We start from the raw sequence: 72,089 nt of genomic DNA on the forward strand, positions 1-72,089 counted from the left end.
GACTGATTCCGTCGGAATATCCGTCTGACCCAATTTTCCAACTTGTTGGAAATATTTTCCGACCAACTGGTTCGATCGGACACACTCCAATCATGTGTAGAGAATTTTGATCGGACCAAGTGCCACGCATGCTCAGATCAAATTCCTACATCAAAGCTATTGGCTACTAGCCTGAACGTAGTCCCATCGTAACGAAATTACGTCATCAGGTTCTGAATGATCGGATTTTTCGACAACTTAGTCCGACCGTGTGTATGCAACAGTTTCGGACAAGATCCGACTGACAAAATCCGACGGATTTGATTGTCGAAATCTCCGACCGTGTGTACAGGGGCTTAGAGTGGAGAAATTTTGCTATTTTTCCGCTCATTTTGGTGGGTCTCGTCACTTGATCTCTAGGGGGTTTCGTTTTGTCAAGCCCCTGGTCGAATGCAACATTGGAGTCCCCACCCATGATAATTTTGCCTTCTAGTAGCGGACCCAGTGTCGAGTATAGAGTCTGAAAGAATTTGGCTTGTCCCTTATTGGGAGCATAATATGATACTATGGAGTAAAGTATTCCTTCAAACGTCCCCTTCACGAGTATGAACCTACCCTCAGGATCCCTATATTCTGATATGTGTGTGAAGTTACAGTTTTTGGAGAAGAGGATCGCCACCCCCTTAGTTTTATTAGGGGCATTTGTCAGAAAGAATGTGGGATAGGAAGAGTGGATAAATTTGGGTCTATATCGAATAGGGAAGTGCGTTTCCTGTAACAGGACCACATAAATTTTTAGGGCTCGGTAGCGTTCTAAGGCTATTCTCCTCTTCCTGGGAGAATTCAGTCCTTGGACATTGTGTGAAACCAGCCTAAGGTCCCTGTTATTAGGGGATGTGTTAGTCATTAGGGCAGAGAGGGGGTGTGCTCACCCGTACACTTCCACTTACCCTTTGAATGTAGACGCTCTGGACTGATAAAACCAATCTGATCTGTTGGTCATGGAGATCCTTGGTTCTGGAGACATCACTCGTTCGCGGACACGCTTGGGGGGGGAGGAGGGAAGAACATGAGGAAGGGGAGGGAAAGGAGACACCAAACCAAGAGACACGTCTTCTGCGAAGACTGACGGCGGGCCGGCGTGAAAGATCCCACCACTCACCATCTTTGTTAGTTTTGGCGTCCCTAAGGGTCGCCCAAAGGCCCATGTCGTAGAAACAGAAACTACCTCTAGGAGATGGGTGCATGGGGACCACCCCGGACCCTAACAGAAAAATAAAGAACCAATGCAAAACTTTTAAACATAACACCATTTTGTTTAAAGCAACTAAAGCCTGAAAGCTGTTGGACCCCAACTATTTCTTGTGCTTTTCTTCCCCAATGAGAAGATAGTCCCTCCAGACCCAGCTGGGGCCTCACCCGAGGACCTGTATCCTGAGTCCTTGGTGTAAAAAAAAAGGGAAAAAAGGATGGGGGGAAACCCCCCGACCCGCAGGCCAGAGGTCACCCAATCCCTCCCCCCGCCCCCGAACTAGCTTAATGAGGATCAGTTTAGTCTAAAAATAGAGGAGTACGTGGAAACTTTTAGTCAATGCAACCTGCTAGAACAATGCAAACTGATGATGGCCGAAGGCCGAGTCATGGAAAGCAGGTCTGTGCAGACCTGGGGGAGATATACAGTGGAAGGACCGGGTCGTGGAGCGTGCCGTGGTTCTCTTCTTACACGACCCTGTCGGTTCGTGGGAGATGATAGTATCACTCAGATGAACCATAACCCCGGGGGGGTGGGGGGGGCTTCCTCACAAAACTGCCATGGGGCCCTATACTGGGAGATAAACAAATATGTTCAGGAGGAAAAGTGTCAAACAAATTGTAAGATGGGAGCCTTCAGCTCCGTCTGTCAAAAAGGCTGCCGCCCGTGGAAATCCACCCTGTGAAGGGGAGAGTAGGGTAGAAGCAGACGTCTCTGCAGTCATCTTTCAGGGGGGCCTCCTTCTTTGCTCTTCTTGGAGCGACCATTGAACCAGAGAGGGGAGACGGGGCTGGTCGGGGGGGGGGGGTCTTTTGGCAGATCCGGCTGAAGATGAGGAGAAGTCCATGGGGGTCTCCTGTGATATCAGCTTCAGATGTAGAAAGAGTTGTTCTCCTTCCATCATGTTGGCAAAGGTGTATGATTTCCCGTTGAGAGAGAACTTTGCCGCAAATGGAAAAGTCCATCGGTATTTTATGTCCTGCTGGTTGAGCACAAGCAGAAGTGGGTTGAGAGACCTCCTCTTTTGTATAGTGGATGGAGCAAGGACTGCGAATATTTGTATGCGGTGGCCTTGAAATTGTAGATCTGGTTGCACTCTGGATTGACGCATGACTTCTTCTTTAATTGCATAATAATGGGGTTTAACAATTATGTCCCGGGGGAGCCATCTTTTCTGGGGGGCCCCAGGGCCCAGTGCGCCCTGTCCAGTTCCAGGAGTTGCGGCGGGATCTGTGGGGCCAGCTGGGAGATAATGTCCCGTACAGTGAGGGGAATGTCAGAAATGGATTCCGGTAGGCCGCGGATACGGAAGTTGTACCTCCTGGACCTATTCTCAAGGTCGTCGATTCTTGCAATGGCTACGTCTAGTTGTTCCTGAATAGTTTTAATGTGGGCCTCATTTTGGTTGGTCCTGGAGACCGTGGTGACCATTTTGTTTTCTATGGCCTCAATTCTGGTTCCCAGATTTGCAAAGTCCGATTTTATGTTATTGGTAATCTGGGTAGCAGTATTTGCCAGCCCTCTTTCTAGTAATTCAGAGAATTTGGAGAAAAAATTTGTTTGGAGCGTGGAAATGTCCGTCAAGGAGAAGGAGGGAGATGTAGGTCCCTGGGGCTGCGGCGTGGGGGGACCCTCTGGGGATAGTGGGAAATCCTCCATGTGTTGGCCTATTAGGGATTCGGTGGATGCCGGTGATGGGGCCTGAGGTGAGCGGGGTTCACCGGAGGGTCTTTGGAGGCGTTGGGAGCCACCCTGTGCCACCTGGGAATAGGATAGTGTGGCGGGGGTCAGCACTTGCCTGTGATCTGGCGGTTTGTCCATGTAGGCCGCGTGTGGCTGTGCAGCTGAGGTGGCGGCGGCCATCTTGGTATACCCTCTCTCCGCTGAACGATTGAATTGCGGCCCTAAATCCCGTCTGGCGGAGCTCGTGGCTCAAGCAGCCATATCGGAGCTCTCGCGCATGTGCTCTCTATTTTTAATTTTTTTTACATACTTTCACCAGTCAGTGTCCCTGATCACTGCCACTCTCGTCGTATGATGTACTATTATACTGGTGACAGTATGTAAAAACTAAAAAAAAATATTTAATTTTTGTTTTTATTTCTTAATTTTCCCAAAAATTGTGATGAATTACAACTTCAAAAAACTTGCCAGGCCTTCTACTAAATACCTCGTACTGTTTTCTTTTCAAAAGGGGGTCATTTTGGGGGGTATTTGTACTGTCCTGATGTTTTCGGCCTCATTTTCAAGAAATTAGATAGGCCGCCAGTACATCAGGATTGATCAATTTTCAGATATATATGCCATAGTTTGTATAACTTACCTATGGACTAAATAATATACACCAATTTGGATTATTTTCACCAAAGAAACGGAACAGAATACATTTTGGCCTATGTTTATGAAGAACGATGATTTATTTGCAAAGTTTTACAACAGCAATGAAGAAAAACACATTATATTCCAAATTTTTTTGGGTTTATTTAGCAAAAAGTAGAAAACCCAGTGGGGATAAAATACCCCCAAAAGAAAGCTTTATTTATGTGAAAAAAAAGATAAAAAGTTCATATGGGTACAGTGTTGCATGACTGTACAATTGTCATTCAAAGTGTGACAGCCCTGAAAGCTGAAAATTGTCCTGAGCAGGAAGGGGGTGAAAGTGCCCGGTATCGAAGTGGATAAAGGCCTTGTCCCCTCTGGCAAGATAACCCCCCCATGTTGATAACATGTGAACTTTTTCGTCTCAAGAAGGTCGGTGACTCACTCGTTTGCATGCAGATCACCCTAGATAACACCCACATGTGATGCTGAGCCTCCATGTTTGAAAGAACTGAGATTCAATGAATGACTTGTAGTGGGTCAGGGACACTCAGGCTGGGGAGGAGAGACCTAGGTGACACTGGACCTCCTCCAGCCAAGAAATCAGGCAGGGCTCTATCTGACTCTTTGTAGCTTCTAATGCACATTGTGAGAAGCTCACAGCATGTGGTGAAATACAGAACCCTATACAACTGTGCAAGACTAAAGAAAAGGTTGGAGTTCAACTTGAAAACAGCAGATTGGACGCTCTGAGATACTCCAATTCTAGAAGAACAAGAAGCCCCAGCATATCCTGCAGCATTATTTTAAATAGTAGTAGATTCTATATGGCTGTAGTATGATGGAGGTGCAGCAAAGGTACAGTAGATAGAGATATCAGGTGTCCTCTGGTGTCCTTCAGTCCATATCAGAAGATCTTTTTCTCACAGATGTATTTTGTTTTTTCAGAACAGTGAAGATCATTCCAGTCATATCCATACCTTAACGTAGCACAATCTTCCCCGTCTTCCCCTCCTTTGAAACCATGATCCTTCCAATTATCGGGCTGATTCGCCGCCCAGAACCTGAAGGATAGAAGTGACAATAAGGGTTCAGACCAATACAGGAACTGAGCAGAACCGAGACCTCAGAAATGCTATAAAATGAGATTTAAAAGGTGTGAGCCCAACAACTGTGATCGGCTGCAAGAGAATTGACCACACACTACAATTCAATGGTACAATCTACTAAGGTTAGATCAGTGGTGGCCAACCCCATACATACATAGACCCTAGCTATGTGATGTGTTCTTCCTCCCACCTCTTTCCCTGATTGAATATGTGAAGAGTTTTCTCCTCCAGGTCCTTCATGTGAGAAGTTCTTCTCCTTCACTCCTTTACCTATTGGTCTATGTGTGGAGTTCTTTCCCTCATCTCTTTCCTACATTGGCTATGTGAGGAGTAGGGATGAGCCAATGGTTTGGTTTAAACCTAGGCTGTTAGAGTGTTTGGAAGAATGGCCAAACGTTTGGTCCCCTCTGCCCTGGGAGCTGAGAATCATCTATAGAAGTGGTATTTCTACTTCTTATATATATATACAGCAACTGTCACTGGCCATATTTGGTCAATGATGTCACTACTTTCCTCTCCCCTTCCCTTATATAGCTGATGACAGCTCAGGGAACTGTCATTCAGCAAGCAGTACCATTGGGAATAGCCATGTACATGAGGTCAACCCAGTTTTTAATTCTGACTAGCCGGCAAGCGTAGGGCATCCTGATTGATGATGGATTTACGAGGGGCTCTTTTTTGGGTATTTTTAGTTTTTATTTGGGTGTCCGTATTTATGGGTTTAAAAGTTAATATGCACCTCCTACTCATTAACATGAGGGGAAGCGGAATGTGTAGGCCCCCATATTTTTAACAGGGGCTTCCAAATTCTGATGAGCTCCCCCCACAGACCCCCCACAACCATTGGCAACGGTCCTGGGGAACAGGGAACATCTTCATCAACATGAGGATAAGGTGCTTTGCCAGGGGGTCCTCCCTCCAAATTAAGGTCATGTGGTCTAGTATGGCTCAGGAGAGAGAACAAAAACTGAACTGGGGGGTTTTCCGCCCATCCCTAATTAAGATAAAAAGCCTTCTGTGTGCAGCAGCCTCCCTCAGCCCCCCTAATACTTACCTGAGCCCCATATCGAACCAGCAATATTGCAGGAGTGTTTTGGCTGCCTGAGACTCTCCCTCGTCATTGGCTGAGACAGAAGTGTGATGCCATTGGCTCCTGATGCTGTCAATCAAAGTCAGTCAGCCAATGATGAGAGAGAGGGGCAGAGCTGAATCGTGCCTCTGTGTCTGCCCCCTTGTGGGTGCACTCGACAGGAGGGAGGGGTCATGAGCATTGACAGGGGACCCGTGAAGAGGAGGATTTGAGCTGCTCTGTGCAAAACCATTACACAGGGCAGGTAAGTATGACATGTTTGTTATTTGTTATTAAAACTGAGACTTTAGTATCACTTTAAGGATATGAAAGCATTTCCAATTGGATCCACAGGTATCAGGATACTCACCTTTCACTCACACAAAGAGGCAAGAGGGTGAAAATCAAGTACATTGATCAGGAGAAGAGGCGACACCCCACTGGAACCTTTTATTACAGAGTCAGTCCCTCTACCCAGCCCCCCACTGGTATGTTCTGCTCAAAAGGGCTTGCTCATAAAGACTGGCTCATAGATTATTAATAAACATGTACTGAGGCCCTGCCACTGGAAAAAAATGGTTGAAAAAAAAAGACACAGGGATCGCACATGTGCAGAGTGCGGGACTCCGGAGTATGGATTTTGAGCTGAGAAAACGATTTTTACAGCTTTCCCGGGATTTTGGTATTCCTGAACGTTTGGAGATGTCAAAGTGCCTTGGGAGAGAAGAAATCTCCAACCCAATGCCCGGGATATGTTGGAGTCCAGCAGGGTGTGTGTGAAGGACTGAGAACATTTCAGGGCTCCAGCCAGGAGGGAGGTGCGCTCCCATTCTGGAGACAGGGCTTCACCTTAGGAGACGGGTGTGAGCCAGTATCTCTGGGTGCATTAATGAGGAGCTGTGTGCCTTAATGTTGAGCTGTGTGCAATAATGAGGAGCTGTGTGCATTATTGAGGAGCTGTGTGCATTAATGAGGAGCTGTGTGCCTTAATGAGGAGCTGTGTGCATTGATGGGATTGAAGATATGTGCATTGAAGAGACGTTGGTCTGAGGGACACATTACTAAGAGCAGAAGTACTGCTGAAGAACTGCTTGATATTTCTTTACCTGTTTATGCTGTGAGCTGGGAATATTTAAGGACTTTATGTTACTCTGTTTTCATAAAAATGGGCTACCAGGCCCTTAAAACTGTCATGGACTTCACAAAAAAAACACATCTACCCCTGAGTCTAATCACTCCATTTCATTATTGTTTTCTGGGTGGCAAAGTATTGTACAGCACTGGGTGGAGTGAATTAAAGTCTTAACAATGTGCTCAAGGATCCATCGGTGTGCTACCTTTTCAGATCATTTAGCAAAATCTTAGGCCGCGTACACACGGGCGGACTGTTCGCCCAACCTTGTCCGCTGAACAGTGTTTGGGCGGACAGTCCGCTCGTGTGTGGGCTTTCAGCGGACAGTTTCAGCGGACAGTTTGACGGACAAAGTCTTTCGGAAATTCCGAAAAACTGTCCGCTGAAACTGTGTTTGAGCGAACAGTCCGCCCGTGTGTAGGCTACTTTCGAAATGAGCAAACTGTTCCCGCTCGGAGGAAAGTCTGCTCATTTCGAGCGCGTGTGAAGGTAGGCGGGGCCAGCGACGGAGACGTCGCGGGCTCCGCCGCCTGGAATGGGCTTAAAGGGGAACCTCAACGCCGAAAAAAATCGGCGTGGGGGTTCCCCCAAAGTCCACAACAGACCCTTGTCCGAGCACGCTACCCGGCCGGCCAGGAAAGGGGGGCGAGCGAGCGCGCCCCCCCTCCTGAGCCGTACCAGGCCGCGTGCCCTCAACATGGGGGGTGCCTTGGGGAAGGGGGGGCCGCGCGGCCCCCCCACCCCAAAGCACCTTGTCCCCATGTTGATGAGGACAAGGGCCTCTTCCCGACAACCCTGGCCGTTGGTTGTCGGGGTCTGCGGGCGGGGGGCTTATCGGAATCCGGGAGCCCCCTTTAAGAAGGGGGCGCCCGGATACCGGCCCCCCACCCTATGTGAATGAGTATGGGGTACAATGTACCCCTACCCATTCACCTGTGAAATAAAGTACAAAAAAAAACACAACACAGGGAAAAAATATTTTATTGCACAGCTCCGGGGGTCTTCCGTCTTCGGGGGTCTTCTCGCCGGACTCCTCCGCTATCTTCGTGTAGCTCTTTTGCTAGCGGAGGAGTCCGGCTTTCTTCCTCCCCGCCGCCGGCCTCTTCTCCCGACTTCGGGGGTCTTGTCCCCCTCTTCGGTTCTTCTGCCGGGCCACCGCGCCTTCTTATAGCTCTTTTACAGGCGGTGGCCCGGTCTTCTGTCGCCGCTGCCTTCCGTTCTTCTGTCGCCGCCTTCGGTTCTTCTGCCGGGCCACCGCGCCTTCTTGTAGCTCTTTTACAGGCGGTGGCCCGGTCTTCTGTCGCCGCTGTCGCTGTCGCCGTCGCCGCCTTCCATTCTTCTTCTTCTTCTTGTTCTTCTTCTTCTTCTCCAGGAGATGTTGACACGTCGCTCTCTCCGGCCGGAATGCCAGAGCCGCGCTGTGCGGTCACTTATATAGTGACAATGGGGCAGGGTCACATGGTATATGTCACATGGGTTGGTCACATGGTGACCCCGCCCCCTTACGATGTCATAGTCCCCATGTGACATCAACCCATGTGACCAACCCATGTGACATATACCATGTGACACCGCCCCATTGTCACTATATAAGTGACCGCACAGCGCGGCTCTGGCATTCCGGCCGGAGAGAGCGACGTGTCAACATCTCCTGGAGAAGAAGAAGAAGAACAAGAAGAAGAAGAAGAACGGAAGGCGGCGACAGCGACAGCGGCGACAGAAGACCGGGCCACCGCCTGTAAAAGAGCTACAAGAAGGCGCGGTGGCCCGGCAGAAGAACCGAAGGCGGCGACAGAAGAACGGAAGGCAGCGGCGACAGAAGACCGGGCCACCGCCTGTAAAAGAGCTATAAGAAGGCGCGGTGGCCCGGCAGAAGAACCGAAGAGGGGGACAAGACCCCCGAAGTCGGGAGAAGAGGCCGGCGGCGGGGAGGAAGAAAGCCGGACTCCTCCGCTAGCAAAAGAGCTACACGAAGATAGCGGAGGAGTCCGGCGAGAAGACCCCCGAAGACGGAAGACCCCCGGAGCTGTGCAATAAAATATTTTTTCCCTGTGTTGTGTTTTTTTTTGTACTTTATTTCACAGGTGAATGGGTAGGGGTACATTGTACCCCATACTCATTCACATAGGGTGGGGGGCCGGTATCCGGGGGCCCCCTTCTTAAAGGGGGCTCCCGGATTCCGATAAGCCCCCCGCCCGCAGACCCCGACAACCAACGGCCAGGGTTGTCGGGAAGAGGCCCTTGTCCTCATCAACATGGGGACAAGGTGCTTTGGGGTGGGGGGGCCGCGCGGCCCCCCCTTCCCCAAGGCACCCCCCCATGTTGAGGGCACGCGGCCTGGTACGGCTCAGGAGGGGGGGCGCGCTCGCTCGCCCCCCTTTCCTGGCCGGCCGGGTAGCGTGCTCGGACAAGGGTCTGTTGTGGACTTTGGGGGGACCCCACGCCGATTTTTTTCGGCGTTGGGGTTCCCCTTTAAGTCCATTCCAGGCGGCGGAGCCCGCGACGTCTCCTTCGCGGGCCCCGCCTACCTGTACACGCGCTCGAAATGGGCGGATTTGCCTCCGCCTTACGTGGGCGAGTCCGTTCATTTCAAAAGTTGAGCGAACTGTTTGGCAAACAGTTCGCTGAAACAGTCCGCTCAAAAAGTGCCGTGTGTGGCCATGTCCGTCCATGCTAATTTTGAGCGGACTGTTTGCCGAAACTGTTTGACGAACAAAGTTGGGCGAACAGTCCGCCCGTGTGTACGCGGCCTTAGAGATATGTGAGAAGAATTCTGATATTTGAGGTTTCTATGTCTTACTTTGGAGTTATGTCATAAGAAGTTCCATCCACCCATCTCCAGGTTCCATCCGCATCTGTTAGACCGATCCAAAAGGATTGTTTGTTTGCGATCCCACGAAGAAAATTCTTAAGAAAGACAAAATATAGTTTTGTAAAGTTGTTAGAAGATGAAATATACACACAAAGGTCACATGACAGTTGGGCTACCGGAATATTTTAGGGTTTGGGTAGGAAACTGGGGAACCAGGAGGAAATCCACTAAAATTATGAGAACACGTCACACCCCAACACAAATGTGATCTTCCCCCGGAGACAAAGACATGGCACAACTTATCTCCAGGCTCGTGACACCCCTGAGGTCAGCCTTAGAAAATGGACAGCAAAGTCGAGGTTGAAAAATTGAGGAGAGAGGAAATTTATTCTACAATAGCAATTTTGGCCGTGTGTCATTTCCTGTCATCGCATTTGGAGAATCTTTGAAGTTTCTGTTGAGCGGACCTCCTTACAGACATGGAGTTTTTCCAGACATACAAGCCATACTATACTACAGCTTCTATGAATGGAACACCAACTATGAATGGAGGGGGCAGACCTAACGATCATACACCCATCCTCCATTCAGAGATCATTTCCCATTCATAGAATAAAGAGGTTTTTTTTTTTTTTTAATTACTCAGGTGTATTGGTAATACTTGAACCATGAAGCCAGAAGGATATGCATAAGAAAGTTGTTTTTTTTCTTTCTCCCTAAAGGAAACCTATAATTATAGAAGAATGTAGGTTTTCCTTTCCTGTGCTGACCTCCTAAACATGCCGGTGGCCTGGTTAGAACACCAAACATTTTCTTTCTACTTTTTAATATACTAGGAAGGAGCTAGAACCTCCATCAAGTCTTCATTGTAACAAAAAAAGAGATAAGGAGCACTGGATTGCAGTGGCGGGCGCTCCATTAGGGGAGCGTGGGCGCTGCCCCTCTAATCAATGCCCCCGATCCCAATCTCCAATGTCTTTATGGACCTTGCTTTGTGCACTGGTCCAAATCATTTGGTGGAGGGGGAATTATGGCGTGGGAGTTGTTTTTCAGGTGTTGGGATTGGCCCCTTAGTTCCAGTGAAGGGAATTCTTAAAGCGTCAGCATACCAAGACATTTTGGACAATTCCAGGCTCCCAACTTTGTGAGAACAGTTTGGGGATGACCTCTTCCTGTTCTAACATGACTGCGCACCAGCGCACAAAGCAAGGTCCATAAAGACATGGGTGGGATGAATTAGAGTGGAGACTGCAAAACAGACCTTCGCATCCAACATCAGTGCCTGGCCTCACAAATGCTCTGGAAGAATGGTCAAACATTCCCATAGACACTCTCCAAAAACTTCTGGACAGCGGGAGAATGTGAGCCAGGCCTTCTCATCCAACATCAGTGCCTGACCTCACAAAAGTGCTTCTAGAAGAAAGGTGAAACATTCCCATAGACACACTCCTAAACCTTGTGGACATCCTTCCCAGAAGAGTTGAAGCTGTTATACAATAGCTGGAAAGGGTGGGCCAACCCGATATTGAACCCTATGGACTAAGACTGGGTTGCCATTAAAGTTCATTTTTGTCTGTATATAATTCCTGCACCTTTTTTTGTTTCAATGTTTGATAATCATGCAGCTGATCGCTCTATTTAGAAAGAACTTTGTCTCTGTGAAGAAGCTTCAGCAGTATAAGCTCTGTTACATTCCTGTCTGGATGAGGCAGCAAGTCACACATTTATTTAAATGTCAGAATTTCACCAAAAGATTCTATAAAGGGTGCAGATTCCTGTTAAAACATGTAGTGTTGGCTACCGTGTGTGTGCAAAGGGTTAACTATTCATTTGACCTGACTCAATTATAATCTCTCTCAGTCTACCAGTGCTTAGATTGTTGTCCTGCAAACTGGGCAATCTCTTCCCAGGGTGAGGCTGGGAGCATAATAATCAAATACTGCTGGCAGTGATGTGATCAGACAGTGGGACTAATACAATAGGAAGTGTATATCTGTGCATACCATCTCTGCCTCGGTGTTAATGACCACCAGGTGGGTCCCCTTGTTCTCGCAGTCTTCCTTGGAGGCGTTCCATGGTATTAAGTCTGAAGACAAGTAGTAACAGCTGAGTCCATAGTATCTCCATCCCTCACTGCATAATGGATTAGAGGAGCCTGAGGGAGCAGGAAAGAGGATTAGGTGGGTGACGCTGGATTGTTATGGTTATAGCCGTACAGTTTAGTCAAGACCGTAAAATTATAATAAAAAGAAATCAGGCACAGCATGCAGACATACATTTTGTGGGGGCAATGGGGGTACTCTACTACATGCCAACATCCCTTTATCACTGAAAAAAAAATTAATTTCCCTTAATGGGATTTTAAAGGGCACTTATAATCACAACACATATATTTAAAATGATGTAATACTTTTATTGGTACAACATCATACAAAGATTAAAAAAAATATAAGTACAGCATAAAATATTACTTTGGAAACGTCCTAGATCAGTGATTGTAAACCTTTTTGAGTCTGAATGCTCAAACTGAAATAATAATGTGGGTTTTGTGCTGCAAAGTACCAACACGGCAATTCATGAGAGAGAGGGGCTGAGAGAAAGAGAGGGGTTGTGTGTGAGAGAGATGGGGGTGAGTGAGAGAGAGAAAGCGGGTGTGAGAAAGAGGGGGAACTGGGGTGAGAGAGTGACGGGGGGCTGAGAGAGAGAGAGAGGGGAGCTGAGAGAGAGGGAGGGGAGCTGAGAGAGTGTGAGGGGGCGGAGAGAGAGGGAGGGGTGCCGAGAGAAAGAGGGGGTGAGAGAGAGAGAGGGGGTGTGTGTGAGAGAGAGGGGGTGAGAGAGAGAGAGGGGGTGTGTGTGAGAGAGAGAAGGGTGAGAGAAAGAGGGGGTGTGTGTGAGAGAGAGAGGGGTGAGAGAGAGAGGTGGGAGTGTGAGAGAAAGTGGGGGTTTGAGACAGATGCTGAGAGGGAGGGGGGTCGATACAGAGTGACAGAGAGAAACCCCTAGACGCACACGGGGTCAGGAAGGTAACGGTAAGCCCAATCAAACCAGCAGCTCCTTCGGGGGGGGAGTGCTACATGTGTTTTTACCTGCATTTTTTTAATTGATAACAGGGTCTCTTTAAGAACCCAGGAAAGTAACTGGAACTCCCACTTAGAGGAGGCTCAGCTTCCCTTTACACTGGAGTTACAGCATTGGGATGGAATTGTTGCAAGGTGAGTGTAACGACACCCCAAGTATGGAAGGGGTTAAAGCCGTTTAGGACATTTCCTTCCCGAACACCAAAGCAGCTACCAGACACTTCCATCAGCTGAACAACAAGGAACCCATATGAATAATTCTCCCCCAAATACGGGACGAGGCTCTGTATTGAGGTTCAAACAGAAAATTAATCTTTATTGGAAGGAATACAGGCTCTTTTATACAGTAAAGGAGGAGGTGCATACCTCCTGCTCATATTACTCTGAACATACACCTGTGACCAGAAACCTAATTAACATGAGCTAATTAACTTATCCCTTTAGACAGCCTAGATGACTCAGACATGACCTATAGGCCAGATTTGCAGTCTTGTAGCTCAGAAAACACAATCAACATTTCACAAATCGACGCAGACTCCTTACACAATAGCAGAGTTAATTAACACAAACAACAATGGGGATCTAATGACTCTTAGATCCCATACTAGACTTATTTACAATAAACACATTCTAGCAGACAACAGACAGACAGGTGTCCTGAGTTGATGACATCAGCACCTTCTATGAGCCTCAACGTTATGAAGCCATCACTATAATGTGGCATATACAGGGTTCCCAGAATCTGTATTTTGGGGGGACATGGACTTGAATTCAAAGTAGCACCACCTCAATGGTCCCCAGGCATACAGCTCACAAAGAGCACCGTTCCACCAAATGCCAGGGCCCATAATCAGTCAGCAAGAGGCTCGCATTCACTCCCCTCCAAAAGCCTCTGTCCCGGCTAGGTCTGCCACAGTGAGGATCATCCCACACAACCCCCCCAATACAGGGCTCCACATACCATTTTGAGGTGAGATATTTTTGGATTTTTTTTCTTATCCTTTTTGTGATGCAAAAAGCACAATTATAACTATAATATCAATTATTGAGGTTTTTATCTTTATCTGGACTTGCAAAGGTGCGGCCATCAGTAGAGGTATTGTGGACCCTTGGAGAATTTTTGGAGGAAATAATTTAAGATAAACTTACTTTTCTGGAGCGCTTCTGCCACTTTCCCCAAGAATCCCAAAATCCTCTGAATGTCGCTGGAAAAGGAAGCTGAAATACACAAAATGTCAGGAGAGAGCTGGTCTCCTTTTATACCAGAGGTCTCCAAACTACAGCCTACTACAAGATTTTATCTGGCCCGCAGTTCGGGGGTTAGTGGTCCCTCACATTCCTACAGTCTTCATTTCTATTCAGCCTTAGTGATTATATCAAGGCTTGTGATTTCTCTATTGCTGGTGGCTATATAAATTCTGTATAATAATAATAATAATAATAATAATAATAATACATTGTATCTATCTATCCATTCTAATATACATTACATTGAGCAGTCCATAATTACCAGTGACTTCATCTGTTAAATTATACTTCATGTTGGAATCTGAGAAACAGAGGAAAACCAACATCAATTAGTATAATAAGGTTTATCATTATACACCTCTCTTACTCTACATATATTTGTTTAAGACACACCCACTAACGTGCCCATCTCTTTTGGGTTCACATGGTTTCTGCTAAACAGAAAAATCCACCAGTCTGAACTTTGATCCTAGGCATTTAGTATGGTGGCCATACTGGGATTCTGGAGAAGCGGTTTCTACACGTAATACAATGTTTCAGGACTGTTACCATTTATGATCACCATGGAACATGGTGGACCAGGCAGTCTGCTTTCAAGCCCAATTCTAGTCAAATACCAAAATAAAATAAAAAGCATCTCTGGATATGTCCCTTGCAGTAATTATAGTTTGACAGTTTTCCAGATTGAATGATGTCCGATGCCGCTTAACCCACTTCCTGTGAACTCAGGGTGTCAAATACCTAGCCCCCATGGGTATGTCATCCATGGGTTAACAAGAGCATGCTGCTGAGAGCAACACCTTGTCATTATAAGGTCATTCAAGATGTGCTGATGACAGAAGATGAACCCTGAGATCAGGACCCACCCACTGCTGAGGACTGAAGAGGAACCATGAGGTTAGAACCCACCCTCTGCTGAGGATAAAAGAGGAACCATAAGATCAGAAATTACTCTCTGCTGAGGACAGAAGAGAATCCATTAAGGTTAGGACTCACCCACTGCTAAGGACAAAAGAGAAGCCATAAGGTCAGGGCTAAGCCACTGCTAAGGACCACCATGTAATGAACCCACCCACTGCTCAGTACAGAATAGGAACCATGATGTCAGGACCCACCCACTGCCGAGGATAGAAGAGGATCCATCATGTCATGGGTCTGACATCAGGACCCACCTATTGCTGAGGACAGAAGATAACCCATGAGGTCAGAAACCACACACTTTTGAGGACAGAAGAGAACCCATGAAGTCAAGACTCCCCCACAGGTAGGGACAGAAGAGGCCCAATCATGTCGCAGACTCATTATATAAGGACCCCTCCACCACACTGCTGAGGACAGAAGAGGACCAATGAGGTCAGGACCCACCCACTGCTGAAGATAGAAGAGAACCCATGAGGTCGGGACCCATCCACTGCTGAGGACAGAAGATTACCCATCATGTCATGGAACCATATCGTCAGGCCCCACAATCTCCTGAGGAAAAAAGAGGACCCATGATGTCAGGACCCACTCACTGCTGATGACAGAAGAGAACCCACGAGCCAAGTCCCAGCTACTGTTGAGGGCAGAAAAGGACCCATTATGTCACAGACCCATCACATCAGGATCCACCCATTGCTGAGGACAGGAGAGGACACTATCATGTCACAGACCCATGATGTCAGGACCCAGCCACTGATGAGGACAGAAGCGAACCCCTGAGGTCAGAATCAACCCACTGCTGAGGACAGAAGAGGACCACTGAGGTCAGGACCCCCCCACTGCTGAGGACAGAAAAGGACCAATGAGGTCAGGACCCCCCCCCCCCCACTGCTGATGACAGAAGAGGAACTGTAATGTCACAGACCCATGATGTCAAGACTCACAAACCACCCACTGCAGAGGAGAGAAGAGGACCCATCATGTCATGGACCTGTAATGTCAGTTTTTTTGTTATCAAACAAATTAGGTGAATTTTGATATCTGGATACATCATTCTACAAACAGACAGAGAGAGGCTTTGTGATATCTACATCCTGTTTGCACACTGTGGTGAAAGGTGGTTTGATGGGTAAGTGTTCTAGTGATTGGAATAAGATAATCTTACTGATTGCTGTCTGGACTTTCTCCAGGTTCCTCACAGATGCTTGAATGCTCTGAACTTCTCTGGAAAGAGAACCTGTAATGATAACAATGGTGGCTCATCTCAGATTACTGCGGATCTACACCCCAATACACCCACAGAACATTACCCAAAACTTCATAGGTGCTGATAAAATGATACTCAAATGTATTCACAAAAATGTTTAAAGTACAGCGCGTGAGAGCCACACCCGGCCTATTTACAGAATCCACAATGTATAGGCAATAAAAAAAATCACTTGTTTCACAGTATAACATTGACTTTCCCACCCTAGAATATATACCTCCTTTGTTGTAGGCACATTAGATGGCTTCAAGATCCTAGATGACAGTAGCAGGGTGGATCTCATCCCTTATGCCAGTGATGGTGAATCTTGTGTGTTGCGTTTGTTAAAATATGATTTTTTCAATTTAATCAGACATAACATTACATGGGACAATAGTGGTTGCTCATAGATTTTTTGGTTTTGGCTTGAGTAGATTTCTCAAACAAATGCTGCTGCATACAATGGGTACGTAGACACCATTGTTGTATTCAATTGACAGTTTCAACAGTCCAGTGTTTACACAGCTACAGTAAACAGGTATGTTTTCTGTTTGGTAATTATGGTAAACAGCCTGACACAAAAAAAGGGGATTCAGGCATAAACTAGGAACACACATCATCATTCTTTAGGATCAGAAGCCACTCATCATACAAGGAGGTGCCTGGTCTCCAGAAGAATCGTTGTCAAGGGAGATCACGAACATACAGTAACAGAAGATAAGTAACTTTTAAGTGTATTTGTACTGTTATAGACCATAGGCTGTTCATTTGCTAGGCAATTTGCTTGTTATAGATATCTGTCAGTCTTGTATTGTATTCCTAAGATTGTAATAGTTTTGTATGTACAGCATCTTTGTATAGTAAAATCAAATTTACACACTGCAGAAGTCTCAGCTTCCTTGCTTATACCACAAAGTAACCTTGCCAGATAGACGCAAGCAAAACACCTTGGCACTCAAGGTGTAGTGCCATGTTTTGGAACTACATTTCCCATGATGCTCATGCACTCTGCAGTGTAGTTGGGCATCATGGGAAATGCAGTTCCAAAACATCTGGGGTGCCAAGGTTCGTCATACCCTGCCTTAGGCCGTGCCCTTGCCTTACCCAGGTAACACATGCTACAGGATGGTTTATTGGATGGTGAAAGGTTGTGATATGCAGTTATATAGCCTCTGTCCTCCCTAAGGATCACCCACTATTATGGGTCAATAGAAGAGGGCTAACAGAATAGTATCCTCTTTTATGTTAAAGGGATAATCCCTGAGACCCCTCCAAGTGTTTCACAGATCCCAAGGAAGTGGAATATGTGGAACCCATGAAATGCATCGTGACATGACCATTGAGACCATTATACACTCACCATTCCTCATCTGTGACATTTCCTCACCAACACGTTTATCTGAAGAGGAAATAGAAAACAATGTCAGATAAGGGTCTTCAATGTTGGAAAACTCACATCAGCAAACACAGTTTAAAAATAAATAAAGATATGGTCTCTAGATTGCACAGACGTGGTCTGGGTATTGTCCAATTTCACAGTGGCCATTATAAGGCCCCATTGAATTCCATTTAATCTTTTTGGAATTAAGAAGCTGACCTTTCATATATTGTATACTGTATATTGTGTATATTTCCATGGTAGGTGCACCATTCTACTAATTTGTCAGTGTAACCCCTCCGGGTATTTATGACCTCTCACAGATAACACAATACTTCCCCCGATAATGCCCTCATCAGCTTCAGAAGGACAGAGCCATCTTCATTCAGACATCATCCAGGGTCACCATCTATGTCTTGGACTAACTAAGATGCTGGTTCAGAGATGACACAGTAATTATATTTCTGGTGCCTGTGTAGTTCTTGGATGTGTTCACAAATGTCTGCCACTAATTAGTCAAAGTCATAAACTGGAGCTCAAATGCGGAGCCTTTCTGAAATAATTATACTGCTCCTGCTATTTTCTGCCCGCTCTTTTGCTAGCGGTGGCCTGATCTTCTCCATTGCCTTCTTTGCTCTTCTTCCAATGCTAACATGACGCTCTCTCCCGCTGTAATACTGGGTACGCGGTGTGCAACGATTTATATAGGCATGGGGGCGTGGTCACCAGGTGATGTCACCTGGTAACCCCAGTCCCCTTATGACATCACCGCCCCATCATTCCCCGGGTGGGAACTCCCACGCCATTTTTCCAGAGAAGAGGGATCCCCTTAAAATCCATACCAGACCAAAGGGTCTGGTATCGTCCAAGGGGAGAACCCCACACCAATTTTTTTTTTCATTTTGGCGGGTTTCCCCTTCATCCTTGGCACACAAGTCGCACCGCAAGTCGGATCATGATGATCCAACTTCTGGTACAACTTCTATTCAAATCAATGGGCTCCCATAGGGAACCATTGATTTTTGAATAGAGGCAGAGAAACGCCGAACGAGGCTTAACGCTCTTTTTACATCGTTAACCCTCGTTTAACACCTGGCGTTTCCAGTACTGCTCTTGAACGCGATTTTATGGAGTTCAGAAAACAGCCCATAAACTCCGCTGATGATAAACGTCCAACAACGTCCATGTGTGCATGGACACATAGGATAACTTAAAGTGGAGTTTATGGGCCTTTAAAAAAAAAAATGTCCAAACTTCAAAAAACTTCTGTTTATGAGCTCCAGTGTGCATGGAGCCTAAGGGGTAAGTTCATGAACTTAATCAAAGTTCAGACGCTAAATTCGCCAAATTCACTCCCCAATATCCAAATATATTAGAGATACTCACAGGAAATGAACAGGAAAGTCATGAGGATGACCTAAATAATGAAGACCAATATTAGGAGGACCCCCAGGATTAGCATCACCCGGTACTGTGTATTCTTGGCAGCCGGAATCTCTACAGACAGAGAGGATAGTGAATAATCCTGCGTGTATCAGCCGGTATAATAATCCTCCAGAATTCTTATCTCATGTAAAGAAATTTTATATTCATCCCGGATCATCTGTGTGCTCATTCCCTGCATAGAAATCTATAATCTTCTACTATAACTGTATATATATATATATATATATATATATATATATATATATATATATATATTTATATCACAGCTATCATATAAAAATCTTCCACTATAACTGTATATGTATATATCACCTCATGTTATTTCATTATCCTGATACAGCCTAATGAGAGCGTAGGTTCTGGTTCATACCCTGATACTGTATGTCTACTACATTTCCAACTACCATATGTCTACTAGATGTCCTACTACTGTATGTCCAAAAAATATTGTCTTAGGATGTTTAAAAAATGTTGTCCCACAATGTCCAAAAAATAATGTCCATGATTTCCAAATATAATGTCCTGCAATGTCCAAAAACAATGTCCCACTATGTCCAAAAAAAATAATGTTCCATGTTGTCAAAAAATAATGTTCCAAGATGTTCAAAAATGTTATGTCTATGATGTCTAATGCCGCATACACACGACCGGACTTTTCGGCAGACTAGGTCCGATGGAATCAGTCCGTCTGACAATCCGATCACGTGTGGGTCAATTTCGATCATTTTTCGTTTAAAAAAATCAGATAGACCTAGAATTAGAACATGTTTCAAATCTGTCCGATGGACTCAATTCCTATTGGGAAAACCGTTCGTCTGTATGCTGGCCCAATGGACCAAATACGACGCAAGGGAAGCTATTTGCTACTGGCTATTGAACTTCCTTTTTTTAGTCCTGTCTTACGTCATCACGTTCAAAGTGAACGGACTTTTGAACGGACTTAGTGTGGCCAAGACCGTTCGTTCAGAAAGTCCGTCGGAACTCCGCCGAATGTCCGTCCGGAAGACCATCGAATCGAGTCTGCCCAGAAAGTCCGGTCATGTTTACGCTGCATAAAAGTTAATTTTCCATAATGTCCAAAAATATTATCCCTCAATGTCCAAAAATAATGTCCATGATATCTAAAAGATAATGTCGAAATAATATCCAAAAATAATGTCCAATGAATTGCAAAAAGAATGTGTCCTACAAAGTCTGCAAACAGTCCCACGATGTCCAAAATTAATGTTCCTTGATGTCCAAAAAAAATAATCTCCCTTGATGTCCAAAAAAATATTGTCCTATGATGTCCAAAAATAATGTTCCCTGAAGTCCAATAAATAATCTCATTTGATGTCCAAAAAAATAATATCCCACAATGTCCAAAAAAAAAAAAACAATGATGCATCACTATTCAGCTGAATGGAAACATTGATGGCGAGGATGCTGGCTGACATCACTGAGCAAATATGACCATGTGGTGATATTTGGTCAATGACATCTGCTATCATCCTCAATCCAACTATTTACATTCAGATGAATGAGGGTGGGGATGCTCCATTGGTTTCTCAACCTCTGACAGCCACAGTCCCCTGCCAACCACAGACCTGAATGGGAAGCTGTCACTCATTAGTGGCAGTAGTAATACTGCTACTAATGAACACCTTCCTTGTGAATCAGGAGGTTCACCTCAGTGGGTGTGTGAAAAAGTCATTTAGTTGACCTGTTAACTAAAACGCAAGGGAGCTAAAGTTTGGGGCAAAACCTGAACTCTTATCTCTAATTGTGAGTGTCAGAATTAAGGTCTCTCACAAGCCTGTCATTTGTCGGTGGTAGCAGCTTGGATATTAGTGTATGTGTGCATTGTGGGAACTTTGGGATTTCCATTGGGTTGGCCAATTTCCAAGGAGGAGCAATGGACGGCAATGCTTCCTGCATCGTTTTGCACCTCCTTCAACTAAGTATCCCTCAGGACCTTGGTTCTGTATGTGTGTGCGTTTTATATATATATATATATATATATATATATATATATATATATATATATATATAAAAATTCTCATCCAGGGTTCCGGGGAGGGGGGGGAATAGGTCATGTGAAGGAAACTGGATTTTCAGTTTCCTCAGAGATTAGAAAAGCTTTCTTTGGAGATTAGAAAAGCCTTCTGTGTGATGATAGTAGTGAATTAATGTTCACTATTTTCACAATAACCTTTGTGAGGCAGTGAGGCAGTGCGTCAGACCAGTTTCCTGATTGGCCAAAGTGCCAGGCCACCCTATTGGATGCCTAGCAATTAGGAAGAGGAGTGAAGGGCACACATGCTGGAGTGGCTGCATTTGACGGGCACAAGTGGCTGCATTTGACAGGCACAAATGGCTGAATGGCTGCATTTGACGGTCATAAGTGGCTAAATTTTTGGGGCAAAAATGGCTGCATTTACTGGGCACTAGTGGCTGCATATGATGGGCACAAGTGGCTGCATATACTGGACACAAGTGGCTGCATTTGATGGGCAAAAATGGGTGCATATGATGGGCACAAGTGGCTGCATTTGATGGGCACAAGTGGCTACATTTTTTTGGCACACGTGGCTGCAATTGTTGGGCACACGTGGCTGCATATAATGGGCACAGAGACTGTATTTGATGGGCACAGTGGCTGCACATGATGGGCACAGTGGCTGTATTTGGTGGGCACAGTGGTTGCACATGATGGATAGAGTGGCTGTATTTGGTGGGCACAGTGGCTGCATTTGGTGGGCGCAAGTGGTTGGATTTTGGTGGGCACAAATGGCTGGATTTTGGTGGGCACAAATGGCTGCATATGATGGGTACCAGTGGCTGCATTTGATGGGCACACGTGGCTGCATTTGGTGGGCACAGTGGCTGCATATGCTAGGCACAGTGGTTGCATATGATGGGCACAGTAGCTGTATCTGGTGGGCACAATGACTGTATTTGGTGGGCACAATGGCTGCATATGCTGGGCACAGTGTCAGCATATGCTGGGCACAAGGGCTGCATTTGATGGCAAAGTGGCTGTATTTGATGGGCACAGTGGCTGCACATGATGGACACAGTGGCTGCTTATGATGGGCACAGTGACTGTATTTGGTGGTCACAGTGGCTGCATTTTATGGGCACAGTGGCTGCATTTGCTGGGCACAGTGGCTGCAATTGATGGCACAGTATTTTTTCTGAATTTTTCAGTTTGTTTGAGCCCCCCCATTTTGAGCACCAGCTGCCACTGCCATGTATATCGTATTTAGGTATAAAATGTATACTAAATCAGGGCAACCAATGAGATGCTGGTTTTTATTACCTCAATACAGATATAGTAAAAGGCTATTTCTGATAGGTAGATCCAGTATAGCACTATTAGTATTAGTAGACATGTGTCATATAAATGAAGACTCGGATCCTCAGCTATCCATAATAGATTAAGAGGATACCCCTCATTATAATAACTTACCTTTGGCTGTTGGTGCTTTCTTAATCCTTTTTAAATGAAGATCATTCACATTGGCATACGTATTTTCCTCATAAGAAAGCCCTGAAGAAGAACACACACCTTAATATAGATATTGTAGGTACCAGGGGGGATTTTCAGGTGATGTAATTCAGATATAATGGCGCTCTACACAGCATTTTATCAATAAGAGATGGAGCTTTTCTGAAATACGATACTATTGACATTGTGACCTGTCTGGAATTTATTATTGGAGAATTGCAAAAGTTACTGACGCCAATGATACATACTATAATATATCGACTTACATAACAATGTATACTAAAGCATTTTAAGCATTTAACAGAACAACTTTGGGATCACTGGAATTTAATTGTATTATTACTATCACGACTTAAGACTCATCTTCCATGAGGTCGGAGTAGATGACCAGGACTGGTTGAGGCAGCGGTGCAGATGGGCCAAAGTCACAGAGCTGACACAGAATGTTTGGAGAATCTGCTTCTTTCGAAACAGCGAGAGCTCTGAAAAGGGCCGGGTCTTCACATGAACATCTAGAGGTAGAGAGATTGTTCTACAGGTGATACTCAGGCTGTGGTCCCCTGATTCTCCCAAGCAGATCGCAACTGCATTGCCGCAACTCCCTGGCAGTGTTGGAGCACAGATATCACATGGCAGCAGGTAAGGCTGAAGGAAATAGCAAGGCTTCCTAGGGCATACTGGGAACACATGGCTGAACGAAGTTAGGGACTCACTGGGATCAAGCAGCTGGAAGACAATGGGGACACACTGGGAAAACAAGTCTGGAAGTAGGTAGGGAATCACTGGGATCAAGCAGTTGGAAGCCAGTAGGGACACACCGGGAACACAACGTGGAAAGCATGCTAGGACACACTGGGAATACAAGGTTGGAATCAGGTAGGGAGATTATGGGATTACAGGGCTGTGGAAGCAGACTGGAACACACTGGGAATACAAGGCTGGAAGCAGACTGGGACACACTGGGAATACTAAGCTGGAAGCAAACTGGAACACACTGGGAGCACCAGACTGGAAGCAGGCTGAGACACACTGGGAGCACAAGGCTGGCCAAAGGCTGGGACACACTGAGAAAACATGGGTCTGGAAGCAGGCTGGGACACACTGGAAACACAAGGCTTGAAGCAGGATGGGACACAATGGGAGCACAAGCCTGGAAGCAGGCTGGGACACATTGGAAACACAAGGCTTGAACCAGGATGGGACACAATGGGAGCACAAGGCTGGAAGCAGGCTGGGACACACTGAGAAAACATGGGTCTGGAAGCAGGCTGGGACACATTGGAAACACAAGGCAGGATGGGACACATTTGGAACACAAGGCTAGAAGCAGACTGGGACACACTGGGAACACAAGGCTGGCCGAAGGCTGGGACACACTAAGAAAACATGGGGCTGGAAGCAGGCTGGGACACACTGGAAACACAAGCCTGGAAGCAGGCTGGGACACATTGGAAACACAAGGCTTGAAGCAGGATGGGACAAACTGGGAGCACAAGGCTAGAAGCAGGCTGGGACACAATGGGAACACAAGGCTGGCCGAAGGCTGGGACACACTAAGAAAACATGGGGCTGGAAGCAGGCTGGGACACACTGGAAACACAAGGCTTGAACCAGGATGGGACACAATGGGAGCACAAGGCTGGAAGCAGGCTGGGACACATTGGAAACACAAGGCTTGGAGAAGGATGGGACACATTGGAAATACAAGGCTTGAAGCAGGATGGGACACACTGGGAGCACAAGGCTTGAAGCAGGCTCGACACATTGGAAACACAAGGCTTGGAGAAGGATGGGACACATTGGAAATACAAGGCATGAAGCAGAATGGGACACAATGGGAGCACAAGGCTGGAAGCAGGCTGGGACACACTGGGAACACAGGGCTTGAAGCAGAATGGGACACATTGGGAAAACAAGGATGGAAGCAGACTGGGACACACTGACAAGACAAGACTGGAAGCAGGCTGGGGAACATTGAGAGCAAACTAGAAGATGGTGGGAATTACTGAAAGCACAGAAAAACTCAAGACGAGAAAACAGGGGTCCAGCAACTAGCATGTCAACATGAACGTGTTGCTCAAACACTGTGCAACCCAAACACTAGCTCTTTAGGACTGCACCTCTTCTGTAATTGGCTGAAGCTGGTGACTGCTCAAAGAAGGAAAAATCAGATGCTGGAGCATTGAACAGAGGAGTAAGACAGTTACAAAGCATGTGACAACAAAAATTATGTTATGATGGAAAATGTGGAGTACATCTGAAGTTCTGATCCATTTCCTAAATACCTAGAAGAAACTAAAATATGTTCTGTAGCACCCCCCCTCCCCCCACAAATGCACATAGGAGTTGCAGAGTTAGGATTCCCCACTGCTACATGGCCAAACATGCAGCATTTCCTTCATGGATTTCAACACAGAAAACAGACCTTGGATTGTTTTCTGATGTTTTATTAGTTGATAATGTGGCTGGAGTAGGGATATATGGGATGCCCAACTTGAAACATTTCTAGAACTATGAACAAAGGAGACAATCCTATTTACAGAAAGTCCTCTTCTTCCTTCCAGCTGCACAAACCTGGTTCACATGTACAGCTCCTGCTGATCACTCCAGGGGAACTAACAGTCTTTAGTCTTAAAGTGATTGTAAGTCTTTGTTTTTTTTTTTTTACTGTAAAATAACAAACATATCATACTTACCTCCACTGTGCACTTCGTTTTGCACAAGGTGCCCCCAATCACCATCTCCTGGGGTCCTCCAGCGGTGCTCATGGCTCCTCCTTGCATCGGTAAGCCCTCTGGGAGAATCGCTCTCCCTGGGGGTTACCTTGTCGGCGCACTCCCATGTCCAGCATTTGTGTGCATAGACACAGAATGACGGACTCAGCCCTGTTCACACAGACCCATGTCAGTAATTGCCCATCAGCTAGGAACCACTGAACTTCAGGATCTTTCCAGTCTCTTCGAATAGAAATCATAGTGATCCACCTTCTGACTGGTTAAAGCCAGTAATAGATCATATTTAGAAGTGATCTGTTGCTGTACAACTATACAGCGGGTCTGGATTAGTTAGTAGAGGCTTAATTCCAGCTCCTCGTGCAGCTATTCAGCAACAGACCATTTCTAAATGTAAAGAAAAAAGTGAAAAAATAGCAAATAAAAATGAATGTTCAATGATTTGCCCCTTTTTATCACTGACCTGCACTATGCAGTAGACATAGAGAAATGTTCATGTTCAGGTCCTAAATGTCTTCCATATATACAACATATGGGATACTAAGGAGTTGTAACCAAATGTTAACCCTTACATACAGTATGTATGACAAACCTTTGCTTAAAAAAAATATGCATCCGTAATTTGCTCATATTGCTGAATGTGTTTAGGCTGGCCAACTGTATCAAAGTTATGCCCCTCTGGACAACTGTATCAAAGTGGTCTCTCTCTGGTCAACTATGTCAAAGTGAGCCCTTTCTGGTCAACTGAATCAAAGCAATCCCTCTCTGGCCAACTGAATCAACGTAGTTCCTTTGCTGGCCAACTATGTCAAAGTGACCCCTCTCTGGTCACCTAAATCACAGTGATCCCTCTGTGGTTAACTGTGTCAAAGTGATCCCTCTCTGGCCAACAATGTCAAAAGGGATCCCTCTCTGGCCAACTGCATCAAAGTGATCCCTCTCTGACCAACTGCATCAAAGTGATCCCTTTCTGGTTAACTACATCAAAGTGGTCTTTCTCTGGTCAACTGCGTCAAAGTGAGCACTTTCTGGTCAACTGAATCAAAGTAATCCCTCACTGGCCAACGGCATCAACGTAGTTCATTTGCTGGCCAACTTTGTCAAAGTGACCCCTCTTTGGTCAACTGTGTCAAAGTGATCCCTCTCTTGGCACCTGCACACTAAGACTAAAGCTTGGATTGGATTCAAGGGGGTGTTCTCCCTACTGCTAGTCCACCATCTTCCGTGAATAAGCCCTCTAGGGACCCCGAAGTAGAGAAAGAACCACCTCTTAATTGGCCCTACGTTGCAGATGTTTCGAAAAGTTTGTAGGAGATTGAGTATTGCCTCCTCACCCGGACCCTTGACCCAACTTGACCGAAATCCAGACTTCCCTCAGGTATTACACACTCTGCAACTAACAGCAAACACAAACCTCTCATTCATAGCAGAATTCTTCTTTGACTAGGGTAAGCTGGTACCCTTCCAAACCCTTTCCTCCTGATTCCCTGACACAGACATCCCTTTCTTCAATTTCCTTCAGATAAGGCACTTCCTACTTAGCTCCAAACCACAATCCAACTGGTGCAGAGATCATACACCTTTTGAAGCAATAAGCACTAGATCTGAACCACAAAGATATGTACTATCAGACATGTACTGTATATTGTTTACTAATGTCTCTCCCAAAGATAATGTGACCAGCCAAAAATGGGAAAGGGAACTTGCAACAGACCTATCACAGGAGGAATGGGATCATATCTTTACCCATATACACAAAGGGTTCTTAAATGTCTCTGCACAGGAAAATGGATTTAAAATATACTCCAGGTGGTACAGGACCCATGATGGAATACATAAATTCCACTCCAGCATTCCTCCACTCTGCTGGCAATGCAACACTGTTCACGGGTCGCTACTCCACATTTGGTGCGAGTGCCCCCAAATTCAACCCCATTGTAAAGAGGTACACCTTCTTATCTCCCAAATAACAACCTACACCCCAGACTTTACACCAGCTCAATACCTACTCCACCATACATCTATTCCCCAATCGGCCTACAAAAGGTCTCTCACCCTACACCTCATAAACGCATCAAAACCCATTCATTGGAAGGATAGTTCTCCCCCTAGCACCTCTGAATGGCTCCAAAGAGTAGGGGAAATAGCTGAGATTGAAGATCTAATTCACCAGGCATGGGATTCCCCAGCAAAGTTCCATAAAACTTGGGCCTGTTGGCTTCATTTTAAGGAACCATCAGAATACCACAGCTGTACACCTAACAAATATAACAGACAACTATCCATAGACATACACCCACCCCCACCCCCACACCTCTCTTCCCATACTTGTTTTCCCCCATAATAATACATAAGGCTCACAGACAAACTCTAGAACTGGACAGCTTGGAACTCACATAAACTTAAACCATCGACTAACCTTGGAGTTTAGCCATTATACCAAGATTCCAAAGTAGAACTTTGACCTATCCATAGAATCTAAGACATTGTGAATCGTGCATACCACAACTGGGAAGCTGGCAAGACAGCAGACGAAAATCGGACCGGTAATGCCCCCACCCACGCACAGTTAGTTCCTGACAGAGGTGTGTGGGTGTCGTGGTGACATACCCGATTTCCCGTTGAATCTTACACAATTAACCCCACAATTGTTTCACCAAGAGAGCCATACTTGTTCATCTAGTTCCAGGACCTACTATAGTTTTACATGTTTTAGTTGATCTATGTGATTACCGATTTGATTCTATGCATTCTAAATGTACCTCAATCGTAACATTGTATTTCAAATGACATATTGTTCATTGTCTAATCTCATGTTCCTATGCAGAAACTTTAATAAAAAAATTGAAACAAAAAAAAATGTGATCCCTCCCTGACCAACTGAATCAAAGTGATCCCTCTCTGGCCAACCACATCAAAGTGACCATTCTCTGGTCAGCTGCATCAAAGTTATCCCTTCCTGGTCAACTGTGTTAAAGTGAGCCCTTTCTGGTCAACTACATCAAAGTGATCCCTCACTAGCCAAATGCATCAAAGTAATCCCTATGCTTGCCAACTATGTCAAAGTGACCCACTTCCTATTCCCCCCTCAATATTAATCAATGATCACCTCTACAACCTACCTGGTTCCCTCTCCTGATTTTTAGCCCCCTTCATTGCAGGCTGCAGACAAACCCGATTCTGTGAGATGCTCAGTCTGCAGCTTTGATATCTGATGATTTTATCTTCAGGAACTTCCTAAAATAAGGTGTTGCCACATACTGCATTTCAGTTTTAGGAACTTAGAAACGCCGATATAAAGAGGAAGTGTATGTATTTCTGTAATATTCTGTAGAAACGTGTGCCCACCCACGAACTTGTTGTTATTTAATCTCAGTGGTTTATGGACTATGATTGATGTATAATACATTTGCTTGAACTACTAATCATTCAAATAACATTTGAGCTGAGCTTGCAATACGTTATGTCACACTGTATTTGCTCAGCAATCTTTAAAACGCAATTTATTAGGAAAAAATACACTTTGATGAATAAAAAAAAAAAAAAAACAGTAAAAATTAGCCTGATTTTTTTGTATAATGTGAAAGGTAATGTTAAGCCGAGTAAATAGATACCAAACAAGTCATGCTTTAAAATTGAGCACACTCATGGAATGGCGACAAACTATGGTACTTAAAAAGTTCCATAGTCGACACTTTCAATTTTTTAGTGGTTACCTGTTTAGAGTTACAGAGGAGGTCTAGTGCTAGAATTATTTTTCTGGCTCCAACGATTGTGGTGATACCTCACATGCGTGGTTTGGACACTGGCCATCTGCATCAAAGCTTTTCCCTATGGACAACTGCATCAAAGTGGTCTTTCTCTGGTCAACTGCGTCAAAGTGATCCCTTTCTGGCCAACTGCATCAACGTAGTTCCTTTACTGGGCAACTATGTCAAAGTGACCCCTCTCTGATCAACTAAATCACAGTGATCCCTCTGTGGTCAACTGTGTCAAAGTGATCCCTCTCTGGCCAAATGCATCAAAGTGGTCTTTCTCTGGCCAACTGTGTCAAAGTGATCCCTCTCTGGCCAAATGCATCAAAGTGGTCTTTCTCTGGCCAACTTTGTCAAAGTGAGTCCTTTCTGGTCAACTGAATCAAAGTAATCCTTCACTGGCCATCAGAATCAACGTAGTTCATTTGCTGGCCAACTATGTCAAACTGAGCCCTCTCTGGTCAACTGAATCAAAGTGATCCCTCTATGGTCAACTGTGTCAAAGTGATCCATCTCCGGCCAACTGAATAAAGTTATCATTTTCTGCCCAATGGAATAAAGTTATCCCTCTCTGGCCAACTGAGTCAAATTTACCCTCTCTGGCCAGCTGCATCAAAGTGTTCCCTCTCTGGCCAAATGCACCAAAGTGATCCCTCTCTGGTAAACTACATCAAAGTGACCCCTTTCTGGTCATCTGAATCAAAGTGATCCCTCGCTGGCAACTGCAACAAAGCGATCCCTCTCTGGCCAACTGCATCAAATGTATTCCTTTCTGGTCAACTTAATCAAAGTCATTCATCTCTGATCAACTGCATCAAAGTTATCCATTTCTAGTCAACTAAATCAAATTAATCCCTCTCTAGTCAACTGTGTTAAAGTGATCCCTCTCTGGTAAACAGTGTCAAAGCGATCCCTCTCTGGCCAACTCAAAAAAGTTACAGTATCCCTCTCTGGCCAACTGAATCAAAGTGATCCCTTGCTGGACAACTGCACCAATGTAATTCCTCTCTGGCCAAAAGCGTCAAAGTTATCCTTCCCTGGCCAACACCATCAAAGTGATCCCTTTTTGGCCAAACTTATCAAAGTGATCCCTCTCTGGTCAACTGCATAAAAGTTATCCCTTTCTGGTCAAGCCCTTTTTGGTCAACTGAATCAAAGTGATCCCTTTCTAGCTAACTGAATCAAAATGATCCCTCGCTGGCCAACTGCTTCAAAGTTATTCCTCTCTGGCCAACAGCATCAAAGTGATCCCTTTTTGGCCAACCTCATCAAAGTGATCCCTCTCTGGTCAACTGCATCAAAGTTATCCCTTTCTGGTCAAGCCCTTTCTGGTCAACTGAATCAAAGTGATCCCTCTGTGGTCAACTGCGTCAAAGTGATCCCTCTCTGGCCAACTGAATAAAGTTACCCCTCTCTGGCTAACTGCGTCAAAGTGATCCCTCTCTGGCCAACTGCATCAAATGTATTCCTTTCTGGTCAACTGAATCAAAGTCATCCCTCTGTGGCCAACTGAATCAAAGTCATCCCTCTGTGGCCAACTGCATTGAATTAATCCCTTTCTGGTCAACTGCATCAAACTTATCCCTCTCTTGTCAACTGCATCAAAGTGAGCCCTTTCTGGTCAACTGAATCAACTTGATCTCTCTCTCGCCAACAGTGTCAAAGTGATCCCTCTCTGGTCAACTGAATAAAGTTATTCCTCTCTTGCCAACTAAATCAAAGTGATCCCTACCTGGTCAACTGAATGAAATGAATCCCTTTATAGCCAACTGAATCAAAGTGATCCCTCTCTGGCCAACCGCATGAAAGTGAGCGCCGTCTGGTCAACTGCATTGAAGTTATCCCTTCCTGGTCAACTGTGTTAAAGTGAGCCCTTTCTGGTCAACTACATCAAAGTGATCCCTCACTAGCCAAATGCATCAAAGTAATCCCTATGCTTGCCAACTATGTCAAAGTGACCCCATTCCTATTACCCCCCCCCCAATATTAATCAATGATCACATCTACAACCTACCTGGTTCCCTCTCCAGATTTTTAGCCCCCTTCATTGCAGGCTGCAGACAAACCCAATTCTGTGCGCTGCTCAGTCTGCATCTTCGATATCTGATGATTTTATCTTCAGGAACTTCCTAAAATATGGTGTTGCCACATACTGCATTTCAGTTTTAGGAACTTAGAAATGCCACAATAAAGAGGAAGTGTATGTATTTCTGTAATATTCTGTAGAAACGTGTGCACGCTCATGAATTTGTTGTTATTTAATCTCAGTGGTTTACGGACTATGATTGGTTTATAATAATAATAATAATAATTAGACCAGGCCTACTGTATTTCAGACACTTATTGCTTACAAGTTAAAATCAGTATCTTTTGCTAGAAAATTACTTAGAACCCACAAACATTATATATATATATATATATATATATATATATATATATATATATATTAGCAGAGACCCTAGAGAATAAATTGGCGGTCGTTCCACTACTATATGTCACTTAAGTATGTGTTCGCTTTGGCGCGCGAGCACGGAGGGATGGGTCTCTTTAAAAAAAAAAATCGTATTTATTTAAATTTATTTTAATTTTTTTATCCTGTCCCTTTAATTTATTAATTTTTTTATCACTTTTATTGCTGTCAGAAGGAATGTAATAGTTGGTGACAGGTACTCTTTATGGGGAGATCTGGAGTCTATAAGACCCCAAATCCCTCCTTTGCACTTGAAAGTATTCAAAACACCAAGATCGTCATTTTTGAATACTTTTGTTTTCTGAAAACTGGCGCCGTTGGCTCCCCAGTAAACCGGAAGTAATGTCATGACATTGTGACGTCGCTTCCAGGTTACTGTATCCGAGATCCGATCAAACCCGTGCCTGCTGGTTGCTCAGGTCTGCCGTTTGGACGAGAGAGACCAGGTGAGCGGCGGAAGGCGGCAGGGGGGGATGTCCCCTCCTACTGCTTGTAATAGCTTGGTTATTATTACTAGAGAGCTGACCATTGGCCTCTAAAGAATGGTACCGGGGTGAAACCTCATTGGTTATTGTTAGTGATGTTAGTAACGGAGTTAAAGTAAACGGTGTTACTTAACGCCGTTACTTTAGAGGGTAACAAGTAATCTAACTGATTACTCTTCCCCTCATGGTAACGCCGTTCCCATTACTTGGGCGGCGTCACCACAATTACATCTACCGCCACGGGGGGGCAGTATATGTAATTGCCGTAACGCCACAATTACATCTACTGCCACTAGGGGCGCGATGGATGTCACGTGCCATGATCCGGAGCGCTGACCATCGGCCTCTAAAGAATGGTACCGGGATGATACCTCATCGGTTATTATTACTAGAGAGCTGACCATCGGCCTCTAAAGAATGGTACTGGGGTGATACCTCATTGGTTGTTATTACTACGTACCTGCTGCCCGATGCCTGATGTCCAATGCCCAATGTCCAATGCCTGCTGCCCGATGCCTGATGTCCCATTCCTGCTGCCCAATGCCTATAGTCCAATGTCTGCTACCCAATGCCTGATGTCCGATGCCTGATGTCCGATGCCTCTACCTGATGTCCGATGCCTTATGTTAGATGCCTGATGTCCGATGCCCAATGTCTGTTTCCTGCTGCCCGATGCCTGATGTCCCATGCACGATGTCTGATGCCTGATGTTTGACGCCTGGTGACTGCTGCCCGATGCCTGATGTCCCATGCACGATGTCTGATGCCTGATGTTTGATGCTTGATGTCTGATGCCTGCAGACCAATGTCCGATGTTTGACGCCTGATGACCGATGTCTGATGCTTGCTGCCCGTTGTCCCATGCCCGATGTCCGATGCCTGATGTCCGATGCCTGATGTCCGATGCCTGATGTCCCATGCCCGATGTCTGATGCCTGATGTTTGATGCTTGATGTCTGATGCCTGCAGACCAATGTCCAATGTTTGACGGCTGATGACCGATGTCTGCTGCCTGCTGCCCGATGTCCCATGCCCGATGTCCGATGCCTGATGTCCCATGCCCAATGTCTGCTGCCTGCTGCCTGATGTCCCATGCCCGATTTCCGATGCCTGATGTCTGACGCCTAATGTCCGATGTCCCATGCCTACTGCCCAATGCCTGGTGTCTGATGCCTGCTGCCTATATGCAGTTAGTGCCAGACTGACCGGCAGACACCAGCTGCCACTGTTCAGCACGTGAGTATTAGCGGTAGGGAAAGGTTCCAGATGAGTAGGGAAAGCTTGGGGATCTGCCACTCTCCTTGGACACCTTCCTTTTTGGTCTTGGACCAGCCAGGCCGCTTTCCATCCCTCCAGACAGACGCTGTCAGTTAAACTGAAACCAGCTTCGCTACACGCCATTGGCATCTGTGAGTGTTCCCGGTTTGGCCTCCTTCCAACCACTGACTTCAGTTCAGGCTCCATTATTTGCCCCTGGACTGTGTGTGTGTTTTTTCCACGCTGCACCCACCCACAAAAGGCTTTAGATATTTGCATAACTCCTCCTAAAACCCAGCCCACTGTTTGCATCAGGTCCACTGCTTGCTCTTGAGAGGAGGACTGAGGCAGGGTGATGTGGTGTCTTCAGGAAGCACCCTGCCAGCCCCTCCCACCACCCATGATCTGCCAGCACTGCATAGAGAATCAGAGATATGCAGTGATGACTACATTGGGTCTAAAATAAGGCATGTAATGAGAAAAGGAAAAGTTATATTTTATAATGTCATTACTATCCACTTGACCACTGGGCACTTAAACACCCTTAATAACCAGACCAATTTTCAGCTTTGGTGCTCTCACATTTTGAATGACAATTACTCAGTCATGCAACACTGGACCTATATGAATTTTTTGTCCTTTTGTCAAACAAATAGAGCTTTCTTTTGGTGGTATTTAATCACCTCTCAGATTTTTATTTTTTGTGCTATAAAAGAAAAAAGACCGAAAATTCTGTGAAAAAATGAATTTTTCTTCGTTTCTGTTATAAAATTTAGCAGATTAGTAATTTTTTCTTCATAAATTTTGGCCAAAATTTATACTACTACATATCTTTGGTAAAAATAAGTACAAATTGGTGGATATTATTTGGTCTTTGTGAAAGTTATAGAGTCCACAAGCTATGGTGCCAATATCTGAAAATTGATCACACCTGAAGTACTGACGGCCTATTGCAATTCTTGAGACCCTAACATGCCAGAAAAGTACAAATACCCCCCAAATGACCCCTTTTTGGAAAGAAGACATTCCAAGGTATATAGTAAGAGGCATGATGAGTTTTTTGAAGTTGTCATTTTTTCCCACAATTCTTTGAAAAATCAAGATTTTTTTTCCTTTTTTTTTTTCCACAAAATTGTCATATTATCAGGTTATTTCTCACACACAGCATATGCATACCCCAAATTACATGTGTGAGATTTTTACACAGTGTGGCCACATACAGAGGCCCAACATGCAGGGAGCGCCATCAGGCGTTCTGGAGCACCCAGGACAATTCTGACATTTCTCTCCTACATGTAAAAATCATCATTTATTTGCTAAAAAATTACACAGAACCCCAAAACATTATATATTTTTTTAGCAAAGACCCTGGAGAATACAATGGTGGTTGTTGCAAATTTTGATCTCACACGATATTTGCGCAGCAATTTTTCTAACGCGTTTTTTTGGGGGAAAAAACAGTTTTGCGCTTAAAAAAAAAAACAGTAAAGTTAGCCCAATTTTTGCATAAAGTGAAGGATGAAGTTATGCTGAGTAAATAGATACCTAACATGTCACTCTTCAAAATTGCACATGCCCGTGGAATGGCACCAAACATCGCTACTTAAAAATCCCCAAAGGCTTTACATTTTTTTTACTGGTTACATGTTTTGAGTTACAGAGGAGGTCTAGGGCTAGAATTATTGCTCTCGCTCTAATGTTCACAGCGATACCTCACATGTGTGGTTTGAACACCGTTTTCATACGTGGGCGGGGCTTACGTATGCGTTCACTTCTGCATGCGAGCACATGGGGACAGGGGCGCTTTAAATTTTTTTTTTTTTTTTTTATTGTTTATTTTACTTTATTTATTTTAGTTTGACATTTTTTTCCCCAAAATTAAATTTTTGATCACTTTTATTCCTATTACAAGGAATGTAAACATCCCTTGTAATAGGAATATGGGATGACAGGTCCTCTTTACAGTGAAATCTGGGGGTCAATATGACCCCACATCTCACCTCTAGGCTGGGAAGCCTGAAATAAAATAAAATAAAGATTCTGGCTTTGATCGTATTGGCAAGTCGGTAGAAGCACCGGAGGGCGGCGAGGGGTGGGGGGCGTCTATGGCTGGGTATTGCAGGGTATCACTGAGTATGGCTGGTAGGGATGAGCCGAACACCCCCCTGTTCGGTTCGCACCAGAACCTGCGAACAGACCTAAACTTCATGTGAACTTTAGAACCCTATTAAAGTCTATGGGACTCGAATGTTCACAATCTAAAGTGCTAATTTTAAAGGGTAATATGCAGGTTACTGTCCTAAAAAGTGTTTGGGGACCCGGGTCCTGCCCCAGGCGACATGGATCAATGCAAAGAAAAGTTTTAAAAACGGCCGTTTTTTCAGGAGCAGTGATTTTAATAATGATTAAAGTGAAACAATAAAAGTGTAATATTCCTTTAAATTTCGTAGCTGGGGGGTATCTATAGTATGCCTGTGAAGGGGCGCATGTTTCTAGTGCTTAGAACTGTCCCTGCACAAAGTGTCATTTGTGCAGGAAAAAAAGTATTTTAAAATCACTTGCGGCTATTGTCGGGTCCCGTAATACAGAGAACACTCAATGAGTGTTCTCTGCATTAGCCGACAATTCATTCATTCATTGATAAAAAAAAAAAAAAAAAGCGTGGGGGTTCCCCTAAATTCAATTACCAGGCCCTTCAGGTCTGACATGGATATTAAGGGGAACCCCGTGTCAAATTAAAAAAAAAATTGATGTGGGGGTCCCCCTAAATATCCATAACCAGACCCTTCAGGTCTGATATGGATATTAAGGGGAACCCCGCATCAAATTAAAAAGAAATTGACGTGGGGGTCCCCCTAAAAATCCATATCAGACCCTTTATCCGAGCACGCAACCTGGCAGGCCGCAGGAAAAGAGGGGGGGACAAGAGAGCGGCCCCCCCTCCCTCCTGAACCGTACCAGGCCACATACCCTCAACATTGGGAGGATGCTTTGGGGGTCTGTGACCCCTCAAAGCACCTTGTCCCCATGTTGATGAGGACAAGGGCCTCATCCTCACAACCCTGACGTATGGGTGACCCCGCCCCCCTCTGATGTAACGCAGGTTTCCGTTACATCAGAGGGGGCGGGGTCACCCACACGTCACTGGGGAACCCCTGGCTTCCCTCTCCAGCATCAGAGGGGCGGGGTCAGGTGACGGGTGGCCCCGCCCTCCTAATATAAGAAACGTCAGCGCTGGGATCTCTGCAGTGTCTCCGGAGTGGAGACAGAAGAAGGATGTATGGACAGCGCTGGACTGAGAGATCCCCCGTCGCTGGATATGATCATCCATCGCTGGACCCCGGAGACCCGTCGCTGGATAGCAAGAGTGGATTAGCACCGCTGGAATCTTTTTTTTTTTTTTTTTTTTTTTTTTAAATAAAGGAATTTTTCAAAAGTGTGTTTGTCTTATTTAACCATTTTGACACTTTCTTTGTGAAATGGTAGGCCCTTACCATTTCAAACAGGGGGGTCGGGATCTGGGGGTCCCCTTGTTAAAGGGGGCTTCCAGATTCTGATAAGCCCCCCGCCCGCAGACCCTCACAACCAACGGCCAGGGTTGTGAGGATGAGGCCCTTGTCCTCATCAACATGGGGACAAGGTGCTTTGAGGGGTCACAGACCCCCAAAGCATCCTCCCAATGTTGAGGGTATGTGGCCTGGTACGGTTCAGGAGGGAGGGGGGCCACTCTCTCGTCCCCCCTCTTTTCCTGCGGCCTGCCAGGTTGCGTGCTCGGATAAAGGGTCTGATATGGATTTTTAGGGGGACCCCCACGTCAATTTTTTTTTAATTTGATGCGGGGTTCCCCTTAATATCCATATCAGACCTGAAGGGTCTGGTTATGGATATTTAGGGGGACCCCCACATCTCAGATTTAAACACCCGCCCTGAAGCCGTTAATAGTCTGTATTTTTTGCTAGAAAATTCATTAGACCCCCCCAAACATGACTTTTTTTTTTTTTAAGCAAAGAACCTTGACAATAAAATGGCAGTCGTTGCAATTTTTTATGTCACACGGTATTTGTACAGCGGTTTTCCAAACGCAATGTTTTTGTAAAAAAAAAAAAAAAACACTTTAACCACTTCAATATCAGCCACTTAGACACCTTCCTGCCCAGGCCAATTTTCAGCTTTCAGCACTGTCACAATTTGAATGACAATTACGCGGTCATGCGACACTGTACCCAAGTTTTTTTTTTATCATTTTGTTCCCACAAACAGAGCTTTCTTTTGATGGTATGTGATCACCTCTGCGTTTTTATTTATTTTTTATTTTTTGCGTAACAAATAAAAAAAAGAATGAAATTTAAAAAAAAAAAAAAAATAGTTTTTCTTTGTTTCTGTTAAAAATTTTTTTGTAAATAAGTATGTTTTCTTCTTCAATGATGGACACTGATATGGCTGCTCTGATGGGCACTGATAAGGTGGCACTGATGGGCACCGATGAGGTGGCACCAATGAGATAGCACTGATGAGGTGGCATTGATAGGCGGCACTGCTGGGCACTGATAGGTGGCACTGGTATGTAGAACTGATTGGCACTCATAGGTGGCACTGATGGGCACTCATAGGCGGCACTGATGGACACTTGTGGGCAACACTGATGGGTACTTATGGGTGGCACTGATAGGTGGCATGGATGGGCACTGATAGGTGGGTACCGATGGGCATGGATGGGCACTGATTATATATATATATATATATATATATATATATATATATATATATATATATATGTATTGCGGTCTTGAAGTGGCTATTTTGATAAGGGGGGGGGGGGGGTGGAAGGCAAAATATAAGGAGATGAAATGTCACCTTTACCACATAAAACTAAGAATTAAACTGAAACTCCCAACTTCCTCCCGGTCTCAGGTGATGTATCATATGATCCCACTACTGGTCCCAATACAATGATTATTATCTGTAGATTACCTGACATCACCTCAATCTCTTTGTTCCTCTTCATTGCTCTCCACTGATTAGTAGAAATGTGTGCTCTGTGCTGTACGCTTCATGAGAACTGGAGATGTTTTCTGATAAAGACTTCTGAAGAAGAGAGTTCTCCTCATACTGGCCTTTTCCGGATCTCCAACCACAGAACAGAACAGAAAGAAACATTTCCACGAAGAAACAAAAATCAACATGTTGTCAGCCCTAAAGGGTTTCATTAATGGGTCAGTCCTACCAAAAGTGGGTCTTTATTACAGATGGAGCCTGACTGGCTTATTTTATGTCTTTTATGGTCAATTCTCCAGCAGTGAGATCTCTTAGTCATAATCCCAGCTCTGTTCTCACCCACCTTTGTATGAAATAAATAGAAATCATGAAGGGATGGTGGGAACCCCTCATAATGGGCCCAGCAGGTGTACAGACCCAGAAGCTCAGCACATGGATGGTGGGAACTCCTCATAATGGGCACAGCAGGTTACAGACCAGGGAACTCAGCACAGGGATGGTGGCAACCCTTCATAATGGGCACAGCAGGTGTACAGACCCAAGAACTCAGCACAGGGATTTTGGGAACCCTTCATAATGGGTACAGCAGGTGTACAGACCCGGGAACTCAGCACAGGGATGGTGGGAAAGTGCCATTCCACTCCTTGACAGCGAGGTGTGAGGTTGCTAGTTCCTTTGCTCCTGTGCTTCCAGAGACCAAGGGCTAGAGTTACTCCTCTGCCCCAGGAAGGATGCTGGATCCTGGAGAGGACCCTGGCGGGGGCCCCCTGGATAGGCCTCAGCCTGTGGAAGATTCTGGGCCTGGCCCAAGGAAAGATGAATCTCTGTCTGCCTTTAGACGGAGGATTGTGGAAACGCTGAAGCTGATTGGGAAGGAAGAGGAGAAGTTGGTAGCTTTGAAAGCCGAATTTAAAAAGAAAAAGCAGATTTGTGCTAAAGTGTTCAGTAAGAAGAGACCGGCTCTGAGGCCTGAATTGAAAGACCTGGAACAAGCTCTGCGGTAGCAGAAGGAATTGGCAAGTTCTCTGAAGGAGAATAGTGGAGCATTTAAAGAAAAATATAAGAATGAGGAAAGATTTAACCAAATGAGTAGAAGAGGAGCCGCTTCCTGCATGGAGATTGAGGAGATGCAAGCAGAGAGTGAGAAAGTGGGCCCGGAGGATGAACCCGGCGTTTCAACACCTCAGACATCTGCTGAGCCCTCAATGGCGGAGGCCTCTGTCCCCTTCCCTCCCCAGCAATGTGGAACATCTGAGCAGGAGGTTGAAGGTTCTAACATGCTGGATTTCATCAATAGACTGGAGTCCACTCCAGTTTCAGCTCCCCAGGATGGTGAGGAGAAGATGGACACCGTTCCTAGCCCTGTGGAAGAAAGACCTGTGGAGAGAGCAGGTGCAGGTACAGTATGTGTGCAGGATGGTGGGAACTTTAATGTCAATGGGCCTGCTGAGGTTTGTAGTACTACAGACAGTCAGCCCAGACCCATAGACAATATACAGCAAGCAATAACATCTGCTAATAACTGTCAGCTTCAGTCTGCAGAGAGGTCCATGGACAATACAGAGACTTTGCCTGGACCAGGCACAGCGGCTGTTTCTGTGAATGGTGGAGGAGATGCTTGGTGCAGTAGTGCTACAACTCTCCAGGAGTCTACAGCAACCAAGACTGTGATTGATCCCAGGATTGAAGCTTAGTGTTCGGGGGAGGGGGAGGGTCCTGCCTCTGCTAATCAGAAGACTGCTATCCCAGCTGATTCAGTCTCTCGGCCAGCAGGTTTGAATGTGTCTGAGGACAAGACTGCAAATGCTGGTGGTGGAAGAAAAACTTATGCTGGTGTTGCTGCCACAGGTTCTGGGAAGGGGGAACAAGCAGGGTAGGAGCATGGGGACGTTCTATCTTCCTCCCTGTTTAAAAGGAGGAATGTTGTCCAATTGAAATGGGAAGGCGATGGAAACCCCCCACATAGGAGGACAGTGGTGGATAAAATCCTGCAGATGGGGTTTAGGCCTGCAGATATCTTCGCCCTGATCAGTCCGGCAGGTTCCTATGAATATGATTTGTCCTTTATCCGTCCGGAGTCTCTGGACATATTTTGGGAGAAGTTTGAACACGTGTGTAGGGGCCTGCCGGACTGGAAAGGACTCATCCCCAAGCTTATATCACGCCAGACCCTCATTAAAATGGTGACAATTCTTGTCCGTAATGAGTCCAAACCACAAGGGGATTTAACTGTATGCTTGAGGAGGTATGTGGGATGTCCTGAGCCCCCTAAGAAAGATTTTGGACAATCCCGGAATATGGACAGGGGGATGGTCTGTGCAGCTAAAATTAAAGGTCATTGACAATGTTGTCCAGCATCTGCCATCCTCAGCTTTCCTGGGGAGGGACAGGCTGACCATCTTCTACCCGGGCCAGCCAAAGCTCTGCAATAAGTGTGGAGATAAAGGGCATCTTGCATCCTCCTGTCCAGTGATGAAGTGCTCTCTGTGTCAGGGTATAGGGCATTTGGCGAAGGACTGTAATATCATCAGGTGCAATCTGTGCAATGCAGTGAGACATCCTTACAGTCAATGTTCTGAGGCAATGCACAACAAGCCGGAGCTCATGAGAGAGTTCTTTTGTCTAGACATGGAGGATACACAGAGCTCAGTAGCTGGAGGGCCTGTGTGTCCATCTGAGTCTGTGCCAATACCCAATGTGTCTGTGTCTCCCAAGTCTGTGCCAATACCCAATGTGTCTGTGTCTCCCCAGTCTGTGGTGCCCCAGTCTGTGCCAATACCCAATGTGTCTGTGTCCTCCCAGTCTGTGCGTGTACCTAGTGTGCCCGTGTCTTCCCAGTCTGTATGTAAAGTTTCAGTTGCCGAGAATGTGTCCAATCCTTCTCTGTCTTCTAAAATTGCAGAGGCAGCAAGAGGTGATGAGGCTGGTGCATCAGGTGTGGTGACAGTTCCCCTCCCCCGATGCTGCAGGGTTTCTATTTCAGATCGTGGGGTGCAGAGGAGTGGGAAAAATAGTGGGGAGGCTGGCCTGGTGGTAGATAAGGGAAAGGAAAATGGGGGGGGGAGGAGGGTAAAGGGGAGGATGGGTGTGGGGAGGCTGGTTCTGGTTTATCTAAAGATGATATGGAGTGGTTGGAGGATAGGAAGAGGAGGGGCAAAAGAAGGAAAAAAAGGGGTTCAGTTCCCTTCAATTCTAAAGTTTTGCCTTTGGGAAATAAGTTTAAGGTACTGTCAGATGATGATGATGATGATGATTGGGACTCGTTCAGTTCAGCGTCCTCTATGGTTGACGAGTTCCAGGGTGCAACAAAGCGTGCTGGTTCTCCAAGGAGAGGGAGTAGTCAGGCTAAGAAACGTCTGCCTCAACTACCCTAATGGCAGTTCCCACTCCGTTAAAAGTGGCAACCATTAATGTTGCCAACGGAGAAAAAGAGTCCTGCGCAAATTATGTCAATACTATATATATATATAAATAAATCAAAATGAGCTAAGTGCAAAAACAATATGTGAAAAGATCAAATAAAAAATAAAAAATAAATAAATAGTCCATATAATAATAAGCACCAAAAAATGTTGAAAAAATGATGATGAAAAAACAATGAAGTGGACAGTCAGGGCTCCCAGAACTCTCACCTTAAGACAGAGAAAACAGGCTCATCAAAAAACACAAGGGGTCTCCAATTTCATTCCTCATATACAGCCATCAGGGAAATCCAGATAAAAGATGTAAATACTTCATTCGGCCACTAGAGGGCCATAATTAGCATGGATGCTTATACTGTTAATCCAAGGATGTATTCCGTAGTGTATGGCTCAAAACAAGAGGGGAGAGGGGAAGGGAGAGAAAGAGGAGGCTCCAATGGTGTAGTATAAAACGTTAAAGGATCAATTTATTAATATAAACAAGAGACTCTCACATTAAAACTAAAATAAAACAGCACAGCAAGGTGAATAAAGATGGTGGCGTGGCGTCTTCCGCCAGTTTTACTCTACTTCCGGTACGTCCTACGGCCACTTAAGATCAGTAAGCACTCATCATATGGCCTTATTTTTGCTCAGCGAGGTTGATGCTGGCATTTTCTTTTTACAAGAGACCCATCTGAGTAGTCTGGTATAGTCTGATATACATCTGATATACATCTGGCAAAGAAGGAGTGGAGATGTGGTCCCTCATTTTGGTCTCTTGCCGAGCCTTAAAACGGGGTTGCAGTCCTGTTTTCTGGTATGGTAACATGCCAGCAGGTAATTGAGGCAGAAATTGGGAGATGCATGGTCTTGGACGTCTCTGTAAGGGGACAGGACTTGCACCTGATTAACATCTATGGTCCCCAGATGAAGTGGGACAGGAAATGCCTCTTTACAAATATTAAGCCTTTTCCAGCAGGTTATCTTTGGAGGTGATTTCAACATCATTACTAGGTTTAAAGACAGGAGAGGTTTCAGAGATAAGCTGGGCTATGACACCCTTTTTCTCAATGCGATAGTTAGGGAAGCAGGTCTGGTAGATGCGCACATTAAGCGTTGCCCAGACAGCACGGGGTTCACTTTTCAGAGAGGTAGTAGTCAGAGTAGGATAGATAGGTTTTTTTTAAAAGGAGACTCTGCTTTTTCGTCACCTGAGTGTCGGGCAGTGGAGTTTTCTGATCAATGTATTCTATTTGTGACTCTGAATGCCTCAGATATGCCACCTAGGGGGAGGGGTATCTGGAGATTGAATTTGGCCCTCCTGGAAGACGAGAGAGTAAGACAATCCTTTGAGGATTTTTTTCAAGCACTGGTAACGATCCTAGACTTTTGCAACAGCGAGTCAGAATGGTGGGAGCTTGTAAAACAGTGGACTGTTCAAGGTCATAGGAAGAAAGAAGCAGCAAGATAAGTATATCACCTACCAGCGTTTGCGGAGGAAACTTGACCGCCTTGTTTCGAATGGAGGAGATTCTGGGGCGATCTCTGAGGTAAAGCTCCTCCTTAGGAGACATGAATATGACCGGCACGCCTCTTTGGTTTGGGAGAGGGATTATGGGAAATACCATTCACCTGACCCTTACCAGAACTGTAAACAGAGCAGCAGTTAAGACAGTCAATGGCCTGAAGGACAGTATGGACTCCCCGACGAAGTCTAGGTCAGGGATCCTGGAGGTGGTCAGGTCATACTATGCTGATCTCCTGGGAGGAAGGAACCTTGATCGGACAAGGATGTTGGGTTTTTTGAACTCTACACCAGGACTGGAAAGTAATGTTTCTTTGATGGGTTTGACAGATGAAATCACTGCAGATGAGGTAGTCCAGGCTATTGATAAACTGGCCATCAAGAAAACGCTAGGGACAGATGGGTTGACAGCTGAATTTTATAAATGTTTTAAGATGATCCTGGCTCCCTACCTTGTGGATGTTTTTAATGGCTGTTTGTATGAGAGTTCTCTCCCTCCCTCCATGAGGCAATCTGCAGTGATCCTTCTGTCAAAGGGTAAAGATTCTTCGATGATTGAGAATTGGCGCCCCATTAGCCTTCTTAATGTCAATAGAAAGATACTGGCAAAGATTTTTTTCTGCCCATTATCGCCAGTGGCAAGCAGTTTGTTATCCCACCACCAGCACTGTTCGGACCAAGGTAGAAGCACTTTCTCAGCAGTGTTAGCTGTCCGGGAGGCCTTGGAGCATTGTAGGGCTGCTGGTTGGGGTACATTTTTGCTGACATTGGATCAGGCTAAGGCCTTTGATCTGGTTAATCATGAGTAATTATGGCTTCTTCTTGGCAGATATGGCCTGGAGGGGGTTTTCATTGATTGCCTCAAGATTTTGTACAAAGGGGCTGAAAGCTTTCCTCTGGTTAATGGTTGGGTTGGGCAACCCTTTGTGGTCAGCTCGGGTGTGCATCAGGGGTGCCCATTGAGTCCTCTGTTATACGTGTTTGCAATTGACCCCTTCATTAGAAGGCTGGAGAATGGACCATTGTGTGGGGTACATATGGGCATCGCTGGTGAGCCTGCTTTGAAGGTTGTAGCCTATGCTGATGACGTTTCTGTTTTATTCTCTGGGACTGGGGAGGCACAGGAGGTGGTCTCAGTGATAAGGCAGTATACAGAGGCATCAGGTTCAAAGGTCAACCAGGACAATTGTGAAGCTTTCTGGATGGGCGTGGAAGGTGAGAGCTTTGTTCTCCCGGATGACTTCCCGGAGCCCCAGCAAAAAATTTGAGTTCTAGGCATTGAATTTGGCCCAGGTGACTATGGCCATGCAAATTGGGTGAACAGGCTGGAGAATGCTGATGCCAAGGTGGCAAGCTGGAAAGGTTGGTTGCTTTCCTTGAGGGAAAAGGTTGATCTGATCAAGACTTACCTGATTCCGATTTTCCTATATGTCAGTTTTGTTTGCGTTTTGCCAGCTTCTCTCTATACCAGGGTTTATACTTGTTTCTTCCAGCTGTTATTGGGGAACAGAATAAACTTTGTCAAAAGGAATGTGACCTACCTTTCTAGGTGGGAGGGTGGTCTAGGGATGATCAACCCTGTACTCACAAAAACATTAATTGAATACCTTCTCCGTCATGCCTGCTGAAATTCAACAGTGGCAGAGAGCCCTTCTGAAAGAAAAATATCCTTGTGTCACTCCTCAAATCATAAGAGTCCGGAGCTGTAGCTCAAATAACATATATCAAAAGAAGAGAAAGAACCTTTCTCCTACTGTTGTATCCCGCTAACAGATAGCGCCACAACACCAGGAAAAAAGGAAATAGTAGCTACCTTTGGTTCCGGCGGACACATAAGACATTCTTTTGTATCAAAAATATTTATTTATTTCAAAGCATCTTTAAAATAATTGACCCCGATTTGTAATATATTACACGAATCGATCTTTGGTGTTTGCACAAACAAAAATCCCAAAACGACACAAGGATCATCCCTATTTACACAATAAATATACCCTGACATCAACAAACATGATAAACACATACATACACGCAACAATAAACGGATGAGGCGCCTCTTTGACCATACACGTGGCGATGTGCCGAGTATGCACTAATGATAAAAGATAATGCTTCCAAGTAAAAAAAAATATAACAAGAAAGCCCGAAAAATCGGCACGTGTATGGTCACCTAAATAGCAGCAATCAGCGATGGGGATAATTGTTTGGAGATGTAAAGTGTTAATTACTCATTTACTCCCCCATATGCTGTGCATGGTTAGCCTTTATAGTTAATACGAAAATCGTTCAAATGCCCCAATTTAACAGCAAGGCATATTTCATGGAAGTCTCTTTGGTGAATTCAATCAAGTATTTTTAGGTCAGAATCCCATTCCACTTAGTCACTTGTATTATGATATAGGAAAACTTCCGCCACAAAAGTGAAAAATTCCTCCTTTGATCTTCTGCACCCAGAGACCCGTCTGGCAAACTGTGCTGAAAATACTCCAATTAGTAGCGATTTAATTAATTAAGGCCAACCTCAATCTTTCAGTCCTTTAAGGTACGCTACACCAAATCAGGCTAGTTAACACAGCAAACGTCAGACATTTCTCATGATACCTTAACAGATGATCCCATACATTCAACAATTCCGCAGATGATTTGCAGGCAAATAGTTTGAGATAAGCTTGCTTACCATTCCCTGGGGTTTTCAGGCGGATTTCATTTATAGATGTATATGCCTGTCCCCAGCGGCCGCTGGTCCGACAAGCAAGCCAGGTATGTGCATAAAGTCCTTCACCATCAGCAACCCAAATCGGCACAAGGTCCTTTAGGCATGTATGGGATCCTTTACCATTTGTGTCTTAGCAGCTGAGTCATACCACTCCTGTTAGGTGGGATTCACCCCGGGATATTTTTTTCCTTTTTATTAGCTTATTGCGAGATCATTAAAGTAGATCTTCATTCGGACATTCCGTACTCAATACTCAGGCTGCCAGCACTTTGATTGGTGCCCAACGAGGACCTGCTATTCTCATAAATGTCAACGCGTTTCGCAACGTGGCGTCACATAGCTTCAACTGGACGTGTAGGAACTCAAATGACGTTTCCTTTTTATAGTGTCATTAGACGTCATTATTCCTCCCATCGTGTGTTAATTAGCATGTATTTAAAGATGGGCAGACAAAATCGTCATTTAGGTTAACCCTTTCTTCATGTAATGTGAGACAGGGGGCGTTCTATGTACATATCTTACAGGCCATTGCGGATGGGGAAGAGATATTTAAGCTGCTATTTCCATTCTAAAATAGCACATATAGACTGGACAAACATGCAAAAACATCCGTTTGCATTCTTCCTCTGAATTAATCTATGTCTGACCCTAATTATGCCTTAAATTGGGAGACTATCTTAAGATCTAACTAACATGATAATAAGAGGGGGGGAGGGGAAAAGGGGTTTTGTGGGGGGGGAACCAAAAGGAAACATCAAAATTCGAAGGACATAAATGTCTATCCCTTTGGACCTAATCATTATCTTTTGCATCCCCCCGTTAGCGCTTTAGAGGACCCATATTCCATCCTCAGGCATCAAGGTAAAAAGGACAAACTTGACTAGGTAAAAATCATATATCCATGAAGACAAAAACAAAACCAGAAAACAGAAGCTATAATATGCCTACAAAGCCAAGGTTCTATAACATTGGGGGCTTTCTTGTTATATTTTTTTTACTTGGAAGCATTATCTGTTATCATTAGTGCATACTCGGCACATCGCCACGTGTATGGCCAAAGAGGCGCCTCATCCGTTTATTGTTGCATGTATGTATGCGTTTGTCATGTTTGTTGATGTCAGGGTGTATTTATTGTGTAAATAGGGATGATCCTTGTGTCGTTTTGGGATTTTTGTTTGTGCAAACACCAAAGATCGATTCGTGTAATATATTACAAATCGGGGTCAATTATTTTAAAGATGCTTTGAAAGAAAGAAATATTTTTGATACAAATTAATGTCTTATGTGTCCGCCGGAACCAAAGGTAGCTACTATTTCCTTTTTTCCTGGTGTTGTGGCGCTATCTGTTAGCGGGATACAACAGTAGGAGAAAGGTTCTTTCTCTTCTTTTGATATATGATCAACCCTGTAATCTTTTTCTCTCTGATGTTTGTGAAGTACAATCTTGGTAACATGTTGGCAGGGAGACCGCCTGAGTGGGTTGGTATTTTCCAGTCCTGGTTTAGGCCCTTTCTGTGAGACTGGGAAAATAGTGGGCCAGTGAAAAGCCTGAGGGTCAAGCATGATAAGCTCCCGGCTTATGTTGCCCCGTGTTTGAAAATACTTCGGCAGTGGCAAGTAACAGCAGGAGAAGTCAGATCTCTTCCAAGGAAACTTCTTGAGAACTGGATCATGAGCTCTGCTTTTTGTGAGCCACTGGCCTTGAGGGATTGCCCAAGCCTGGTTTTGGAGGTGGGTTTGCGTTTGATTAATTTGGAGAGAATCCCAATGAAGTTTAGTGATCAGGCTTGGCTTGCCTTTCATGGAAAACTATATGTGAAGAGCAACTTGAAGTTTATTTCCACGAGTGATCGGGGCTGTCCGAGAGTGGAGTGTGGAGGAGTGGTGGAGTCCATGGATCACTTTCTACTTCAGTGCCCTTTTAATATAGAGGTGTACAAGAGGGTGGGGAGGGCTCTGAGTATACCCTTTCTCCCCCATATGAGTTATGCAGAGTGAGTGTATGGGGCTTTCCAGACTCATCAGATTATGATTTGGAAACACTTTTTTTAGTTAGTTTAGTAGTCCGTTATTTCACGTGGAGTGCACAGTGTCAGGTATCCTTATGGGGTAAAATCCTTCCTGTGGAAGTGGTGATGCAGAACATTCTGGGTGAGGTTAGGAAGATTCGGGGTCTTGAGAAAGACAGGGGGCAGCAGGAGGCCTGGACATAGGCATGGAGGAATATCAGGACTCTGTAGCTGCTGCCTGTTGATCTCGGGGTGTGCGGCTTTCTTTGTATTCTTCTTTCACTCCCCTAGATTTTCAGATCCAATATAATTTTGATAAAAGGCTCCATGCACGGTGACGGTGATGTTCCTTAGTCTGGCTCTCCCATAGGGATTATGTTGTGCGCAATTTAGTTTGCACCGTTCTTTCTGGTTTGTATAATCATATTCAATTATTTTGTAAATATGTTTTATTTATTTATTATGGTTTTATTGTATATAACTTGTTGTTTGTAAGATTTTCAATAAACAAAATTAACCCCTCATAATGGGCACAGTAGGTTCACAGAGCTGGGGACCCAGAGTAGAGATGGTCCTCATAAAGGCACTAACAATGTATAATATTGCTATATGAGTATAGAGTATATGTATTTCTATTTGAGGGAGAGGTTTGAATTAAGTCAAAGCAGGTGAGATTGAATTGCCCACACATACAGTAAATGGTTACTAATTATAATTATAATGCACTGGGATCTTATATTATCTATAGCCACTGATTGACTTCCATTATGGAAACCTGTTGTCCCCCACTTACCAGATTGCTAGATCAGCACTGGAGGAAATGATGACATTACAGGGATACCCCCAAGCCTGTCTGTGGTCATCTATCAGAGGAATCCACATCTCTTCCTCAAATCTGTGCTTAACCATCCTCATTAGTTATGTCAGAGTCCTGGCCATTTGCCATGATACTTCTATCTACTGCAATTGTGGAAGTATACCATTTAAATAGAATTGCATTAGAAGCCTGACAGAGAAAACAACATGTGATACTGATATAGAATAAAGATCTGGGCCCCCGTGCATGTACAGACACTTCATGGCAGTTCAGCATCACAGAGTGTTGGGCATTGTATATTATTCGTACAGATAGTAGTAGTTGCTCACATTCAGCTGGACTTCTGTAATGTTGAAAACCTTTTGTGGCTTCTTCATGTCACTTCTTCAGTTCTAATGAGTGTCAGAAAGATACCCCAACATTTATATGCACACATGTAGCACCAACATCTTTATCCAATCACCATGGAATGTGTAGATGTCGATTGCCCAAGAACATGATAGAAAGCACGAAGGTGGAACAACCATCCTTCTCTAGTTACAGAATCCAATCTTTTGTGTCAGGAATAGGGGTGAGCCAAATATTCCTGGGTTTGGTAACATTATTTCTTCTATACCAGGCCCTTATCCTAGATGAGGGTCTACTATAGATGTTAATGAGGGACCCCTCACAGACAAAAGAAGGGAAAATGGAATCCAAAAGGATCAAAAGATCCAAGGGACCTCTAAAGAGGCAGGAGCAAAAATATAAGACATGGAGTTTCCACCAGAGTCTGCTATATGATTGACTAAAGTCTTGCGGATGTGGTTGCAAGCAAAGAACATCCTCACTTGTGTAGTAATGTGGGGCACACCCTTACCACCTTTGATGTGTTGCTTGAACATGACTGCCCACTTTACCCTGTCCATCTTGAAGCCCCATGTGAAGTTCAACACCGCTCAGGCAGGGCTGGGATAAGGGGTAGGCAGGAGGGGTGGCTGCCCTGGGCACTGTGCTATCATGTGAGGTAGTAGGGCACTGTTAGGAGTTTGAAAGGGAGGTTCTGGGGGCGGGGACAGCAGGGGGTAAGAATTGTCCTAGGAGGGGAAATTAGGGTGTGTGTATGCTAGGAGTGATAATACAGGGGGATATGTTTTGGAACCATGAAACAGACAGAGACAGAAGTACAATCTAATCACACTTGTTTATTAACAAAAATAAAAAGATAAATAGGAAAAAGCGTAGTCAAGCAAGCCAGAGTCCAGTAGCCAGATCGGGTAGTCAGCCAGCCCAAAGTTCATAAACCAGATCGGGTAATCAGCCAGTCCAGACGTCAGGGATCCACGGAGAGCAACTGCAAGCAGGATGGAAGCCAGGAGGGGTGTTAGCAAGCCAGTCTTGAAACAACAGCAGGAGATGGTTCCTAGTGATGTGACCAAACGTGAAGGCAAAGGAGAAAAGAGCTGGAAGACTTATATAGGCAGGCCAGATGAGCATCATCGGGAAAAGCTGGTAACTGAAGAGAGAGAAGAGAGCTGGCAATTAGCCGACAGCTGAGCGGCCAGCCCAGAGGAGGAAGGGCTAAGACAGCCCTGACATGTTGGGACCCATGACTGTTCCCGGTTGGGCCATCTTCCCACCGGGTTTTTTGTGAACTCTCTCTGCATTGTCTCAATACAAATTCTTTTCATCGCACTTAAGACTGTGTGTGTTATTACCGTGGCACCACGCTGCACCCCATATACATACAGATAAAGATAACAAATTTAGTAATATTGGAAAATGTAACAAGAATACTTAGTTATAGATGTTTTTTCACCACTGAGTCCCCCGTCTTTACGGCATGGCATGATGATCAAACTAGACACGTGTTCACCCTAGTACAAGGCGCACTGGGATTGATTTACTAAAACTGATGTGCAAAATCTGATGTATCTCTGCTTCTAGGTTTTATTGTCAAAGCTTAATTGAACAAGCCAACATTAGAAGCTGATTGGCTACCATGCACAGCTGCACCAGATTTAAAGAGGAGTTTATGTAATGCCTTTCCAAACTCAGGTAGGTTACAGTCTCGTGAAAAAACATAGTTTTGAGGCTTCTGTTGGTCAAGAGAGGAGTGGTAGAGAAGGGGACCACCTCAGTGATGCATTTGAATTTTTTTAGTCCTCAACATCCAGGGCTGTGAGCTTCTACATCCCATCGGCAGCATCTGCATCATATGGTGGGTAATTATTTAGGGTCGAAAACAGACATGGAGAGCTTTCCAGTTGATGATCCACTGGGTTACTGGGTCATGAGAATAGACCACTGGTCAGCACGTGCCCAGTATGCTGCTAGGCTAGGCCCTGCATCAAGCGTGCTTTCCAAATAGGCATTCAGTGCTGCTGGAGGTTTTGTGACAGGTAAGAGAGCTCGTCTGTCCACAGACTCCGTGGTCCAGCTGACATTTATCAAAATAAAACAGTCCTGTATTAGCAGCAGCTAGTAAACCCCTGATGCTGATTTCACTGATTAAGTGCTTTTTGAATCTGGAATCTCTGAAAGACTGCCTAGGCTGCCTAGCTTTGTGGGTGTTAATGACATCTGGAAGAATTTTTTTGGTGTAGGTTTTAGGGGCACAATTAAGGACCAGTTTTTTCCACACCTTTTTGATAGGTGTATGTCATTTACATTTTTGACAGCAAGGCCAATTATTCATCTATAAGGGTTACCGTGTGAAGACACCACCAACACACCCATTGTTCCCTACCTGTTACTTCTATCCAAAGTCAGCAAAAGAGAAACCAGACTTAATCCAAAAAATCTCTAATCTTGTTCCGAGTGTACTACATTGTGGCCTCATCATATAGACTGGCTCCCCAAGCCGTTTCTTAAAAAATAAAGAAAGCTCGCAGGTAAAATTATTTTTTTTTGGCTTTATTAATGTCATTATTGCTGCAGCAGGTTCTATACACGGTACAGATGTGCCACTTTACAGGCAGACTAAGGGGACTCCCCAGACACTATAGTTAAAGGAATTTTTAATTTTTATTGATATTTCTCATTTTTGTGGTTTCACTTTAAGCCATAGTAAGTCACTGCTCATTTAAAAATTATGCTTTTTACAAACTTTGTGTTCATTGATACATGTCCCTCAGGACTTCAATGGGGTTCAGTATCCTGTTCCAAACTTTTTCGATGTTAGAAAGTTCTGCCGCAAACCAAATCGGGGGTCGTTTTCAGCCCATGTCTATACTGTGTTAAACATGCTAAAATGCACTGAAATTTACTGCAGTAAACCTACAATAACGCGCTGATATAAACTGTGGTAAACGTGATATATCTATATCTATATATATATATATACATACACACAGTATATATATATTAGCAGAGACCCTAAAGAATAAAATGGTGGTTGTTGTAATTTGTTATGTCACATAGTGTTTGCGCAGCAATTTTCAATCACAATTAAAAAAAACACTTTAAATGCAATAAAAACACAATATTACTATTATTATTATTATTATTATTATTATTATTATTATACAGGAGTATAGCCAATATGGAAACCAATTTTTGGTAAAATATAAAAGATGATGTGATGCTGAGAAAATAGATACGTAACATGTCACACTCGTGGTATGGTGACAAACTACAGTACTTAAAAATCCCCACAGGCTATGGTTTACAATTTCTTACAGGTTACATGTTTCGCATTACAGAAGAGGTCTAGTGGTAGAATTATTGCTCTCATTCTAAAGTTCATGGCGATACCTCACATATGTGTGGTGCGAACGCAGTTTACATATGTAGCCGCAAACTACATATGTATTCGCTTCTGCATTCAAGCACAAGGGTACGGGGGTGCTTTATTTATATTTTTTTGTTATTATTTATTTTATTTCTATGTTTTTCTTTTTATACTGTCCCTTTATTAAAATTTTTTATCACTTTTATTCATATTACAAGAAATGTAAACATCCCTTGTAATATGAATAAGGCGGGACATATTCTCTTTATGGAGAAGTGGCAACATAACGTGTTTGTGACGCCAGATTTCTGGTGAGTTTAACCCCAAAGGGACAAGTTTCTTCTGATGCGGTGACAAGCCTGGGTGTGTGGTGCACAAATATAAGGAACTTTTATCACCTATAAGGAATTTGATTGACTCACATAAACTACTTCATTGGACTTTTTTTTCACTTATATGAGGAATTATATAAACGCGTGTCATATGTTGATGGATTGACATGAGCGCTACCTATTTTAGTATGACATTGTTCCCCTGTAGAACCAAAATAAAAAAAGAGAAATATAACCAATAAAAAGGGGAAGGAAAGAGTGAAGAAATCATATTCTATATCAGTGTCACATGTTGTTATGTTTGTCAGAATTCTGTTTCTTGCGGTAATCTCTGAACTTTCACAACTGAAGGTTTTAGAAGTATCACGGCAAAGTGCCAGAGCTCTGATATAACTGCCGAGGCTGGTTAACCGCAGACCCAAGAAAGAGATGTGGCTTCTGCTGACAGATGTCTACAGAAGGGCTGGGTTTCCATAATGGAAGTCAACCATTGACTGTTATTGGAAAGAATAATATAAGATCCTAATAAATTACTATCATAATTAACTATTTACTGTATGTGCTGGAGATTCAATCTTATCTGCTTTGACTTGATGGAAACTTCTCCCAAAATGAATAATAATTATATAGCAATATTATACATTTTGTTCCCGGGTCTGTACACCTGCTTTGCCCATTATGAGAGTCCCCATTTTCCCTGTGCTGAGTTTCTGGGCTTGCAAATCCATTGTGACCATTAGGAGGGGTTCATTTTGTTTATTGAAAAATCTTACAAACAACAACTTATATACAATACAACCATAATAAATAAAACAAATTTACAAAATACTGTAAAAAACAAAAAAACAAAAAAAAAAAACAAGAACGTAATAAATGGTGTTTACAACATAATCCCTGCGGGAGAGCCAGACTAAGGAACATCACCGTCACCATGCATGTAGCCTTTTATCAACAATATATTTGATCTGAAAACTAGGAGAGTGAAACTAGAATACAAAGAAAGCCCACACACCCCGAGATCAACAGGTAGCAGCTACAGAGTCCTGATATTCCTCAACGCCCTTTTCCAGGCCTCCTGCTTCCACCTGTCTTTCTCAGGACCCTGAATCTTCTCAACCTCACCTAGAATGTCCTGCATCACCACTTAGACAGGGAGGATTTTACTCTGTAAGGATACCTAACACCGTGCACTTCACGTGAAATAACTGACTACTAGACTAACTAAAGAAAGTGTTTCCAAATCATAATCCTGGAATGCCCCATACACCCACACTGCATAACTCTCCACCCTCTTGTACACCTCTATATTTAAAGGGCACTAAAGTAGAAACTGATCCAAGGACTCCACCACTCCTCCACACTCCACTTTCGGGCAGCCCCGATCACTCATGGAAAGAAACATCAAATTATTGTCAGAAACCATCAATCAGACTGAGACAGAAGTACAGTTAAATCACACTTGTTTAATAATAATAAAAAAAAAGGTAAACAGAGTAAACGTAGTCAAAACATAGCAAGAGTTCAGGAACTGGAACGGATAGTCAGACAAGCAAAAACATCAGGGAGCCAGAGATGAGCGTAGTAGAACAGCAAGCAGGATCTGGAGCCAGAAGGAATGTCAAACAAGAAAGTCTTTAACAGGAACACAGGAGAGCGTCTCTAGAGATGTGACCAAGGCGAAGGCAGAGATCATCTGGACTGGACGACTTGAGTAGGCAGGACTGACGAGCAGGATATCATCAACAGGTCAGTCAATGTGGAGAGATAGGAGCTGGCAATTAGCCAACAGCTGAGTGGCCGGCTTTGAGAAGGAAGGGCTGAGCCCAGCCCTGACAGTCCCCCCTCAGAGGACCACTAGACTTGAGGGGAAAACGTTTATGAAAATCATGGTGGAGGACAGGGGCATGTACGTCTGAGGATGAGACCCAAGAGCGTTCCTCCGGACCCTACCCTTTCCAATGCATCAGGTACTGCATGTATCCACAGAACCTACGAAAGTCAACAATGGACCGTACTTCATAATCCTCATGGTTCTCAACCTGTACAGGGTGAGGACGAGGCACTGAGGTGGTAAAGCAGTTGCAGACAAAAGATTTTAATAAGGAGACATGAAATACATTTAGAAATATCCATATTAGAAGGAAGGTCTAATGTGTAAGCCACTGGGTTAATCCTGCAAAGAATACGGAAAGGCCCAATAAACCGAGGTGCGAACTTCAGTGAGGGAACACAATGTCGGAGGTTGCGAGATGACAGCCAGACCCTGTCCCCAACCTGGTAATAAGGTGCAGGCAGGCGTCTGCGGTCAGCATGGAGTCTGTACCTATCATTAGCATGTTGCAAAGCCTCCTGAACTTGTGCCCAAGTGGAATTAAGACCACGGAGATGCTCCTCTAACGCAGGAATACTGTGCGGAACAAATGAGTCAGGCAATATGGAAGGTTGGAAACCATGGTTCGCCATAAACGGGGACAATCGGGAAGCAGAATTCAAGGCACTATTGTGAGAAAACTCCTCCCATGGTAAGAGGTCTGACGAGTTGTTATGATGGTCAGAAATGTAGCAAGGTAGGAATTGCTCCAAGGACTGATTGGCTCGTACTGAGGCCCCATTAGACTGCGGGTGATACGCAGAGGAGAAAGCAAGCTGAATTCACAACTGTGAACAAAAGACTCACCAGAACCTGGACACAAACTGACTATCCCTCTCCGAGGCAATCACCTTGGGTAGCCCATGTAAGTGAAAGATCTCCAGAGCAAAAATGGAAGCCAGTTCCTTAGAAGTGAGCAACTTCTTTTTTTTTGTTTCACAAAGGAGCAACTTCTTAAGTGGAATACAATGGGACATTTTCGAGAAAAGGTCAACCACCGTAAGGATAACTGTGTTGCCCTGGGAGTTGGGTAACTCCATAATGAAATCCATAGACAGCTGGGTCAAGGGTCTCTCTCCATCGGGTATGAGTTGTAGGAGGCCCACTGGAAGGTGTCTTGGAGTCTTACTCTGAGCACACACGGAACAGGCAGCTACAAAGGCGATGACATCAGCACATAGACTAGGCCACCAGAATTGATGGGAAATGGCCCAAAAGAGTTGATTCTTCCCAGGGTGACCAGAAGCCTTGGGAGAATGGTAGGTCTGAAGCACGGCAGTACGGAGACTCTCTGGGACAAAGCAGCAGTCCCAAGGTTTCTCAGGAGGAGCATGGACCTGAGCAACAAGAATTTTGTCACCCAAAGGAGAAGTGAGACTGGTGCGAACCATAGCCAGAATACGATCAGGAGGAATCACAGGAATGGGAACCCATTCCATCTTGGAAGTGGAGGAAAATTGTTGTGACAAAGCATCAGCCCTTATATTCTTAGTACCAGGTAAGAATGAGACAATGTAATTTAAATTAGACAAGAAAAGAGCCCATCGTTCCCTTCTGGGAGAGAGGCGTTCTGATTCTTATGGACAGTAAGAATGAGAACCAACACAGTGGTACCTTTGAGCAGATGTCCCCATTCTTCAGGGCTAAAATAATCACTAACAGCTCTCCATCACCAATCTCGTAATTACACTCTGCAGCTGACAATTTCTTGGAAAAGTAGCCACAAGGATGCATAGCGCTCTCAGAGGTAGGACGTTGAGACAGAAGGGTGCCAACTCCAATCTCAGAAGCCTCAAGGATAAAAGTAGGATCAGCATGTGCCAAGACAGGAGCAGAAACAAAGGCAACCTTGAGACTCTCAAAGGCCTTAAAGAACTCCTGAGACCAACTCTGTGGGTTACCGGCCTTTCTGGTCATATCAGTCAGGGGCTTGCCCAGAGACGAGACATTACAAATAAACTTCCAATAATAGTTGGCAAAGATAACAAAACGCTACAGAGGATGTAAACCCATGGGTTGGGGCCACTGTTGGATTGCTGAAAGTTTCTCTGGGTCCATCGAAAAACCATCAGTGGAAATTACATAACCCTGGAATTTAAACTGTTCACGATGGAATTCACACTTCTCCAATTTACAATAGAGATTGCTCTCTCTTAGTTTCTGAAGCACATGACAGACATCTGTGTGGTGGCAAGGGACTTGGAAAATATGAGGATATCGTTGAGATAAACCACCACACATAACTGCAACAAATCTCGGAGGACATCGTTAATAAATTCCTGGAAAACTGACCGGGCGTTACAAAAGCCCTAAAGGCATTACGAGGTACTCATAATGGCCTGTTCTGGTATTAAATGCAGTTTTCCACTCGTCACCCTCCTTAATCAACAGAATTGGATAGGCATTCTTAAATGTGAAATGATCGAGTCCCCTATAATCAATACAAGGTCTCAGTTCACCACTCCTCTTTTTCACAAAGAAGAAACCAGCTCCAGCAGGAGACGAGGATTTGCGCATGAAACCGAGAAAGTGCAAACGTGATCAACCTCTTCAGCTCAGTGGGAATATCTCAGTCTGCTATCTCATCCTTGAAGGTATCCGAGACCTTGAGAAAAAGCAGCCACAAGAGTCTCATTGTTCCAAGCACCCTCTGCTGCCAGAGTAGGGAATTCAATGGTGTAATCAGCAACCGTTTTCATACTCTGATGGACATGAGGCACTTGGCAGCAAAAGCGGAGCATGTGGGAATGTCAAATACCCTTTTAAAAGAAGTCACAAACTCAGAGTAACTCAAGAAAACAGGTTTTTGTGTCTCCCATAGAGGGTTTGCCCAGGCTAAGGCTCTCTCAGAAAGCAAAGATATTATGAAACCTACTTTGCTTCTATCCATGAGAAACACCTGGGGAACCGTCTAAAAATATATCTCAACCTGGTTGAGAATCCCTCATTGGACTGGATCGCCCCCAAATTGCTGGGGGAGCGGAGCTGAACAAAACATACCTCTTATAGAGTTAATACTCGAGGCGGGAGCCTGCACAGAGACTGGAGCAGCAGCAGGGATGACCTGCAACTCAGATTGTACCAGAGCAGCCATAGTGGAAGATTCCAGGTGAGCCACACAACTCAGGAGTGTTTGTAACACCATGGCAAACTGATCCATGCAGTGATCCTGCTCATCCAATCTGGAAAAAATATTACCAACAAGTGGATTGACTAAATCTTCTGAATTCATGGCCTTTGCCTACTGTCAGAAGCCATGAATCAGACTGAGACAGAAGTGCAATTAAATCACACTTGTTTAATAATAATAAAAAAAAGTTAAACAGAATAAATATAGTCAAAAGACAGCCAGAGTTCAAGAACCGGAACGGATAGTTAGACAAGCCAACATGTCAGGGAGCCAGAGATGAGCATAGTTGAAAAGCGAGCAGGATATGGAGCCAAAAGGAATGTCAGCCAAGCAAGCCTTTAACAGGAACACAGGAAAGCGTTTCTAGAGACTTTGAGCCTGACTCCTCCTGTTCTCACTTTCAGGGGATTCTGGAACTTAGGGAAGCCCTCTCTCCATTTGCCTGCAGCACCAAGTACGTGATACCTACACTGCACTCCATAGGCTTAAAACGTGACAAACTACCGGTCACATGACCCACACTGTGCTCCATAGGTAGAAAATATGACAGTCCACTGGTCACAAAAAAGGAACACCCAAGTTCAGAGCAGATTAACAGCCAAACATCATATAAATAAACAAATTATACTAAAAGATAAAGCGAAAATATTCACCAGAAACAGCTTCATGAGAGTTTGGCTATAATTAAAGAGTATATATCCGTTATAAACAATGAATTGTTTGAATGCAGCGCCATCTTCTGGGGATATTGCATACTGTAGAAAAATCAACTTTCTGCCCGCATGTAATATCATTCAGTACATATAATTACATTAAAAACAGGAAGTTCATTAGAAACCACAAATTACATAAATAATAACTAATAACATAAAAAAACACATAAAAGAAAAAAGAAAAGAATAGGAAAAGAAGGAAAAATATATACGTTTATTACTCATTGTTCAGGAAACAGTTCACGTCTTATTCGATATTCATGCCAACTGGGACATACGTTTTGAGGTCATAATCCAGCAGATTTCCAGCTTCCAAATTTCCCACCTGACATGACTCCCTCTTCAATGTGGAGAAAATGTATCTATCCTCAAAAAAAGGGAGCCCCCAGGATTCTTGCTATGGCAATGTGCATTAGATATGTGCATGATTAAAAAAAAAATTGTTTAGTTTTGTTTAGATTCGGTAATCCATTTTCGTTAAATTCAGTTGATTCGTTCAATTCGTATTCAGGCTTCATATTTGTATATCGTATTTGGAATTCGTCTTTTTTTGAGTTTTGTTCGAATTTACCAATTTTTTTTTCGATTCAAAACTTTCAAATTGATACATTTTGAATTGGTCAAATTGAAATTTTTTTTTTTTTTTTTCAATTCGAATGCGGCAAAGTGAACAAGCAAAAGAAAAATCTTTATCAAATGATTCCAAAGACTATTTAAAACACATTTGGCTTAAGAAAAACAGCGTTATTTCAAAATTGTACTCAAATAACACACACAGACTTTGATTTCAGAAATATGTTTACAGTTCGAATTTGAATGGAGTGCAATGAAAAATTCTATTCAAATTTCAATTTGAATCTTGGAAATTCAGACACATCTAGTTTTGGTATTCAGAGCATTAGCTAATCTTCATTTATGCTGTCATTTTTTTTTTTTATAATTAAAATTTTATTGTATTTTTAAAAAAAATATCTCATACAATACAATACATATATATTCAACTTTAATCACTTTCAGCTTTTGTCCTAGTTACCCTTCTATTTTCTTTTTACCCCTAACCTCCCTCCCCTCCTCCCCATAATCTGTTGCCCCTTTTTGAATCCATTCCCTATAATTCCGCTAGTGCCTTAATGAAATATTCCGTCTTTTTGAATGATCTCCACTTTTCCCAGATTACCCAGTATCTGTTCATTTTGTTTTCCTCCATTTTACTTAAATATTCCATATTATTAATATATTCAATTCTCTGTATCCATTCTCTGATAGGGGTTTTTTTGACTTGTAACCAGTTTTTAGGTATCAGGGCTTTAGCCGCGTTAAGCAAAAAAGGTACCAACGTATTTTTTATTTTTTTAAGTTGGTTACCAGTTTTTTCTTTTACCCCATAGAACAGACACACCCAGGGACAGCATGGTATTTTTTCCCCAGTTATTATTTCTATGTAGGCTATTATGTTGTGCCAGTATTGTTTTATCTCTGGGCATTCCCACCATATATGGAATGTTGTTCCGGGTAATTTACATTCTCTCCAGCACTGTATGGATTTGGAAGGGTCTATTCTGTGTAATCTATCTGGTGTCAAATGCCATCTCATCAGGCACTTATAATTGGCTTCAATTGACATTGTATCCGATACATAACTGTGCACCGCATTAATCATCTGAGTCTCGTCTACTTTAATACCCATATCCTGTTCCCATTTTGCTATAGCTGGTATAGCCCCTCGCCCCTCTATGTTTTACTGTTATTTTTACGTTACAAAGCTTTTCCATTGGTGTTAATGTATTTTCGTCCATAATTGGTTTTGGGATTGAGTTAACAAAATGTTGAATCTGTAGGTATTCCCATTCCTTTAAAGTTTGCCAACTATGCTTCTTTATTAGATCTTGTTTTAACATTAACTCACCGCCCGACGTGATATCTTTTAATTGTAAATTTATCATTTGTTTCCCTAATTGCGTGCCATTTCCTGGAATAAAAAAAGTCGTGCCCTCAAGTGGAATTAATGGCGAATTGTATACCCATTTATTTCTCCGGTGTACTGCATCCCATATTTTAAGTGTCGTTAAGGTGATTTCGTGAACCCTATCACTAACTACTCTAAATTTTGGTGGGATCCAAATATTTTTTTGTAATTGTGATCCAATAAGTGACTCCTCCATTTTTACCCATTTCTTCTTTGTGCCTAAATTTGTCCACTCCACCAATCTCGCCAAAGTAATTGCAATATAATATCTTTAAGTGTCTGGTGTCTATTTTTTTTTCTAGTTAATATATTATAATTTATCCTTGATTTTTTATTTTGCCATATAAATTTTAAGAAAAGTGTTTTTATTACTTTAAAAAAACTATTTGGAATGTTGATCGGAAGCATTTGGAGTTTATAGGTAATTTTTGGTAAGACCACCATCTTCAACATATTAATTCTACCCATCCATGTAATTGGTCCCTTTTTTATATTCTTTAACAATGTTTTAATTTCATTTACCAATGGAATATAATTAGCTTGATATAGATCATAGACCGTTTTTGTTATTTTTATGCCTAGATATGTTATTTCTTTTTTTTCCCATGTGAAGGGAAATTCCTGTTGTAGTGTTTTCTCTTCCCTATTGTCTAAGCCTATATTCAATATAACTGTTTTTATTGGGTTTATTTTAAAATTTGAAAGTGCGTCGTATTCCCTAATTTCTTTTAGTCGTGGATTGGTCATGTATAGGAGTATGTCATCCGCATATGCCGCCACCTTATGTTCTTCTCCCCCCATTCTGACCCCCCTTATGTTAACATTGTTTCGAATCTTTGCCAATAATGGCTCCAAAGCGATCACGTACAGTAGGGGCGAGAGGGGGCACCCCTGCCTTGTCCCATTTAACATTTCAAATGAGGATGACATACTCCCATTTACCCCCACTCTAGCTGTAGGCTGTGTATATAAATTATTTATCTATTTCAGCATTTTTGGTCCTAGACCTGAATTCCGAAGAGTTTCCATTATAAAACACCAATCTACTCGATCGAATGCCTTTTTGGCGTCAATCAAAATTAATATCATTGGGGGCTTGCTTTCTCAGACTATTATCTCGGCCCTCCCTGCCTGGCACGAATCCTACTTGGTCCCCGTTAATTAATTCTGGCATAAGATTTTTTATTCTTGTTGCTAATACCTAATTTTGTATCCGTATTCAACAATGCTATGGGGCAGTAATTGGAGCAAATAGATTTATCTTTGCCTGGTTTTGGAATAACTGTTATGTTTGCCAATAGTGATTCTTTCCTCAAGACCTCCTCCTCGCCCAATTTATTCCAATATTTACTTAATTCTGGGTCCAATTGTTGTTTAAATTTCATATAATACCTGATTGTGAAACCATCCGGTCCTGGACTTTTCCCGTTAGGCGTTTCCTTTATTGCTTTGTAGATTTCATCTGGCGTAATGGGCTCATCTAGCCTCTTAGCCATTTCTTCAGTTATTTTGGGTAAGTCTGTATCACTTAAATATTCTTGAATTTTAATTTTCCTAATCCCCCTCTGTTTTTCTGTCTCGGTATTCTTAATTGAGTATAGAGCTCTATAGTATGTTTTAAAAAGCCTTTGCTATCTCCGATGTTCTGAATTTCATTTCCCCATGCTCATCTTTAATCTTTTCTATATAGTTTGAGGCTTTTTTTTCCCGTGCTAATCTTGCAAGATGTTTCCCCGTCTTATTTCCCCACATGTATCTTTCTTTAGCTACATTTTTATACACTTTTCTTGACTCTTGCTCCATCATGTCATTTAGTTGTATACATTTTTGGGTGATCTCTTTATATATATTTTTGTTTTGTTGTCTCTTGTGCTTTTGTTCTAACTCATGAAGTTCTTTTTTTAGGTTATTAAATTTCATTTCACTTTCTTTTTTTTCCCGGCACCTATGGATATTAATTTCCCTCGGATTAGGGCTTTGTGAGCCTACCAGAGGGTAGCTTTAGACACTTCTAATGTGTCGTTGGTTTTAAAGTATTGTTCAATCTCTATTTTTATAATATTCTCTGTTTCCTCGTTTTCTAATAGAGCCTCATTGAGTCTCCAAGTCCCTTTTCTGTACTCCATTTCGTGCTCTCTAATTTTAACTATCACTGGTGCGTGGTCCGATAGAGTGATGGTTCCTATCTCCGCGTCTACCACGTTTTCCAGTAGTTCATGGTCTACAAATATGTAGTCCAGTCTCGCGTACATAACATGAACTGAGGAATAATACGTGTAATCTTTTTTTCCCAAATTACATATTCTCCATGTATCCACTAGCAGTCTAGGGATAGGTGTGTCTCCTGCAAAAAAACAATATCCGCTGAATATCCCTCCAGCTCTTTGAGAATGTTATATCTTTTCTTAGGAGAATTCATTCCTCTCACGTTGTATGTTACTATCTTAATCTCCGGCATTAGACAAATCTAGATACTTTCTTATTTCATTTAGTGGATTCAGGCCAACAGATTTTCCCTCCCATCTTTCCCACCCCCCTCCCTGCACCCTCTTTTGATGTGAATTTGACCCCATGGTCCAGGGCATTTTATCAGGAACCCCCTTGTTCCACTTGTCCCTTTGTCAAAGGGTGGAATTCTGTTTGGTCGTGTCGCAATCCATCTCACCTATTACTTGCGAGACGATTACCCAACATGCCAGGTGCATCTTGTCCCCCCCAAACCTCCCCGTCCCCCCCACCCCCAAACTCTCTCCCCTTTCCTCCCCCTCCTCCCCTCCCCTACAAAAAGGGGGGGGGGGAGAGAGAACAGGAGGGAGAAGGAGGAAACGACCCGGGGAAAAAAAATAAAAGCGAAACATCCATATATTTATCTATCTTCGCTTATTCTCTCCCCCTCTCCCATTACAGGAGAACGGGGGGACCAATCCCCTAGTCATTCCCCCCTCCCCCCACATCTACATCCTTGGTACTGGGATATCAAGTTTTTTACAGAATTCTGTTATATCTTCTATATGTCTCAGTCTTCCTATTCGACCATTCTTTCTGCCTATTAGGCATGCGGGGAAACCCCAGTTATATTGTACCCCATTCTCAATCAGCACTGCTAGTAAAGGTTTTAGGGCTCTTCTTCTCCTTAGGGTTTCTTGAGATAGGTCCTGTAATATCTGAATGTCCTTTCCTTCATATCCTATTGGAGCGTTTGCTCTTATATTTCTCCATATTTGATATTTATCTTCTTCATTTTGAAATCGCACTATTGTATCCCGTGGCATATCCTGTGGCATGTCCTTTGGTTTCCTTAATCTATGAACCCTTTCGATATTTATTGGATTTGTTGTGTCCTTATTCATCAATGGATTGCAAATCTTCTTTATTATATCTATAAGGTCTTCTCGCTGTAATGAATCCGGGACTCTACGTATTCTTAATTTTTTTTTTTCTGTCCCTGTTTTCTTGATCTTCAACTTTATATGCTTGTTCTTGTTGTGCTTTTTTTAAGAATACAATTTCTGCTTCTAATTTCTTTATTATATTGGTATCTTTTTCCGCTTTTTTTTACATGTTTTCTACCCGTTCTACTATGTGGCCAAGATTCTTGTGTAATCTTTCCATTTCCAATTTCATGGAATTTTCTAGAGCTGCAAACATAGAAATTATTTCATTTTATGTAGGCAAACATTGGGGGTTTTCATGTTGGGTTGGGTGATTCTGTGTACCTTCTGCTTCGTGCTCTAGTTCCACTAGTTGGTCTACCTCAACCTCCGGCGGTATGTCTTGGTCCTGTAAAGAAATATTTTGCGCTTGTTGCCTTCTTTTTTCTTTGTCTCTCTTTTCCTTTTCTTTTTACTTTTTGTCTTTATTTTCAGCTTGTAAACTTCTGGTGTGTTGTTGTTTTTCTATCTGTTGTTTCTCCGTTACCCCCGTTTGCATAACATACTTATTCATTGCGCCAGGACTAGTAACCAGACTCCGCCGAGGTGATTTAGGGGTGGCTCCCGTCTTCAATGTCTTTCCTTTCATTTTATCTAGGCACACTTACACACTCCGATTTATCCGTATTATTTTTGTTTTTAATAGTGTCTGTTTAAAATATCTCTTTTCTTTTCTTTTTCTGCCTACAACCGTTTCCCCACTTGTCAAGATAATTACTTGTATATAGCGATAAGGGCGTTTTTCCGTTCCTCCTTTGTCTAAACTTATAATAATTTTATTTATATGTGTATATGAATTATTTTTCCCCTTTTTTTCCCCTTTCTCTCGTCAATCACCGTTATTGGTCCCTGGTTATGCCCGACCAGTAGGGGAAAACAATGATTACTGAGATAGGTGCCAATACACCAGAGGAATACACAAAAAAAAAATATATTTTCAGGAAACCGCCTTATTCTTTGCTGTTTCATACATTTACTTCACTTAGTTTCGATCCACTGAGACCGCCTCAATACATGCACAAGTGTTCTTTTTTTTTTTTTCTTCCCCTTTGCAGTCTTTATCCCAAAAAAAGGAAAAATCCTAAAGGCTTCATACTGTGGAGTAGGTAGATTTTTTTTTTTTCCTTTTATTCTTGTGTTGCTATACCACTGCTGATCTGAGTGCTGCCTGATGTTACTTACAACCCCTGTAAGGTATATATGATATGGATTTACTATCCAAGTCTGGAGGGGGGCAACATTCTGGAGTTACTTTAGACACCCCAACAATCAGTTTTTTCAGTTAATGTTAAAAGATGGAGCTTTTTATTTATTTTCCATGGGTCTCCAGTTAATCACAGCATAGGTGTTTACAGCACTATCCTCAGCAACTAGTTCACCTTCGCCTTATCCATTAATTAGAAGGACTTCCACAATACCATTTTTCAGGGCTTTTATTAGCTCCTATTATCAGTCCACATACCCTTTAAGCCGGTTCTTTCTCTCCAGGCGTCTTCCACTGGGACTGCTGGAACACAGAAACGTCTCGTGGAGCTTTGGCGTCCTCCTCTGTCAGCACTGACATTCCAAGGCCATTCTCCTAGGTGCGCTGTTTCTCCTTCAGCAGCAGAGGGCGCCCGGAGCTGCCGTTTTCTCCGGAGATAGCGCCCCTCTCAAGGGATCACAATCAGCGTCCTTCCCCGAGACTCTCCTTCACCTTGTCGGGCACTCTCTCAGACGAGAGAACCCACGTCCGCACGGAGCGTCCAGCTACAGGCACAGCCACAAGGTATGGAAATCAGGGGGGAGAGTGGAGATAGGGGAGCGGCTACTGCAAGTACGCCAGAGCCAGAGTCAGGCAGGCGGGAACGAGCGGCGGCATCACAGCCATGGAGGGAGACCCGATGCACACCTGACGTGCTAGGTGCAAACACGGTTGAATACTAGGCTCCTCCCCCTTATGACGCTTTGCGCATATGGCGCCTCCAGGTTAGAGCCAGTTGCATTAATATATATACAGGTGCATAAATCCAATTACATGTAATAAAAGAGATTTCCAGCACAATGACCTCTTAAAGAGGAAATAAACCCTGATGAGTTTACTTCCTCTTTGATTCCCTGCAAAGGCAAAGCATAATGGACTACTATGCATCGCATAGTTTATTTTTTTAAACGTTATCTGTATTCTCTTACGACTCCGTGGAGTCATTTTAAGCGCTTGATTATTCGGTTTAAATAAATCCTGTTGAAATTATATAACATGATTTGGCGCATTTTGTTTCTCTATGGTGATACGTCGTTTGGAGGCGTGCTGAGAGTATCCGAGTGGATCTGAAGATCACCTGACATCCGAACGATTGGGACGATCTCCGGCATCCTGCATCGAGATGTCTATGTGATTCATGATCGAATCTGCGCAGTTTGACCTTCCCTAACAGGGGGGTCAACGAGGATCTGGTAAGCCATCTATTAGTGGTGTTTAGAGGTGAAGGGTCCACGTGGTCAAGTATTTATTTTTGAATAAACAAGTTTAGCTACTTTTGCTTCATATTCACATTGGACATTATTTATATTATTTTGTTGCATCAATTTATATATGGTTATTTGAATTCACAGTTTGTTTTTGATTTCATTGGACACTTGAGTTTCAGAAGCATTTTTCATTAACATTTTTTCATAATATTTGTGTATTTAACTTCACAGTTCTTTTGTTTTATATTTATATTTGTTAGGCCACATTCACATTTAGTGGCCAAGCGCTGCACTTTATTTCTTTTGTTTTGTTTTCTTTTCTTTTATGGGAAGAGAGCTGGTCGGCCCCTTTAGGGTCCCAGAAGGTGTAAAGATCACCTGTGCAAAGTATGTGGAGTTCCTGATTGACCACTTCCTTCCCTGGTACAGAAGGAAGAACTATGCTTTCCATAATGAAATCATCTTCATGCATGACAATGCTCCATATCATGCTGCAAAGAATACCTCTGCATCAATGGCTGCTATGGGGATAAAAAGAGAGAAGGTCATGGTGTGGTCTCCATCCTCCCCTAACCTCAATCCTATTGAGAACCTTTGGGGCATCCTCAAGCAAAAGATCTATGAGGGTGGGAGACGTTGTTTACATCAATTATTTAGTTAAATGAGAAAAATATAATTTGCATAATAATTTGGAACAGGGTGTATACTTCAATACCTACAGTATAATTCTATACCTCATATATACAGTTCCTATTAGCGCTACAAACTATTAGTCATGTGCATTGGCATGTACAACCTGAAAAATATAAAGTAAGCTAAGTTCCAGTGCGGGTACCAACCACTGGAAAAATGGATATCAGGATACAGAAAACAAAATGCAGCGCACAATGAAAATCACATGAAAACGTATTAGTCTTTAGATAATTAACATGATGAGTTTATTGCACTAAGAGTCAAATATAAAAAGTTGCAGCAACATATAAAAATATAAATTCATCATGTTACTTATCTAAAGACGAATACGTTTTCATGCGATTTCCATCATGCGCTGCTTTTTGTTTTCTAATTCTATACCTATAACTAGGGATGAGTTTGGTGTTCGAGTCGAACGTATGTTCGGCTCGAACATCGGCTGTTCACACATTCGGCGAATACCGAATGTTATGGGCCGTTCACGCCAAATTCGTGTGGCGCTCACGCCCCACAATGCACTGCGCCATCGCAGTGCATTGCTGGCTCTGCATTGCTGGCTCTGCATTGCTGGCTCATGATTGGCCAAGCATGCACTGTGACCTCGCATGCTTGGCCAATCACAGCGCCAGCAGCGAAGAGAGCCATAATCCTGCCTGTGGCCAATTATAGATTAGGGGGTTTAGTACACGCCCCACACTATATAAGGCCACCAGCGTGGTGGCCTTGTGTAGTGTGTTCCGCCGTGCAGGGAAAGAGCTAGATAGGCAGGGACAGTGTGTTCTTTGCTCAGGCATCTGCAGGAGTTAAAGTGGGTGTTGTGTGCCTCCAGCACAGCACAGTATACACCTGTATCTACCCTTTATTGCTGGTGTTCTCTAATAAAGGCATCTGCAGGATTTAGTGGGTGTTGTGTGTCTCCAGCACAGCATGCACCTGTATTTACCCTTTATTGCTGGTGTTCTCTAATACAGCCATCTGTAGGAGTTAGTGGGTGCTGTGTGCCTCCAGCACAGCACAGTATACACCTGTATCTACCCTTTATTGCTGATGTCCTCTAATACAGCCATCTGCAGGAGTTAGTGGGTGTTGTGTGCCTCCAACACAGTATACACCAGTATCTACCCTTTATTGTTGGTGTTCTATAATAAAGGCATCTGCAGGAGTTAGTGGGTGTTGTGTGCCTCCAGCACAGCACAGTATACACCTGTATCTACCCTTTATTGCTGTTTTTTCTAATACAGGCATCTGCAGTAGTTAGTGGGTGTTGTGTGCCTCCAGCACAGTATACACCTGTATCTACCCTTTATTGCTGGTGTTCTCTAATACAGGCATCTGCAGGAGTTAGTGGGTGTTGTGTGCCTCCAGCACAGTATACACCTGTATATACCCTTTATTGCTGGTGTTCTCTAATACAGGCCTCTGCAGGAGTTAGTGGGTGTTGTGTGCCTCCAGCACAGCACAGCACCGTATACACCTGTATCTACCCTTTATTGCTGGTGTTCTCTAATACAGCCATCTGCAGGAGTTAGTGGGTGTTTTGTGCCTCCAGCACAGCACAGTATACAACTGTATCTACCCTTTATTGCTAGAAGTCAAGAAGTTTGGTGTGGGGGTATTGGGGTAGCCGTTCGCGCTAACCTCCTATAACCATCCCAGACCAATAAATGGTGTTTGGACTATACCGGTACTTTTTGTATAAAGAAAGAGAAATAGTAATAAAAATTAACAAATATTTAATAAATACAAAAGAAAGGACAATATACAAAACATCAATAATAAAATCATAATACACCCCAGAGCATTTAGCATATACAGATACTCACAGAAGAGTTCAGTTCTGGTGGCGTACAAAGGTCTGCTCTACTAGTTTCGCAGATCATCCGCTTCTTCAGGAGGATATCTATATAAATTGTAATGAACAATATACAAGTCATTAACAATCAGCCAGTTAATATATAAAAAAAATAGAAACATTGTTTAACCAATAGTTGTCCAAGGTAGTGTCAAGGGAAATATAAGTAGATTAACTCACCCAAAAGTTCAAAGGGAGGCAGAATTAAAGAAGTTGCAGGTAGATGGACCCCTATATTCCCCCTACGGCGGACATGGGGGATTGGTGCGAATAGCTCTAATAAAATTAATACAGGCATCTGCAGGAGTTAGTGGGTGTTGCGTGCTTCCAGCACAGCACAGTATACACCTGTATCTACCCTTTATTGCTGGTGTTCTCTAATACAGCCATCTGCAGGAGTTAGTGGGTGTTGTGTGCCCCCAGCACAGTATACACCTGTATTTACCCTTTATTGCTGGTGTTCTCTAATACAGCCATCTGTAGGAGTTAGTGGGCGCTGTGTGCCTCCAGCACAGCACAGTATACACCTGTATCTACCCTTTATTGCTGATGTTCTCTAATACAGCCATCTGCAGGAGTTAGTGGGTGTTGTGTGCCTCCAACACAGTATACACCAGTATCTACCCTTTATTGTTGGTGTTCTATAATAAAGGCATCTGCAGGAGTTAGTGGGTGTTGTGTGCCTCCAGCACAGCACAGTATACACCTGTATCTACCCTTTATTGCTGTTTTTTTCTAATACAGGCATCTGCAGTAGTTAGTGGGTGTTGTGTGCCTCCAGCACAGTATACACCTGTATCTACCCTTTATTGCTGGTGCTCTATCATACAGGCATCTGCAGGAGTTAGTGGGTGTTGTGTGCCTCCAGCACAATATACACTACCCAATTGCTGGGTTTCCCACCTCCCTGCAGGCCATTACTATGTCTGGAAGGCCAACAAGGAAAGGCAGACAGTCATGAGCCAATAAAAGACGGAAAGCAGGCTCTGTGTCTAGAGACACCAGTGCTGGTAATGGATGCGGTGCATCGTCACCAGCACGTGGTCATGGGACACACTTGTCCTTATTTTCGGCAGCTGGACCTGCTGAGCCGCAACATGCCAAATACTTTGTAGAGTGGATGACCAAGCCCTCCTCATCCTCCTCATCCACTCTCACGCAGGCTCAGGGTACTGGCAAAGCAGCTGCCAACACGGCCTCTTCCCTCATCTCAATGGCATCAGTCACTCCTTCCCTAGACCCACCATGTCCTCCTAAGGAGTCCCCGGAACTGTTTGAGCACAGTGTTGGGTACATGCTCCAGGAGGATGCCCTAGCATTTTGAAGGCGCTGATGATGATACCCAGCTAGAGGAAGGAAGTAGCGTGAGCCCAGAGAGAAGATATACCTAAGAAGGACTGCAATCTGTCAGTCATGTTCCACCAGCTGCAGCATACTGCCAGGTTTGCTCCAGTGATGAAGAGGGAGGGGATGATGAGGTCACTGACTCCACATGGGTGCCTGATAGGAGAGAGGAGGAGGAGGAGGAGACACGTCTCCAACGAGGCAGGATGCCCTCCGTGGGCCAGCACACAGATTGAATCACACCGCAAAGTTCGGCCTGTGCAGGGCGCTGCCTCTGCGCGTTATTCAGAAAGTTCTTTGGTGTGGGCCTTTTTTGAGACGAGTGCATCAGATCGCACCTCTGCTATTTGCAACATATGTCTCAAGCGTATCTCGCATGGCCAAAACATCAGCCGCTTGGGCACCACATGCTTGACCAGACATATGTTGACCTGCCATGCAGCTCGTTGGCAAGCATACCTTAAAGACCCACACCAAAGAACAAAGCGGACCTCTCCTTGCTCCTCATCAGCTGGGATCTCCAACCCCACTAGACCCTCAGTCCTCTCTGAAACCTGCACTGAGAGGAATGAAGGTGTAGAATTAGGTGTGTCACAGCCAAGTACTTGTAGGCACTCTTCTAGCAGTACACCCACGTCCGAATGTAGCAGGCAAATTTCCCTGCCCCAGCTGATGGACTGTCGAAAGAAGTTCACTCCCAGCCATCCACATGCCCAGTGGTTGAATGCTAGCCTGGCTAAATTGCTAGCATTTCAACTGCTGCTTTTTCAGTTGGTAGACTCCCCTTCCGTGAGTTTGTGCAATGTGCGATTCCTCAGTGACAGGTCCCCAAACGCTACTTTTTCTCAAGGAAGGCTCTCTACCAGCATGTGGAAGGCAATGTCATTGCCTCGCTGGACAGGGTGGTCAGTGGTAAGGTGCATATTACTGCTGACTCATGGTCCAGCAGGCATGGACAGGGACGTTACCTGTCTTTCACAGCCCATTGGGTCACTCTTCTGGCAGCTGGGAAGGATGCAGGACAAGGTACAGTAGTGTTGGAGGTTTTTCCGCCACCACGCCTCCAAAATGCTACTACTGGTTGTGACACACCTCTCTCCCCCAGCCCCTCCTCTTCTTCTTCCTCCATGGCCTCTTCCAGTGCTCTGTCCTCAGAACCAGCGGTGCTCTGTAGGCATTCAAGGGGCTACACAATTATGCAGGCAAAAAGATGTCATGCCGTGCTTGCGCTGGTTTGTTTGGGGGACAGGAGCCACACTGGGGCAGATATTTTGTCAGCTCTGCAGGGGCAGGCCGAGAGGTGGTTGACGCCACGCCAGCTTAAGCCAGGAATGGTGGTTTGCGACAATGGCACCAACCTCCTCTTCGCCCTCCGACAGGGACAACTGACCCATGTGCCCTGTATGGCTCACACCCTTAACCTGGTGGTGCAGCTGTTCTTGGGCAGGTACCCGGGCTTACAGGATGTCTTAAGGCAGGCAAGGAAAGTCTGTGTGCATTTCTGCCGATCATTTAATGCCAGTGCTTGGCTGGCTGAGCTCTAAAAGGAGTTGAACCTGCCCAAGAACTGCCTTATATGTGACATGCCCACCAGGTGCAACTCAACATTGGCCATGCTGCAGCGGCTGCACACGCAGCAGAGGGCCATCAATGAGTACCTGTGTGACTACTGCACCAGGACAGGGTCAGGGGAGCTCGGTTTTTTCTCACCACGTCAGTGGGGCATGATCAGGGATGCATGCACTGTCCTGTCACCGTTTGAGGAGGCCCGAGGATGGTGTGCAGTGACAGTGCATGCATCAGTGACACTGTATCTCTTGTCCACCTGTTGGAGCATACGCTGTGTGGAATAATGGACAGGGCGCTTGAGGCAGAACAGAGGCAGGAAGAGGAGGACTTCCTTGCCTCTCAAGGCCCCCTTTATTCAGACAGTGTTCCTGCTGTCCCACCCA

At 44.1% G+C, this 72,089-nt stretch overlaps 1 protein-coding gene across 2 annotated transcripts; it reads right to left on the reverse strand.

The window, feature by feature from the left end:
- Positions 1-3,617: 3,617 nt before the first annotated feature.
- On the reverse strand, positions 3,618-31,080 carry LOC143961732 (C-type lectin domain family 10 member A-like). 2 transcript variants are annotated; one of them, XM_077471073.1, is made up of 10 exons: positions 30,980-31,031; positions 22,440-22,520; positions 18,929-19,039; positions 17,525-17,563; positions 16,084-16,155; positions 14,260-14,298; positions 13,899-13,967; positions 11,676-11,827; positions 9,661-9,767; positions 3,618-4,614 (listed from the first exon to the last, which is right to left on the reverse strand). In XM_077471073.1, the coding sequence occupies exons 3-10, from the start codon at positions 18,948-18,950 to the stop codon at positions 4,458-4,460; spliced, it is 657 nt and encodes a 218-aa protein (XP_077327199.1). In that variant the 5' UTR covers positions 18,951-19,039; positions 22,440-22,520; positions 30,980-31,031; the 3' UTR covers positions 3,618-4,457. The 2 variants fall into 2 exon arrangements, with proteins under 2 accessions (XP_077327199.1, XP_077327198.1); XM_077471072.1 differs by lacking the exon at positions 18,929-19,039 and having other exon boundaries at positions 30,980-31,080.
- Between the last annotated feature and the right edge of the window lie 41,009 nt (positions 31,081-72,089).

Source organism: Lithobates pipiens, unplaced genomic scaffold (assembly GCF_037356315.1).
Source record: "Lithobates pipiens isolate NorthernLeopardFrog02 unplaced genomic scaffold, aLitPip1_a1.2 Scaffold_8, whole genome shotgun sequence".
NCBI classification, from domain to species: Eukaryota; Metazoa; Chordata; class Amphibia; order Anura; family Ranidae; genus Lithobates; species Lithobates pipiens.

Coding starts and splice junctions, on each gene's coding strand:
- LOC143961732 (XM_077471072.1), bottom strand. CDS start 31,013: ATGAAGGGGGCTAAAAATCTGGAGAGGGAACCAG. Junction 11,828..13,898: donor GGCAGAAGCGCTCCAGAAAA/GTAAGTTTATCT, acceptor CTGCTCCCTCAG/GCTCCTCTAATCCATTATGC. Junction 4,615..9,660: donor TCTTATGACATAACTCCAAA/GTAAGACATAGA, acceptor TCTATCCTTCAG/GTTCTGGGCGGCGAATCAGC.